The sequence below is a fragment of the Amia ocellicauda genome, chromosome 3 (assembly GCF_036373705.1).
Source record: "Amia ocellicauda isolate fAmiCal2 chromosome 3, fAmiCal2.hap1, whole genome shotgun sequence".
NCBI classification, from domain to species: domain Eukaryota; kingdom Metazoa; phylum Chordata; class Actinopteri; order Amiiformes; family Amiidae; genus Amia; species Amia ocellicauda.
Window position 1 is genome coordinate 30,079,288 of NC_089852.1, and position 56,475 is coordinate 30,135,762.

At 49.3% G+C, this 56,475-nt stretch overlaps 5 protein-coding genes and 1 non-coding gene across 7 annotated transcripts; 2 read left to right on the forward strand and 4 right to left on the reverse strand.

The window, feature by feature from the left end:
* The first annotated feature begins 6,803 nt into the window (after positions 1–6,803).
* Positions 6,804–8,726, forward strand: mtif3 (mitochondrial translational initiation factor 3). 2 transcript variants are annotated; one of them, XM_066698980.1, is made up of 4 exons: positions 6,804–6,893; positions 7,447–7,946; positions 8,163–8,317; positions 8,475–8,726. In XM_066698980.1, exons 2-4 carry the CDS (start codon positions 7,448–7,450, stop codon positions 8,679–8,681), a joined length of 861 nt encoding a protein of 286 aa, XP_066555077.1. In that variant the 5' UTR covers positions 6,804–6,893; position 7,447; the 3' UTR covers positions 8,682–8,726. The 2 variants fall into 2 exon arrangements, with proteins under 2 accessions (XP_066555077.1, XP_066555078.1); XM_066698981.1 differs by lacking the exon at positions 6,804–6,893 and adding an exon at positions 6,900–7,069.
* On the reverse strand, positions 8,671–11,340 carry LOC136746469 (transcription factor IIIA). Its single transcript, XM_066698979.1, has 9 exons — positions 11,135–11,340; positions 10,833–10,933; positions 10,579–10,675; positions 10,279–10,367; positions 10,105–10,178; positions 9,890–9,973; positions 9,568–9,797; positions 9,304–9,357; positions 8,671–9,007 (listed from the first exon to the last, which is right to left on the reverse strand). Exons 1-9 carry the CDS (start codon positions 11,324–11,326, stop codon positions 8,843–8,845), a joined length of 1,086 nt encoding a protein of 361 aa, XP_066555076.1. The 5' UTR covers positions 11,327–11,340; the 3' UTR covers positions 8,671–8,842.
* A 14,408-nt stretch (positions 11,341–25,748) lies between these two features.
* Positions 25,749–28,313, reverse strand: LOC136746471 (ras-like protein family member 11A). The gene is made up of 4 exons (XM_066698982.1): positions 27,561–28,313; positions 27,142–27,198; positions 26,910–26,986; positions 25,749–26,819 (listed from the first exon to the last, which is right to left on the reverse strand). The coding sequence occupies exons 1-4, from the start codon at positions 27,679–27,681 to the stop codon at positions 26,355–26,357; spliced, it is 720 nt and encodes a 239-aa protein (XP_066555079.1). The 5' UTR covers positions 27,682–28,313; the 3' UTR covers positions 25,749–26,354.
* A 3,330-nt stretch (positions 28,314–31,643) lies between these two features.
* On the reverse strand, positions 31,644–34,582 carry rpl21 (ribosomal protein L21). The gene is made up of 6 exons (XM_066698985.1): positions 34,468–34,582; positions 33,534–33,613; positions 33,302–33,363; positions 32,931–33,043; positions 32,172–32,322; positions 31,644–31,768 (listed from the first exon to the last, which is right to left on the reverse strand). Exons 2-6 carry the CDS (start codon positions 33,598–33,600, stop codon positions 31,679–31,681), a joined length of 483 nt encoding a protein of 160 aa, XP_066555082.1. The 5' UTR covers positions 33,601–33,613; positions 34,468–34,582; the 3' UTR covers positions 31,644–31,678.
* Positions 33,178–33,251, reverse strand: LOC136747401 (small nucleolar RNA SNORD102). The gene has a single exon (XR_010816501.1). It is a non-coding gene; the product is annotated as a small nucleolar RNA SNORD102 (small nucleolar RNA).
* Positions 34,583–34,807: 225 nt separating the features above from the next.
* Positions 34,808–44,022, forward strand: usp12a (ubiquitin specific peptidase 12a). The gene is made up of 9 exons (XM_066698986.1): positions 34,808–35,181; positions 36,593–36,673; positions 37,307–37,520; positions 37,823–38,052; positions 38,894–38,970; positions 39,526–39,609; positions 40,304–40,501; positions 40,686–40,764; positions 41,033–44,022. Exons 1-9 carry the CDS (start codon positions 35,134–35,136, stop codon positions 41,132–41,134), a joined length of 1,113 nt encoding a protein of 370 aa, XP_066555083.1. The 5' UTR covers positions 34,808–35,133; the 3' UTR covers positions 41,135–44,022.
* The last annotated feature ends 12,453 nt before the right edge of the window (positions 44,023–56,475 follow it).

Consider the following 56,475-nt stretch of genomic DNA (forward strand, 5'->3'; position numbering starts at 1 on the left):
TGTGTGTGTGTGCGCATCTGCACTGTGCCAGTCTGTCCAGGGCCCCAGTGCCGGGTAGCAGCAGTTGGGAGCTGGCAGGGATAATAGGCCATCGAATCTCCCACGAAGCACTTTATTTATTGTGGAGTAAACACTGACATTATCCATTCTCTTCAAATGAGGATCATAGAGCGCCAGCTAATTAAACACTCTTTCGGATCATTTACTCTCTCAAGTGCCTTCGAGCGTGGCTCCCATTAGGAGAAAGCCATGCTATCTGCATTTAGAAATGTAGCTATACATTTATTAAAGTGAAATTCATCCATTAATTACCGCTGTCACCGTCCTCTCCCAGCACCCTCATTAGCGGAGTGGGCTACCTGCTGAAAGCCGACTGAAACAATTTTCCCAACATTTCGCTAAAGTAATTAGACCTTTTAACACCCCAGCCATTGAGTGCACTGTAATTATTTTAATAAAAAATGAAATCCTGAACCAGAAGGATCATTATGTAAAAATACATAGTAATAAACCATTAGTGCTGATTTTATTTTTATTAAAAACAGTTACAAAACCTATTCAAGTCATAAATTAATTTATCAAGTAGCCCGACCAAGTGAGTGAGCGGCGTGGAGAAAAGTTGTTTTTTTCCCCTCCTCTGTTGTGACAGTGGTGGCGTGGGGTGCTGGGACTCAGGGAAATTAAAGGGGTTGAGGATTCAGGAAGGGGAGAAGCGGTCCAGAAGCCTGGCTGTAATATGCTTAACCCCCTCAGGCCCTGAAGCCCGATCCCTGCCTGCGACCGGTGGTCAGTTTACAAAACCTCAAATGAAAGCATTCAGATTATGATATCACTGACTAAAGATCTATATACACATTGTTTCTCTATTCTTTCTCTCAGCACAGTCCAGAACAGCGAGGTCTGCCTCCCTGGTCCTGGAGAGACACCGTACAGTAGAGCAGATAATTACTGGTGCTTAATTGTGGACACAACCTGTAACCCTGCTCAGTCCTGCTACCCAGCAAACAGCTGAGCAATGCAGGAGCCAGAGCTGTGCATCATTGTTGAACAGATAAAGGCCCACAGACACAGGCCACACAGCAGCTGGGAGCAGGAGCCGCTCTCAGCCAATCAGAGAGCCCGGACCCCACCCCTGTGCACCTGCTGCTGAATAGCGATTGATGAACATTTCCCCTCTAATAGAGCTCTCACACAGAGGGGAGTACACTGGACATCACATGGGCTGCTGTGTGTGTGTGGGTGTGTGTGTGTGTGTGTGTGGGTGTGAGAGAGAGAGTGTGTGGGTGTGTGAGTGAGAGTGTGTGGGTGGGTGGGTGGGTGGGTGAGTGTGTGCTCTCCCTCTCTCATCTCTTTGCTTAGCTTGTGCTGGTCCAGAACCCAGCAGAATAGGATGGACCAGTCAGTCAGGCCTTTGTCAGAGGAGCTCAGGGAGAGGAATCAGACACACACAGCAGAATGACACACATTACAGCACTGACACTGCACTGGACTCTCACTGGCCTGTGCAGCTCTCTCTCCCACATACACACAACACACAACACACACAGTCTGTTCCTCCTTTCAGGGAGTGATCAATACATCTGCTTTACAAACCAGAGAGCAGCACCCACCCCCCCCTCACCTCCCCAGAACAAAACTGCCGTCTGAATTACCAGCAGGCCCTGCGGAGGGGGGGGGCTCTTGCATGGTTGCTTACCTCTCTTGTTGGGCTGGTGTCGCTATGCAGTCCCCTGGCCCCCTAGGGCGACGAGGCTGGCGATGATTGGCCCTGCGGGAGAGAGGAGTCCGGAGAGAATGCTCTTTCCAGGAGCCGGCCTTTCTTCACACACATGCACCTGCCGCTGCTCGGCCACTGGCTCTTCCCTTTAACTCCCCTTAAAAAGGAGTTATCTCAATTGCCCCTAACTGCTTTTCTATGAGCGGCAAACCCCCAGGCAGCCAGCACAGAAACAGGCAGGAGCAGAAGGGAGACGGGTATGTGTGCGTGTTTGCTTGCTAGCGTGTGTGGCGGGGGTGGGTGGTAGTGCTCTCCGTCTCCCTGCCCGGTCCTAGTGACGGAAGCAGTCCCCTCTTCTGCATCTGAGATTCCTCTGAGATAACGTGGGGGTGGAAGGGCTGCTCTGTCACACTGAAGCTCGGGTTCCAGACAGACAGAGTCCCTCACACCACCAGCAGGGCTCCCAAGGGACACACGGCACGTGGGCTGGTGGGGGTGCAGCGCTGGATGGTTTCAAGGTCGATGGAGAAGTTATATCTGCCACATCCTTCACGCACATCCACCCCTTCTTTACAGTGACTTGTAGCCGATCTTGTTGCAGTGCATTGTAAACTGAGGGAATTAGCAATTAGTAGCACTATAACTCTCAGGGACGCTGCAAGGCCGTGCTGTGGAGACACGCCAGAGCCGCCACGCGCAGCCAGGAACCAGCCGCCAACGATCTGCCTCGGGCCAGAGTGTGTAATTGGTCACAGCTTGGTTACTCTCCAGCTAGGGCCCACTAATTACAGATCAGAAGACAGACAGGCTTCAGGTGGCGGCTGTTTAAACGGCAGAGTAATTAAACTGCGCTGCGGCTCCATATCGGTACAATGGGCTTGATATCATTAAGCAAGGAGTGAGTGAATAAAAGGCACCGGTTTGAATGGAACGTGCAATCAGGAAGAAATTACACTGCCATGCATAGCTGACTACATAGAAATGACTGACTCCTGCGATCGCCTGCTGCACCACAGCTTGATAAATACCACCGCACAGCCAGGCACAGCGCCAGGCATCCCTCAGGGAGATCATAATAATTATCCTGATTTTATATAGCACCTTTTATAACCAGATTTTGCAATGCCCTTAATAGATCAGGAAAGTATTAAAACAGTAAAACAATCCCAGAAACAAACAATAGAAATACACAAAATGAACAGAAAGAGATAGGTCTGTGTTTTTGGTGCACTGACTCCATTTGTGTTCAGCTAGAAACCTAAATATTTGTAATATTAAAAATAAAAGTATTAAAAAACAAACACACACACATACATACAGACACGTGACAAATTAAAATAAAAACCTGAATAAATGAGTGGAGGAACATAATGATTGCAGATGCCTCCAAACAGGTGTGCTGCATAATACAATTAAGCAATTAACAGCCTATCATGCTCTGTGGCATGTATAAAACTGCTGAGCAGGCCCAGTTGACCTCAATTTTGGATTAAGATGGCAAGAGGAAAATAAGTGACTTTGAAAGAGGGGTCATTATTGGGGCACCATAGGCACTGGTCTACAGAGATGTGGAAAAAAGTGATCTGGTCAGATGAGTCATCCTTCACCATATTCTCGATAAGTGGGCGAGTGCACCTGTGGCGACATCAAGGAACGGGACAGGCCTGACTGCTTGACCCCTACAGTGAGGGGGCCCGGAGGCTCTGTTATGCTGTGGGGGGCATTTTCCTGGCATGGTTTGGGTCTCCTTAGAGGGAAGGGTCGCTGCAAATCATTTCACTCAGAAGTTATTCTGAGTGATCACCTTTATCCTAAGGCGACACATTTCTCTCCTGATGGGAGTGGTCTCTTCCAGGATGACAATGCCCCATCCACAGGGCACGAGGACTCACTGAATGGTTTGATGAGTATGAAAATGATGTGAATCATATGCTATGGCCTTCGCAGTCACCAGATCTCAACCCAATTGAACACCTATGTGAGATTTTGGACCGACGTGTTAGACAGCGCTCTCCACCACCATCAAAACACAAATGAGGGAATATCTTTTGGAAGAATGGTGTTCATCCCTCCAGTAGAGTCCAGAGACTCTAGAATCTGTGCCAAGAGCATTGAAGCGGCTCATGGTGCCCAACACCTTACTGAGACACTGTTGGTTTTTCCTTTAATTTGTCATGCGTCTGTGTATATATATATATATATATATATATACACAAAATAAACATAGTTTTCTATTCAGGATCATGTTTAGACTTTAAATACAGTTTACTACCATGACATTTTTGAAAATGGTTTGAAAATATTTATAGATATGGATTCTGTGCCATGTCTCCTCCAGTGATCTGAGCCGTGCTGAATGACAGCTGCCTGTCACAGGGGAGCTCTGCGCTGAACGTCTCTACTGCAGCCTCCTCTCCTGGGGGGCTGGGCTCTCCCTGTGCTTCTCTCGAGACGGGGGGGAAGTGAACACTGGAGGCATCTACAGCACTCTGGGCTATCGCAGAGTTTGTCATAGTTTTAGTCTGTTTGTTACTTGTCACCGAATACTCACGGTCGGTTTGAGCAGCGTGTCTCATCACACATAACCAGTCCCCCCCACCTTCATTCTCACAGCACTGTCCATGCCCTGCAGTCATTCACTCCACAGAGACACAGTTAAGGGATGGAGTTAAAGCACCCGTCTGCTCATTTTTCTTCTTCTACAAAAATAAAGTCCCTTCATGCTTTTCTTTTATTCTTTTCTTTACTTCCCTTTTTCTTCTTCTACTCCGCGTCTCTTGTCTCTATTTTCTCACCTCTAATAGCGGGTCGTCCGCTTTCGGTTGATTTAAACTAAAACCCTGATCCTCAGCGACCCCCAGTAATGACCCCTCCCCTTCCCATTATGGCACTTCCTGTAGATGCAACATTGAAAGGGCTTAATGGTGAGAAAAGGCTTCTCGGTTTCACACAATGGCCGGCGGGCTGCGGCACAATCCCGCCAGCCCCCAGGCAGCGAGGGGGGTCAGCACCTGTGTGGGGCAGGTGACGGCGGGCCCGGCTGGAGCTCCCCGCCTGGCTGTGGGCTGCGGCCCCTCGGTCCTGCGCCAGGGGTTAAAGCCATTCAAGAAAGTGAAGATTAGATTCCCTTTGTGCGGGAGGACGTTAAACAAATTAATGTATTGCTGCTCAGCTGACTGTAAAATCTCTAGATTTACTGTTTCTAAAAGGATCTTTCACTCAGCTTTGGCTCAGGTCAGGCAGCGTCTTCGGGCCTGCCTTGAAAAAAGAGAAAAAAGAAAAAGAAAAAACTTGCATTTCCATGTCTTTGTGGAAACAAAAACAAAAAGCAAATAAAAACAAGAGAGAAGGAATACCCCAGAGGAGATGTATAAACCACCAATGTTCCTTTTAAACAATATTAATTTGAATTTAATTAGCTAACCCACCAAGCCCAGTCCCTCCTCTTCTTTTGATGCCCTGCGCAACGCTTCACAGCACAGCCTTTGTGTCCCAATAATTGTCTTTTTTTATTTCATTTTCTAAGCCGCTGCAAAATATACTATAGTGAAAAGGCAGCTTTTGAAGGGAAAAAGCACGAGTGGATCGTTAACAGAAACAAGAAAAGAAAAGAAAAAGTCGTTTTCTTTTTGTTTTGTTTTGTTTTGTTTTTTCTTTAAAACGTTTGTCTTTTTAGGGGGGAATAAAGGCATCCTTTTATTGACAGCCACACAGAGCTCTGTAGGGTTCCTTAAAGAATATTTACCAGGCCAGTACTATTGCAGGAACTAAAGACAGCCTTATAGAAGTATTGTGTGGCTTTAAACTGTGTCAACTTTAGTTATTTTCAGTTGAGCACTTATGCTCCTTCTCACTGCTATGTTCTGTCGGCTCCGGGCTTTGCCTTACTGGGAGTTGGTATCACTGTATAGGACATTTCGAGCAGTGGGGCGGTTTGGGTTCTCCGGTACCAGTTGATTTTGTGTCCCTGTGTCCCACATGCTCCGGATAATTTACATTATGTTCAGGGCCTCTGCTACTTACTCCTGACACTATTTTCACACAGATTGGCATGTTTTACCCTCCGCTCCCTGAAGCTCTCCCCTCCGTCACAGAAGCAGGTGGCAGGTTGGTTTCCAAGCCACTCAGACTTTCCCGGAATATCCCAGAGTTCACCCCTCAGCTGCAGCCCAGGAGAAGGGATAGAGCTAGGGTTAGGTAGGGTCACTGGGGTTACAGCATGGTCAGGGCTGGGCGGCTGTGACAGGATATGAGCTGAAGGCTGTTTAGGAATGGTGCGCCAGCACTCTGAAACTCCTTTATATGAATCCAGGTCCATTCAGTGACTAATTTGCATTTCTTAAACTAATTTGTATTGTGTTGCTTTTCTGTTTGTTCATCATTTTGTTGTTTTTGTTTTGTTTTGCTTGTTAATAGTTTTGCTCTCTTTTGCAAGATCTTTATTATTATGATGATGATGAGGAGGAGGATGATAATGTCTGGATGATCACTTATGTCAGCTGCATGCACACACACACAATTGCTGGAAACAGAACAATAATAACGCACATTCCCTGAGAAATATGAGGTTTGTGTGCAGTGATGCAAACAGACTTGTAGTAAGAACTTAGTGGAAAGCAGTGTATAGCGTTGTGTGGCAAAAACATGTTAAATGTAGTGTGGTGTAAAATCACAGTAAGTAGGAGGTATCCTGGTAACAACAGTGATGTAGTGTGCTAATCTAATAAAGAGTAAAGTGTGGTATGGTGTGGTCTACTGTGGTGATAACTACGGCACAAACACAGTAAAGTGTAGTGGTGTACTGTGGTAGCCTATTAGCACAATAACGTGTGGTGCAGTAAACTTCAGACTCTCAACCTCTGCTTCAAGACCACAATCTGTGCTGACATCAAACCAAGATTATGGTCAAAATTGAGAAATTAACATAAATTATATATAATTGTATTGAGTGGTAAGTAGATATATATGTGTTATACATTTTTTGCACAGGTTCGTACTTGAGCACAACGCCATGAACTCTAAGTTGAGTTCACAAACTACACGCCGGCGCGTAATTGCGTCATCACGGTGCGACTGATCGAGGCGCTGTAAAGCAGGACCCCTTGTGTTGCACACATTGTCTGCCGGAAGCTGAAGGTTGACAGTGATTGGATTAATTCACCACAACACTGACAGGGTATTTCTCTATATTGATTTGTGTCTGTTTTTTTCAGGCAGATATTGCAGTGGAAATGTACAATTTAAAAGGGCGAGTTTCTGACTCGTTGGTTTCTTGGCAAGTTTACACAAGCGATGGTGTATTTCGATATAAGTAACACAGCAGTGAGCACCAGCAGGTCCGGTGCCTGTCAGGTGAGTGTCGGAGGAAAGATGTCTTGGCAGCGACTCTGCGATGTAAAGACTCGTCAGGTTTCCTTGACCTCCGAGATACATCCGCAGTGTTGTCTGTCGGGCATTGCAGGAAACACAGCACAGCTGGGTGTTGTAGGTCTCTACGAAACATGAATCAGGCGGATGCATGTCAGCCACCTCAACGGCTGCGCCTATAGTCTCGTTCCTAATGGACATCGCGGTTTTAACTGAAAACTGTTAGTTGTGACTCATATAACACACGTGCCATGTCCTGGATTCACGGGGGGGTCCGTCCTTCAGAGGGCAGCCTGAAGACTTGTGGGGGGGGGTCTGAGCCGCCTTGCTGACAGCCCTTTCACTCCTTTGTGTGTCTGCAGGATGGTGGCGGGATGCTTGTGTAGAGCGATGTGTTGGGCAGTGCGGCAGGCCTCCCTCTGCCCCGTACCCCAGCGTGCTGCGCTGCCACTGCGCAGCCTCTGGAGAAGCTTGGCTGTGCTGCCTGGCTGCAGCCTTGACCCCCCCAGGGCGACCTGGACTCTGGGACAGCGCCCCTTCACCACGGCCAGTGATGGAGAGGGGGACTCTGAACCGGAGGAGGGTCAGAAGAAGCAGACGCAGAAGCAGGATCCGCGGGCCCGGCCGACCGTGGGCAGCGTGGGCAGGAAGATCCCTCACCGGCTGCTGGCAGTGCTGGACGAGCAGGGCGAGGACCTGGGCACGATGCACCGCGCCGACGTGGTGCGGCTGATGGAGCAGCGCGGGCTGAAGCTGGTGCCAGTGCGGGAGAGCGCCCAGCCGCCCCTGTACAGGCTGATGACAGGGAAGCAGATCCATGAGGAGCAGATCAAACTGCGTGAGAAACAGAAAGCTAAGCCCGGTGAGAAAGAGAGTGTGTGTGTATTTTTTGGGATTATCCTCTTCCATACAGGTCTCCACTCCCACCATCTCTGCTCCACAGTGAGAAGACAGGAGGTTGTTTTGTTTTAAAGCCAATCCTTATCTAAACCCTGACCCCAGTGGTTCCTGCACCCTCATATCTCCCACGCAGGGCTCCCTGTCCTGAACCCCCCCCTCCTTTGTGTCCCCCCCACAGGGCTGACGCAGGTAAAGGAGGTGACCCTCTCCTCGGACATCGCCCAGCATGACCTGGACACCAAGGTGAAGCAGGTGCACAGCTGGGTTGAGAAGAAGCACCACGTGCGGGTGACTGTGAGGCAGCGCTCTGGGGCAGCGCAGCCTGAGAAACTGGTGAGAGCAAGGGTGTTCATTTCAGAGTGCTGGGGGAGTGGGAGATGTGAAGATGGGGACCCTGAGGGTTTTAACAGTGAGGGTGTGGCAGTGTGTTAAAGGGCAGGATACTGCAGCACATCGCAGCATCTCTCACTCCGACCCTTTTCTTCCACAGGAGGCCGTGCTGGAGCTCATGGTGCAGAAGCTGCCGGGCGTGGCCACCTTCGCCTCTAAGCCCAAGCCGATCCGCGATGGCCGAGCCGCCGTATGCGTCCTCAGAGCCCTGTCCAACAAGGAGCTGCACGAACACACTCAGACAGAGACGCCCCCCTCCCCGGACCGCTCCCCACACAACACACAGGATGGCACTCTGCAGCAGTGACTCTTTTATTAAAATAAATAAAGTGATACGTGCATATAAACTTAAGCGGCGTATATTTAAAGGTTGCAAACACAAAAACAGGCTTAAGTTTGGGTCTGTACAGAGGGATGGCAGGGCCTTACAACAGGCCCCGTTAGTGGAAAGTGCTGGAGCTCTGGTGGTCACTGTGGCTCAGGGGGTGGTGGGGCAGGGGTGGATGGCTGCTGCTCCAGGGTGGTGCTCTGCAGCAGGGTGGCCAGCGAGGCTGGCTCCGGGGCACTCGCTTTCTTGGACGCCTTGTAGCCGCTCAGCTTGGAGGCCAGACTGCGCTTGGGACGGGGCGTCTTCTACAGTGAAAAAATAATCAATAATCAAATAATTAGCTTCTCTGTCCCATCTGGCAACATTGTGTGCTCGGTAGCCCAAACAATCCCAGAGTCTCAGACCAGTGCAGTTACAGCAGTACAGGGTGCTTGCTTACGGGAAAGACTCCCAGATGACATTTTCTTACAAGAACAGACCATCATGGCAGCTGCAGGTCAAGGTCAGTTTGGCACTCTGACCCAAGGGCTGCACAGTTGCTGCCCCACTGGGAGAGGATGTTCAGCCACAGCACACTGGGAGAGGGGTTTTGTGATCTTACCTTCAGTTTTTTCTTTTCAGGATCATGCACGACACCGTGGCGCTGCAGACTTTGCTGGAAGGAAGGGGAAATAAAAGGTCAAGGTTTCATGCATCTATAGTTCCAAAAGGCAGGAGTTTTAGTCATCCTTCCAAAACATGTGTTAAATAACAGCCCAATATACTGTAAAAAAAATAACAAATGACTGAAAATTAAGGGTAGTTGTTTGCAAAGCATTTCAAAATAAACCCAATGCTGTGGCTACAAAAACCTTCCCTCACTCACCCTCATGGCAAAGGTTTTTCCACAGCCAGGGTGGGGGCAGGCGTGGGGCCGCTGCTCCTCATGGAAGGACAGTATGTGGCTCTGCAGGTTGAAGGCGGTGGTGTAGGTGCGGGGGCAGCCCTGGTGGGGGCAGCGTAGCACGGCCCTCTCAGCCTGGTGCACGTACTGGTGCTGCTGCAGGAACCAGGCGCTCTTGAAGGACCGACTGCACTGATCACACTGCAGCAGCTCTGACACACAGAGGCAGGAAGGGCAGGGTTAAAATGTGATTTTGTTTCAATGGTTTACAAGAGAAAGGGGAGGCGGGGGCGGCTAAGGTTACCGATGTGCTGGGTTCTCTTGTGCTTCATGAACTCGGTCCAGGTTTTTCCCAGGAACGGACAGCCTTCCTCTTTGCAAGGATAACCTTCAGAAAGGCAAAGCAACGAGATCAGGACGTAGCACATCCCATGCCGTGGGTCACACAGGTGGCATCAGACTTCCTCCCCAAACCACACATGCTCAAACTCCCTGTCCACTCCCTCACACCACACTCACCCATGTGGACCTTCTCGTGCCGTTTCAGCTTGCTAGGGACGGGGAAGCTCTTCTCACAGCCCTCGTGGTTACACCTGCAACACAGGTCCGCAGCGCGAGCGTGAACTGCAGCAAGCACTACCACAGGCACAGATCGACCAGCCAGAGCCAGAGCCCCGAATCGGCTATACTCACTTAAACGGCAGCAGGTTGGTGTGCTCATACTGGTGGATTTTGAGCCGACTGTTCTTCTTGAAGGATTTTCCACAGCCCTCGTACTCGCACTGTGAAAAGTCAAAACGTTAAATTAACCAACAAGTCTACTACAGCTGCAGTCTTGTAGAGAGGACTAAAACTGACAAGTTCATAGACCAGGACAACACTCCTATCCAGCATTAGTGCAGTCTATTATAAATGAGACCCTGGTCTCAAAGGTAGCCCACTTGCTCATTGCTAGCTTATGGTAAACGCCACGCCTGCCCCTGTTGCACTCACAGTGTATTGCTTCTCCTGGCGCTCATGCTTGCGGGCCATGTGTTTCTTCAGGTTGGAGGTGGTGGTGAATGCAGCGTCACAGCCGTCCACCGTGCACCTGCAGAGAGAAACACGCAGGCGCCACTTCCACAGCGTTCATGTTCACAAGACCACGGACGGCCAGCTGGGGGGACCGTGGCCAGGCTATGGTAGGTCATTTACAGGTCCCTGCAGCAGGTCGTGCTGGTCTTTCAGCAGCCGAGAGCAACACTCACCGCACGGGCTTCTCGCCGCTGTGGCTCAGCTGGTGGCGGGTCAGGTGGAAGCTCCGAGTGAAGCGCTTGTCACAGCCGTCCTGAGTGCACACGAACGGCTTCTAACCAGGGGAGACAGCAGAGGAGCCACCGTGGGCGTCAAACACACCAGCACCAGCACCACACGGCGTTATGTGCCCGTTGTCCAAGGCCGCTGGAGTTTACACACTCCCATTATAAAACAGCGCAACACAGGCCTATAAGCACCGCGTCGGAGGGAGCGGGGGCATGCACCAGCTCTCCCCGCTCTCAGGGACACTCACCACCCCCGTGTGCTTGCACAGGTGCGCTTCCAGCTTCCAGGACTTGTTAAAGGAGGCGTCGCATTCAGGGAACGAGCAGATGAAGCTTTTGCCCGGGCTCTTGAAGGCCTCTCCCATGGCGATCGCGGATAAAGGGATTACAAAGCTGTTCGTGACTGCCCAGGTGCCGCTGCGCTCGCCGTCAGCCTCCATTTTCCTCCACACGTGTCCCCTGTATATTCTCCCTCGGACAGACTACCCTGCGCCACTTCCGGGGGGAGGTCGCACCGCAATGTGGCTGCAGAAAAGTGAAAGCAAGAAACGATTAGGTATCGAGAGCGACAAATCTTACCATTTCCTTTTTTTTGAATATTTAGTCTCATTAAAATCAAAGCTCCAGTATTTCGGTTTAATTTTAACAAGGGTTGTTTTGCGTTTCGGCAACCCCCTTCACTGGCTCTCACTTGAGTTCTCCCACTTCGATCAACAAGGACTGTTCCATTATATGCACCTTGGAGGTTGAACGTGAATTGTACTAGGTTTACAGGTTAACATCTTCGCATATCTACCCGTTTCATTTTTAGGAAGTAAATATTATATTACAAATAAAAATGATATAAAATTAAAATGTATTGTGCTTTTAATCTAATCATAGTCGGTGTGCTGTATATCTCCCCCCTCACTGTGAGTAGTTTAGGTCCATGTAAGCCATGTGATAACTGTCAAACGCAGAATGTGCAGCTTTAATAAACGTGTTATTATTATTATTATTATTATTATTATTATTATTATTATTATTATTATTAATTAATATTAATAATAATAATAATAATATGTATAAGCAGATGTCTTTATGCAAGGCTTACACATGTTATTAATAGCGAGTCCAATCATGGTGACTCCAAATCTACAAGTGTCCACTGTATTCCACACTCAAAGGTAGTACTAATAATAATTACAGTAATAATATATTGCATATTCATGTAGCGCCTTTCACCCAGAGGGACACCAAGCTCTCTACTGTTGGGTCCCACCATTAGAGTGTCCCCTCAGCTGTGCACTGCACAGCACAAAAGGTGCTGTAGGTCTCACAGCCAGTCAGATGCTTTTATACAGAGCGAGTCTCTGAGGCTAGAGGCAGAGGGTGCTGGGGATCAGCAGCAGGACAGAGCTCGGAGGGGCTCAGTGGTGACATACAGAGAGTTGTGGGCAGAGTTGAGGTCTGAGGACTCCAGCATACTACTGGGAAGAGGGAGCAAGGTTGCTTATAGGACCACTGCCTCACTCTCTCCTTCTCCTCCACTGTGTGCAAAACCACTCCTGTGCTCATTGAAAGTTAATGTTCAAAGGGCCAAAGCCATGGGGTAGGGTTCAGTCCTGTGTGCCGTGTGACGTGTGTTGTGGCTGTGTGCTGTGTGCCGTGGCCACCGGTGACTCTGCTTGCTGGTTGGTGGCCTGTCTGAGAGACGGACAGTGTTATGCAGTGAAATGTGTTTTAGTTGGATACATCTCCCTCCCTCTCAACACCCCCTGGCCCAGAGGCAGACCCCAGAGCACAGTGTGGCGGTGAGTGCAGGACAGAGCTCAGATTAATTAGTAACAGCAGTCAGCCATGAAGGGGTTAAACTGCGCTCCGTGTGTGGGGGGTGAATTAACCCTTTCATCTCCTCCTCACAGAACCCTGCACAGACTGACAACTGCAGCCAAGTGCTGTGGAACTACATTGTAAACGCAAGATAATATGGGTGTCAGAATGAATATAAGTACAGTATTTGCATGTTTACCAAGCTGTGGGCAATCCGGGGACCAGCCAGGGCCTCTGGCAGGGAGCCAGCTGGCTGCAGACTCCTATTTTGTCATGCAGATGGATCTCAACAATGCCATGATTAAAACGATGCACATATCTGCGTTCCAGGGCCCTGTGACACCCTGGAGAAATGGGCTCTCCCTCCTTTCATCTGAAGGCAGTTCTGCAATTAGCATGCTGGCCCTGTGTTTATGTCTGTATTGCTCAATTATCCTTACATCGGCATCGGCATGTACATCAGAGACACTTTGTTGCTGGCTGCTGTACACACTCTATCGCTGAGCTGGACGCTGTGTTGTGAACGGAGCAGCTTTCAAACTGGGCTGACTGCGCACTTTTTTTTTACCTTAAAAAATCTAGTTTCCACCTACAATCAGCCCTGAAACGCACGACTTCACTTCCACAAATCAAGTTTCTTTCTTTTTCTTTTCTTACTTCTGTCTTCTTGCATGTCTGTGGCACTGTACTCAAAGGCAGCTGTAGCCTTAACACCGTGTGACTGAGCTTGACTGCAGAGCTGCGGACGATGATGATGATGATGACCATGCGCGAGAGCTGCCTGTCTGTGTGGGACAGCACCTGGCCCTGTAGTCTTCATTTCTGAGATGCACTCAATAGTGGAGATGTAGCTGTTGACAGCTTCATAAGTGATCCAGGGCTCTCTGTGTTGAACTATGGCTCAACAGTGCCACCAAGAGGTGAAATTAACTATGTGACACCTGCCAAGCCCTCTGTATTGTACCAGCCTGTGGACGCTGGGAACTCTGACCAACCCTGGGCCAAGAGTTCTTGTTTGCTGAAGTTTTTCTGCAGATGCTGCTCAGGCCTCCGAGTCTTCAGCACTGGGTGCAACTCTGCTGCTTCTGGAACCGACTAGAGAGACGAGAGCCAGGGTTTGGGGAGACACAAACTCATAGCGTTTACAAAACCCTCTTGCTATGGACACACACACTGTACCTGGAACAAAAATGATCATTACAGAATAATTAAGCCTTTTTATGGTTTATAAAGAAGGGTTCCTAAGAGACACAGCCCAGGAGAGCAGCCTGTGGCTCTCTGGTACCGAGGCCTCTCAGCCTTGGGGGGGTTCAGGGGCCTTGTTTCTGTATGTGCCAGTGATATCAGTCACAGCAGTCGCCACTATAGCCAGTCACAGCCGGTGTCAGACCCTCCTGCAGTGCTGTCTGTGTCCCAGCCCCCCTCAGGCCGGCGCGTGGCTCCTCCTCGTGACGGCTCAAGGCTGCGGTGATACAGTGCCCTGATGTGCCGAGTCAGACGGAACAGCAGTGCTGGCTGTGATAGCACACCCTGACACTGGCGCTGAGCTTGATTTACAGCTCTGTTGGCACAAGGGGCCCGAGTCCTGAGAGTCTCCGCACGCTGCTACTGCCCCTCTCGCCACAGCCGTTTACAGCCACAATCAGGCTTTACGAGTGGGATTCCTGGAGGCCGAGATCCTCCCCACCGCGATAAGGTGTGATTTATTGTCACCTGACGCACTCAGATTTAATCTGTGTTGCGCTTGGGCAATAGCGTGCCGGTGTGCGTGCGCTCGCTGGCGGGTTATTGGCGTGCATGGCGAGCACAGTGCCCCTGTGGGCTGGCTGGGCTGCTCTCTCCCAGGCAGCAGATGAGCTGTATGTGCTGTCAGAACTTCCAGGAGAGATCACAGCTGAAAACCCCCAGCAGGCAGCTGCAAGGCCCGCTATCTGTGTTCACCTCTCCACTGCCCTTGTGCTGCCACCTTCTCCACAGGACACACAGCCCCAGTGCAGAGCAGTCCCTCTGCAGTGCGGCCACCGCCTCCTCTGTGCCCCCCCTCTCGCCCCTGAGGCTCAGAGTGCTGGTTTATGAGGCACTAATCAGCGCCCCGGTGTCTCGGGAGACAAGCCTGGTGCTTAGTGGCAGGGCGTGTCATCTGCAGGCACCGACTGATCAATAATTAACATCATGGAGGGTTACAGAGCTGAAGAGCAAACAACACTGGGCCCCACAGACTGACTGACTGATACACTGACTCATACACTGATAGTCCGATACACAGACTGACTGACAGACTGACTGATACACCGACTGACTGACTGTATCTGATTTTCTGTGTATCTGGCACAGTTTTTGTGAGGCTCTTGGTCTGAATCTGTGTGTCTCTGTGTTGCCTGATCTGTGTCTTTGTGTCCTCTGGGAGTCTGTCTGTCTGTCTGCCTGCCTCCCTGTGAGCCAGAGAGTGTCTGTGTCTGACACAAACAGTCTTGCGCCCGACACAAACAGTCTTGCGGTGGCTGTCTCTCCCAGTCTCTGTGGAGCCTTGAAAAAAATATGCTGTGGGGTCAGAGGTTGCAGGAGTCCCACTGACTGTGACCAATCACATCCCCCCGCTGCGAGGGAGCTGTCAGGGCTGCGAGGGGGCTGTCAGTCACGTGTATGGGATACAGCGCGTTAATGAGCACGGCTTGTGTGCTGCCTCCCTCCCTCGCTCGCACTGTGAAGCGCCGCCGGCTCCCAGTGCTGTCCGGTGTCCTCGCACCCGGCCGCGCTGCTGGGGATTACTGCTGCCCGTGTGAGCCATCGGCAGCCCTGCTCTCTCACGTGAAAGATCCCCTCGCGCACACTGTCACAAGCTCTGAGCCCCTCATTACTCCATATTAATACAATAAGTGTCACATCCAATTTTATGGCTAGGAGCATGTCCCCCTCCATCATCCCCCCTCTCTCTCTCTCTCTCTCTCTCTCTCTCTGTGTGTCTCCCTCTCGCTGGGTTCTGTGGAGGAAGATGAGGAGCAGGAGAGATCTTCCCCCTCAGGGCAGTCACCTGCTCCTGGAGACTGGAGTGTCTGTGGGACCCAGAGTCACAGCAGGCAGCAGAGTGTATCGGTGTGTGTGTGTGTGTGTGCTGTTGTGTAGTTTCTGGAGATCAGGGATGCTTGAAGCTGAGAGCGCACACTGTGCAGCAGAGAAATCTTAATCAGGACCTGCCCTGTATTATTTGTATTGTTATTGTTATTTACAAATTTTTCAGCTGCCACTTATAAGGTTTGAAAACATGAAATATTTAAACTGTATTTACAGCATGAGAACTCAGGAAAATAAAGTTTCTTATGAGTGAAACTTGGAGTTATCAGTCACAGAGAAATGACGGCCTGGTGATGCCCCTGCTCTCGAGGTCTCCCTCTTAGACATGGTGGGGTGGCTGGTATTGCTGCTGCTACAAATCTGTACAAAAGGCAACCCAGGAACACAGCAGACACAAAGGGCTGCGCCAGTCTACGAAGAACAAGATGTTTTTTTTCCTTGCCCCCTTCCCCCACCCACTGAGGGGTCTCTCTCTCTGGGTCGCTCAGGGTACGGGGGCCAATGCAGCAGTAGCGGCAAGTGCCAGGGCCTGCACCCCCTGGGTCTCACCCCGCAGTCTTGACTGGCAGCTCACAGCGCCCACTAGCACAATCCGAGTGGCAGCCGTGCTGCTCAGAGGCCTCCCGGGTTGTAATGAGGTTTTTATGCCCCTCTCACAATGCCCCGCTGCTGTTGTCATGCTAATGAAGGGTGCCAGCCTGGGTCTGGGTGAGGGGTGAGGCGGGCTGGGGGCGGACTGGGCTCTTAATAATGTTTTTATTTAATTTTAATTATTATTGTTTAGGATGCTCCCAATGTCTACAGCAGTACTCTCCCCGTGTGAGTGTGTGAGTATGTGTGCGTGAGTGCGTGTGTGTATGTGAGTATGTGTGTGTGTATGTGTGTGTGTGTGAGTATGTGTGTGTGTATGTGTGTGTGTGTGTGTGTGTGTGAGTATGTGTAGAGTGTATGTGTGTGTGTGTGTGTGTGTGTGTGTAGAGTGTATGTGCGTGTGTGTGTGTGTGTAATCTGGCCTGTACTGTGTGCCCCTCAGACTCGGAAGGAGGAGGTGTCAGGTAATCACTTTCCTCAGAGTGACAGCCTTGTTCTCAAACGCTCGCACACACTCTCACACAGACTAATGACACTCACACACAGACGCACACACACTCTCACACACACACATATACTCACACCCCCTGATCACACTCTCACACACTCTCTCACACACATGCACACACACATACTCACACTCTCATACTCTCTCTCTCTCACACAAACACTGAATGGTCTGGTGGTGGCATGGCCTCTGTAAAGGCTACCTGTCTCCTGCCTGGTTGTGTCCAAGCTGTGTAGGGATCCCAGCCCAGGATTGACAAGTTGAAAAACCTCCCTTCTCTGCCTCTCCTCTCCTGATCCTCCCGTGCTGTGGAGTACTGGGATTGTCCGTTTTTTTGTCTTTGTTGTTGTTTTTTGTGTAGTTGTTGTTTTTGTCTTTCCCCTTCGCCCAAGGAACTTTTTTTTCCGTTTTTTGTTTTGTTTGCTTTTTTTTTTTCTCCTTGAAGGGGAGGTTAGTGCGGCCACCCCCCCACCCCCGTTGCCTTACAAAGGCCCCAGTGAGAGCGAACACAAGAGGAGAGAGTGCAGTGACGTGGGCTGAGATCTCTGAGATGGCAGCTCCTCTGTGGACCACAGGCACAGCGCTAATCACATTAGTATTAAAGTACAGAGATGGGAAGTAGACAGTGCCATAAAGGCAGGGAGCAAGGCAAGACTAATCTTATTAAGGCAGAGCAAAGGGGGACGCTACTCTTACATAGTAGCTGAGAAATTCTTGATTTTCCCAGGAATGAGTTCACCTGTATGTTAACACAGAAAGTTGCCCTTTTGATGGTTATTAATGTAGACAATCACTCTTGGCACGTACCAATGGGTTCTTTCGGGGGCACGGCTCATTGTCGGCGATTGAAAAAAGGCTGCAGACAGTGCATTCCTTGAGATCCCCTTTATTCAGCAGCGCAACGGGCTTTTAAATCCCCCCGAACAAGCCATTTAAACAGAGAGTGGGGGCCGGGAGCTTGAGGGGGGGTAAGATGGATAAAGCTTACTTTATCTGTGATTGTAAGCGCACCCGAGTTCAACCTTAATGCAAACCTTAGCAGCAAGAGCCGCAATGGGATGCACTGCCCCGGAGTTGGATCCCGCTGAGGGATGGATGTGGCGGCTGGCAGATGGCGGGACGGCGCTCTGAGCGTCTCAGGCGGGGAGTGGCACTGCCAGGCACGGCCGGGGAGGCAGGGGAAATCTCACGGGTCTGCCTCCCCCAGCCCCGTCAGACAGGCGGGCTGGAGTCAGTGGAGGGGGAACTGGGAGCTGTGGGGTGAGCGGTCAGGCACAGTTTCGGTGGAGTGATGCTGACGTAGCGACACTGGCTGTGTGAGAAAAACCCACAGACAGACAGACCGACAGACAGACTCACAGGAGGCAGGAAGACAGACAGTCAAACACAATTAAACATCTCTGTGAGCCCCTTGTTGCCTCCTCCAGGCTGTGACCGGAGACTGTGAGGTGTTAGGCTGGTCCCGTCTCCTCAACACTCACACAGTTCACAGTCAACGCCTACTTTCCGTTGGCAGCGTGCGTTCAGGAGCTGCTGTGTGGAGTGTGTGCAGCGTGCCAGGCCTACTTGTCATGGAGGTGCTATTCACCCTGGCGGTTCATGGATCCGTTCATAACTGCCTCCTGAGGTCTGTGTGAACCTCTCGTGCTGTCTGTCTGACACCCTGTATAGAGCTTCAAGTGCATAACGCCCATTACTGAGCCATTATGACAAATTCACTTCACAAGACGGCATTCAAAGGGAAGGATGTATACATATAAAATACTGACAGCCATGACCTGGACTCATTCGGGCACTGTAGGACAAGGGCTCCTTGTTATTGTTGTCATTGATGTTGATGTTTTAGTGGCAATACTGTTAAGCCCTAGTGTTATGTCAGGTTTATGTCATGCCATAACCTCTGTGCTTTACCCTCGCTTACCTTCTGAACCTCCCTGCGGCTTGTGGTGCTGCAGTACTCCTCTGTGGGACAGAGCCCAGGTCAGTGCAGTGCGCTGGGGGCTGTATTGCTGGGAGACTGAGCTCTCCTAACCCACAGGATGAGCACTGAGCCGGCCCCACTGCAGCGGTTAAAGATTAATTCTCCCTCTCTCCCCCTCTCTGTCTTTCGCAAAGCGGAAGATTAAATATTGAGTTTGTCTCGACACCCCAGTGACAACATGGACGCAGAGACGCTGGGCTGTCTCCCAGGCTTCACTGTGCTTCTGCTCCTTTTTCTCGTTTCTTGTTGTGATTCACTAACCAGGGGGAGAGAACCGGACACTCAGAAACTCGACTGACTGCTGTGTGGGCGACACTAGTTCCCTGCATGCACTGTACTGTTCCAAACCCACTACACACTGCATCCGCTGCACACTGCATCCACTGCACACTACACACTGCATCCACTGCACACTACACACTGCATCCGCTGCACACTACACACTGCATCCGCTGCACACTACACACTGCATTTACTGCACACTGCATCCGCTGCACACTACACACTGCATCCGATGCACACTACACACTGCATCCACTGTACACTACACACTGCATCCACTGCACACTGCATTCACTGCACACTACACACTGCATCCGCTGCACACTACACACTGCATCCACTGCACACTGCATACACTGCAAGCTACACACTGCATCCACTGCACACTACACGCTGCATTCACTACACACTACACATTGAACACACACACTGCACATTACACACTGCATACTACACACACTGCACACTACACACTGCATACTACACGCACTGTACACACGTCACACTATACACTGATAATATGGCATCTGCTGGTGTTAATTGCTCGGAGCCCCTTGCCCTGTGTGTGTCCCTCTCGCATGCTCCACTTAACATCCGGTGGAGATGTAAGGCCCGGCTCGTTGTGGCCATTCTCATGATAATGGCAGCTATTGTGGATTTGGGTCATTAAAAAGTTGTAATCCGGGGCATTGTGTAAACAGCAGGATGGTGCTGGGGTTTTTGACCCCCAGGAATTTCATATTGAATCTGACAAATTCCCCCACGCCCCCCTGCAGCCCCCCCCCACTACTACAGCCCCCCATCCGTCACTCTGCCCCTGTCCTGATGTACATGTGACCCTGTCAGGGGGGGCGCAGGCTGACGCTGATCCAGGCCGCCTGGCGCTCGGCTGCAGATATTAACCCCTGCAGCTGCTGCCAGACCGCGCCTGCCGCCGCACCGCTGCATGGCGGGGGCTTAGGCCCCTTTGTGCTGCAGGCTCGTGGCTTTAGAAAGCACCTGGACATAATGACATGCATATATGTATAGGCTTCCTGAGGTCATCTTAATAAAGTGGATAATAATCCCGTCCCCAGAGACGGCGAGCGAGGCAGACCCTGCTGTGGTCCAGCGTTGCGCTGCTGGGGAGCGAGGGGTTTGGACTGGCTGCCCTGTGCCTGCATCGCTGCCTGTAGACACGGGTTCTTGCATGGGGAGGGCCGGCCTGGTGAGACTGTGGACCTGTGCTGAGGAAGAGAGGTGTACAAAACAAGCAGGAAACAAACAGGTGTCCGGGGCGTCTCTCGCTCTCTGTCTGCATCTCTGGGACCAGTGAGGTGGCGTCACAGCGCACTGTGTGTCACCCAGGCCGCCCCGTCACCAACTCTTGAAGGAGGGAAAAGAAAGATAGCAAGAGGCGCTGCGGTTGATTATCAGGGCCAGCGCAGACAGTGCGGGGGCAGGCAGGGCAGCTGGGGCACAAGGGCGCCCTTTCCCTACTTCAGGCCACTCCTTGTTTCCTGTTCGTGTGATCAATAACACAACTGTGATTGTAAGGAGTCTAAGGGGTTCAAATGACTGAACACTCAAGGGGGTAGCAGTTGGCCGCAGTGGGGGGAGCTCAAACTGTCCCAGATGGGGGTCCAGGTGAGCAGGGGAAGGTGTGCGGTTCCGACTGGGTCCTCGGGCAGCAGCAGCAGCGATTGCACCATCTCTGTTTACCCGAGCTCTGGCTTGATTAATTGGCACAGCTGAAGGGCCTGGCGCCACACTGGGTACCGAGCTGTGACTCCACGACCGAGTTTGCTGATGTGCCCAGGTGGAGGGACGAGGGGATTGGTGGGGGGGGTGCTGAGATGTTGTCACATTAGCAGAGCACAGACTCCCTGAGAGGAGTGTCAAGAAGAGCAAACACAGCCCCCCCAGCCCGACATCGGGACAGCTGCTCCTATCTCCGTCCTGAGCAGCCACAGTTTACACAGCTTAATTTGGGTAAATATTGTGTAAAGTACTGGACGGGGCTACAAGTGAGATAAGGTGTTTGCCAGATATTAACCCAGCCATTCAGCCTGTGTGTGAACAGGCCCAGCGCACACATCCAGATAAGCGCTGAGACGCAGGCAGAGGGACCCTGTCAAGCGTGGCCACGGAGAGGCGACCCGGCTGGAGACACTCCCGCCGCGTTGTGTATCTGGGGCCGCTGGGCTGTGGTGCCACTCAGGACTCAGAGGGGTTGTGGGGCTGTAGGGCCAGACTCACCGCACACAGACACACACACAACACACACAGACAACAGACACAACACACAAACATGCACACACTCATACTCACACACATACAGAAAGATACAGAGACATGGTTACACACAGATATGCACAAACACTTCACAAACACACACCCTCACACAACACACAGACACGCACACACAAACATACTCACACACATACAGAAAGATACACAGACAAACTTACACAGACATCGATGCACACACTCACACACATACTGACTCAGAGACTGAACTACTCCTCTACTGGGGCCAATAGAGCTGATTAGTGTATTTCAGGAGGGTTAAAAAATGTTAGAGTTGGTGTAAGTCTAAAACTAACATCATACAAAGTGACAAAAGGAGAAAAAACTAAAATGAACTCCCAAGGTAATAATATCCCAGAATAATATATGTACACTGTAACGCGTCTTCCACTGTCCAGCGGTGTGCTTAATAATGTCCCTCCGTGGTGCTGAGTGCTGTCTGCAGCCACCGTTGTGCTTTTAATTCTGCTGTTCATCTGGGTATTTAATTGTGTGGGATTCTCTCCCCAGCAGGGGAATATATCCATCTATCCCAGCTAGGGTAACACCAGCCTTCACGCCCTGCTGACACCTGTAAACACTCAGTATCTCAGAGACCAGCAGCACTTTCAGATAAAAGCTTGTTGAGCCGACATAATCTCTGTGAAGTGCCTCTGTAATTAAAATAAATAAAATGCACAGCACAGCCAGATCACTGCAGCAAACCAGGATGTCCATTGAAATATATATGTTTGTTTTTTTGTGTGAAAAAGGGTTTCATTCACAACTTTTTCAGTATTGTGTTCATAGAAGTTAAAATAAAACGACTGGGCTGGAAGATTCCCCGGCATTGTTTTGAACTCAGAACACAACTCCATATCTCTGTCTTCTCCTCATCCTCTTCCCCCTGTTCTGTTTCTTTCGCGCTTTCTAAGACAAAGCTGCGCAGCTCACATACAAGGCGCTGTCTGTCCCCAGTAACACGGTGACAAGTCTGCGCAGTTGCAGAGGGCTGGACTTATAAGCCCATCTTCCCTGACCCCTGACCCCTAGCCTTTCTATAACACTGTTCTGGGGCATGCTGCCTTTATGTTCTGTCCTCCTCGGGGACATAAACAATGAGCCCGACCAGTGTGGCGATCACTCATGCTGAGGGGGCTGCCCACGCACCTGCAGACACTTATAGCAGACTGACAGACTGGGGGAGTATGGGCATATGGACAAGAAATAATATAAATATATCCTGAGTATGTCTCATAAATATATATCATATCACAGCATGTTTGGAAAAATATATCAAAATAATACTGAGAATACAGTGTGATGAAATTGTTTTAAAACATATTAAAGTTTATCTGTACATGAAAAGTGTCAGCCTCTGCATTCAGTATATATTATTATTCTACATACGAGGTGAGGGTGGACTGCTGTGAGTTTGGACAGCAGACTCCCACTCCACTCCTGCATAGAGCACAGGGTGCTTTGGGAGGCTGAACTTCTCAGGACAAGAGAAAACAAACCCAGAGCCCCGAGTCTCACTCCTGGGAACTGCAGCTGGGAGGCAGAGTTATGTTGTGGTGAATTCTGACCTCTAGTGTCTGAATAATGAACTGCAGGCCTTATTTAAGGCGCACCCCCTCTGTCCCTCCAGAACCAGCCCACACACCTGTTGATAAATATTTTCCTCTATTAATGATCTGCAAATGCCCAACAGCCTTAGTACAGACTAGCACCAAGGGGCGACTGTTCAGGAGGCAGTGAGAGGAGAGGGACAGCAGAGGGCAGTGTTGGCCTGCTGTGTCTGCTCTGTGTCGCACAGCCTGCAGCTCCTGACTTCTCTTGTTGCCGACTGGGCTTCACTCATAGAGCTGGAGGTCAATCTCATCGTGAGCTGGGGACCAAGGGGTTCAGGGGTCAGGGCAGAGCAGGGCTGCTGACCGCTGCCTCACACCATACCTCACAGCCAGGCCCTCCTCCTGTCATCAGCTGGGCAGCAGAGTCTCAGGACTGACTACAGTCCAGACTGCGCTAAAATACAGGACGCCACTTGCCAGCCAGGAGCTCTTCACGCCACATTCCTCTGGGAGTGTTTGGTAACGCTCCAGCTCCCAGCTCACCCCATCCCCGAGGGGCAGAGACAGAACACACACTCTGAGCAGATAGTCACCTGTCTGGGACGTGCCACACGCACCCACACACTGACTGACAAACGCACAGTAAAGTGTAGAGTGGTGTACTGAGGTAAAAACACAGTAAAGTGTAGAGTGGTGTACTGAGGTAAAAACACAGTAAAGTGTAGAGTGGTGTACTGTGGTAAAAACACAGTAAAGTGTAGAGTGGTGTACTGTGGTAAAAACACAGTAAAGTGTAGAGTGGTGTACTGTGGTAAAAACACAGTAAAGTGTAGAGTGGTGTACTGAGGTAAAAACACAGTAAAGTGTAGAGTGGTGTACTGAGGTAAAAACACAGTAAAGTGTAGAGTGGTGTACTGTGGTAAAAACACAGTAAAGTGTAGAGTGGTGTACTGTGGTAAAAACACAGTAAAGTGTAGAGTGGTGTACTGTGGTAAAAACACAGTAAAGTGTAGTGTGGTGCACTGTGGTAAAAACACAGTAAAGTGTAGAGTGGTGTACTGTGGTAAAAACACAGTAAAGTGTAGAGTGGTGTACTGTGGTAAAAACACAGTAAAGTGTAGTGTGGTGCACTGTGGTAAAAACACACACACTCACTCAGATAAGATCACACACAGACACACTGTGTTTCTGGAAAGATGCAGACGTGCAAATCTAAGTTTATTTTCCCCACCGTATCTGCTCCCAGTTCCTGAGAGATACAGAGACGGTATCTGCTGCTTGTCTGGACCTATTTTTGAATCTGCTCTCAGATTATATCTCCCTGAAACAGCACAGGGCAGATCTCCGCTCCTGCTGCCCCTTGTTGCGCCAGGGCTCTCCAGCTGCTGCGTCCATCGGTGGCCAAGCATCTGCAGACTGCTGTTCGTGTGCCAGCTGACCACGAAGCATCATTCTCATCCGCCGGGTTGTTCTTGCCAGTTCAGTAGTGGCTTAAACTGTCTGCTGGTCTCTCCTCCTCTCGGAGCTCTGGCGGTGTCCGCGGTGGCAGGGGGAGCTGCAGCTCAAAGTGTTAACTCTCCAGGTGGAGGCGTGCTGCTCCTGCTCAGCCTCACACTCCCCCTGCCTTCATTATCCTGAGAGCTGCCCTCCAGTGACACCTGATTTCAATGCAAGCGGCACCGCTCACTGTCCCTACGCATTTCAGAATTTGAATTTCAAACGCCTTCGAACCTTTGAACCTGTCGGTGTTTTCATTAGCTCTGCACTCCAAGGTCTCTCTGAGAATCAGGCTTCTGCATTCAGCTCCAGATTCATCCTGCCGCCCCCCCCCCCACCCCACACACACAGTCACACAACACTGCAAAGCTGGGGGCCAGACAGTCTGTACCCGGTTCACTGAATCAGCTGGTCTTGGCTCTTGTATACTGAGACCACCAAAGGAAGCCAGGTTATCACTCATTCACTCATTCACTGAGTCTGTCAGACCCTTTTATCAAGCGCACAGTATCCTATACAATGCTGTCTATATACAGTGATTACATTGTGCTCCTATGTCACAATGCTGCAGAAACCGAATTGAGATCTGTCCAATCAGAGACAAATCAGGGTGAAGGACAGTTACCGGGACATACGACAATCATGAACAAATACATAGCAGCCTGCTGAGGGATTTTGTTTGTTTGTTTGTTTAGTGATTTTCTCCATCTATCTATCTAGGTTTTTGGTAATATTATTTTTGACTCTGCATCCTTTGGGGCCCAATACTCTCTAAACATGTCCTCAGGTTTAGGGACTGTGTTCCTGTGAATTGAAGCTCTGTGTCTGGGCAGGAGTGTCACCTTTTTAATGAGCAGGTTGGGTATTTGTAATAATTGTTTTTTCGACATCTCTGTGTTCTGCTGCGGCTCCCTTGTGTGTCCCTGTGGAGGGTCCTCTCTGTGTGGAGCTGTTAGTCCACTGAATAAACAAACAAATAAACAAACAAACAAACAAACACCCACTCAGTGAGTCCAGGAGCAGGTGACAGTCTGTGTGACCCTTGACCTCTGCTGTGGGCTGCCTGTGCCTCCCTGGCTACCAGGCACTGGTGTGAGCAGCCCACTCACACCTGCTGTGCTGAAGTAGCTACTGACTCTTGAAATTAGCATTTCATAGTGTGTGTTATATCCTTTGTTATATGTTTTAATAGGGGTTTAATTCGTCAAGTGTAATATGTTCTGTATTATATTTATTGTATGTATGTAAACATGTAAATAAAAAAAACGGATCAAAAATTGATTCTTATAAAATATAGACTTTATTTATGATTATATACACCCACGCACTGTGTGCAGGATCTGAGGCACACTGTGGCTGTGAGGCTGAATCCAGAGCAGCTCTCAGGTGTTTATAACTCAGCCAGCATCGCAAGATGCAAACTATCGCATCCTCTGAATTAAACTGCGCTCCTGTGTCAGTTCATCATGAAAAAAGGAAACTTTGTTGTTGTTCAGGAATAAAATCGTATGCTGATAAACAGTAAAAATACACATGATATGGTATAATACAACATTATATCATATAGGCCATTATATATAAATAATAATAAATAGAATAGAAAATCCAGCAGATGAATTTGTAATTTTTGACAAAGACTTGCCACTTATAAAAGCGTAGCCACTCTCTCGCACTCTTGTATAAAATATACGATATTAAGAGACCACACAATGTCATTAAAAACAGCATTTGACATTGTTCTTCGGGCTTAAAAAATAAAAATACAAAAAATACAAAAACGGAGAAGACATACAGTTTTACAAAAATAGATGTGTGGACACTGCATACGTCTGCTGTGGTTTTGTTCCACCTCGCTGCCGCCGGCGCAGTCCGGTGCTGGCGCGCTACAGGCCGGGCTTGGCTTTGGAGGACAGCGCCTGCTTGAAGCGCCGCTTCAGGTCCTGCATGTTGGGGGACTTGGGCCGCGGGATGAAGGCGCTGCGGCGGCGCTCCGACAGGACGCACGGCGGCTGCTGCTTGCTGGCTTCCTTGCACAGGTGCTGGAACACGTCGCTGACGTCCTCGCAGGTCTCGCTGGTGGAGATCTCCAGGAACACGGCGCCCAGCTCGCCGGCCAGCTGCAGACCCTGGTGCGCAGACACTTGCCTGGCGTGCAGTAGGTCGCCCTTGTTGCCCACCACGATGACAGGCGCTTTGCAGTCCGACTGAGCCTTGTGGAGGTGCTGGCGCAGCGCCTGCAGGGCCTGGTAGCTGCTGTAGTCGGTGATGGAGTAGACCAGGAGGAAGCAGTCGGCCCACTGCAGGCTGCGCACCACCAAGTCGGGCAGCCGTGCGCCCTCGGCACTCATCTAAAGACGCACAGGAGGCACAACAGTCAGACACGCACACACACTACGGTTGCTGCTGCTGCTACTGCTACTTTCTCTGTTTCTCCTCACCTGGATACACGGCGTGTCCTGGATCTGGACCGCCAGGTGCTCCCCCTCCAGCCGCATCAGTCTGGAATATAGGTTTCCTGTCAGGGACACAATGCATACATTAATACATCTAAAAGGTTCATTAATGTTCTTGCGATTATCATTTAGAAAAGCGTTCTTTGGATGCTATGAATTGGGAGCCTGTGTGCTTCAATTCAGCATCTGTACTACTGTTGCAGTGACAGACACATACCTGTGTTGGGCTCATAGTCGCCGATGAACCTCTTGGTGAGGAAGCGCACAACCATGGCTGCAAGGGGACAAGACATCAGGGTTATTGGAGCACTGTGACATACAAGGCCATACACTTTAAAAAACAAATATTAGTCCTGTTTATTTATTTGCAATGCATGTATTATTTATTATTGTAGTGACTTTCATGTGTATTGTAACATATCGTCCCACTCACTAAAGTTCCGTCGTATTCACGCTTAAAACATGTTTTAATCTATTCATTATTCCTGATATACCAAACAAACAATATAAAGTAGTTAATTCTGTGTTCCTGAAGTCAGTATTAATTCGGTGAATGTTGTTGATGCAGAAGTCGTAGTAGAAATAATATTGACCAGTTTTAATAATAATAATAATAATAATGATAATAATAATTACCAGTTTTCCCCACTGCTGCCGATCCTAACACAGCGATTTTAATGTCCCGCTGTAGAAGGTAATCCGGTGACTCGGGAATTGGCGCCAGTAACAAGTGGTTGGACATGTTCATCAGCCGCATCAGTGTCTCTGGAGCTGCGGTCCTCCTGACTGAATCCCCTCCGTTACTCCTCAGAACACGGTCTCTCTCTCCCGGCAGATATACCTTGGCGAGTGCGTGTTTTCAGTGGATGAAGGCTTGCAAAGACACCCTTTGTATGATCGTTGCAGTCTCTCCTCCCGTCTCTGCCTCTCTGCTTGCGACTCCGACACCGCTGGGTTTTTATCTATGCAGTTGTCTGCTGCTGCCAGTCGATCCACCTATTGCTGCACCGTTAGCCAATGGAGTCAGCTTGACAGGCGAAATGCGTAAAAAGCCACTTTACGCGGAGACGTTACGCATCCCTTTTGAACAGAAATGCTGGAGGCATAAGCAAGCCTAGCTCTCTCAAGCCGAGGGCGGGGGACCCACTCTCTCTCCCACACACACAAACACACCACAGGAATGCTACACAAGCCCAGGGAATGTGCGTCCTCTGCGCCGGGCTCTGGTTGGACTGGACTCTGGGACCAGCAGGACACATATGGTGCTCACCCACCTACTTCCGATATGATCTCGTTCATTTCACACAGCTCACTTCTAATCAAGCTGTAGTAGCAGGAGCCTAGTGACGACAACAACCCATATAACAGCAAAACTACTACTAATAATAATCACAATAATAATAATCACAATAATAATAATAATAATAATAATAATAATAATAATAATAATAATAATAACAACACAATTACATTCAGAAGGGTTGTAATAAAGAGCTAGATCCGGAGTTTTCAAACCGGTCTTGGAATACCCTCTGCCCTGCTGGTTTTTGTTCCAACCTAGGTCTTAATTACTTAATTGAATGGTATATTGCATTGTTAGGGCAATTAAGGATTCAATTAAGCAATTAAGACCTCAGTTGGAACAAAAACCAGCAGGAGAGGGGGTACTCCAGGACTGGTTTGAAAACCCCTGAGCTAGATCGTTCTCTGTTTTCGCTCAAGGAGACGAATAGCTGACCAGTGCCCGACTGACTGACTGACTGACCCGGTCACTATAACCCTGCTCTCGGAGGACAGGCGAACAGAGGCCGGGGACCGAGCTGCTGCAGCCGCTTCTTCAGCACAGTGAGGTCAGGCGGCCAGGGCGGTGTGTTTCCTGTCCGCCTTCATTTAAAGCTGAGTGGCAGTCGGTTGTTTTTTTCCAATTTATTCAAGGGCCCTCAATTACACGGAGCGAAGGCAGCAATTATGAACAGGATATAGCGGCATCGTACAGACGTAATTAGCCTCCTTTGAAGGGAAAATCTTAATAAATTAATAACAAAACAAATCCCCGGCAATGTCCCTGACTGAATAAATAACTATAGTTTAAATGCCCCAACTGTCTTCAAATGGAAGCCCATTCGGCAACCAGAAGAAATTCATTTCACACAGCTCACCTGTAAGGGACATACTGACCAATTACCGTCGGTGTGCAGATGTAAAATGAATACAGACGGTGTGCTTAGGCAACTGACTGCAATTCATTTTTTGTATTTTGAGTCCTCATTTTCATTTGAAATAACCGAACTACAGCCGCTGTATTGTGTTGGATGTTCTGTATGTGTTTGTTTATGATGGTGCAGGACCCCCTTGTAAACTCGACCTTTGTGTAAATCCCTTGATATAATAACAATGTGGTTTTATAACAGGGCTGTGCTGTAACTGTTCCCTCCTGCAGCTGTTGCCCAGGCTTATGAAATGTGTTTAGTTATGGCTGGTTCCGGTTTTATAAGGAAGGGGGAAATGTAAAACGCTGTGAGCTGTCAGGTTTAATCCAATAACCCGGGTATGATTGTTCTGTTCTGACTGTGAATTACCTGCAGTTCCTCCGCCGTGTTTGAGTGCAGGATTGTGCAACAGTTTGTCAGCTGTTCAATGGCAGTTAATTTATTTAGGATGTTGACGTTGTGTTGAAGCCCAGGAGGCCAGTTTCTGAGTCAGTGTTTATCCCTGGAGTGGATTCTGGATAGCTTCATCTGACCCATCTAGTAAACCCGCTTATTCTACCACTACAGCGATGGCCGGTATTGGTTTCCTTCACACACTGCTACCTAGCTTTGCAATGAGGTCACAGGACAAACCCTTGGGTGAAACCCTGAAATGTTGTGTATTGTGTGCTGCATTCATGGTGGTAGAGAACGTGTCTGTGTCTTTCAGCTCATCCGTGCAGGATGCCCTTCAGTTTCTGCTCTTCCCATTCCTGCTCTTCTCCGTGGTGTGCCGTTTCTAAACATATCTCCCCAAGTTTTTCCTGACAAAACCTCTTAGGGTTGACCTACATTTGTGATGCAAGCCCAGCAGCTGGCTCTCCTGGAAGTGTTCACTGCGGTCTCTTATTTTACAGGCTGCCAGTGCACCAGTGGGAACTGGATTACTGCGCTCAGACTTGAGTGTCTGACGCCTCCAGCCTCTGAACAGTGGAGGTAATTTTCTTACAACACAGCAGGGAAATACAGCAGCTATCCCAAACACCCCCCCACCCCCACCTAAGAAAGAATAAATGAAAGAAAATAAAAACAAGGAAACTCTCATTTAACTCAGCTCTTTATTAGAATCTCAATTCGACATCTTACTTCTTTCTACTGCCAGCATCAGAAACCATGGAAATTAATTCAGAGCTCTCAGACTGCTGCTGGGCTTCTGCAGTGGTGTTGATATTCTGGACGAGGCCCCTGAAATCAGCACAGCAATCAGCACTGCAATTAGCAATCAGCCCCAGGGCCGCACTGATGATGGGCAATCAGAGCTGGCTGCCCGGGTCACACAGCCCGGCTGTCAGCGAGAGACAGCTGCCCCGCCTTTGCCAGCAGTGATTCAGAGGGGCACTAACCCACACTGCAGTCACACTAAAGCAGAGGGGCCACTAACCCACACTGCTTTTAGACCACATACTTGATGGAAGAGAAAGATCCAATAAAAGCATTTATTAAAAGTTAAACTGTTGCAGATACATTTTATTAATCTGTTATAGAGGCTTTTAAATGGGTCTGCTAGGATGGATATATACACGTGTATACACACACATACTGAACCATTGTGGACCCATTCTTGGCCCTTTCCTACTGCACTGAGTGTATTTAACACAAACTCAGTTGAAACAGTCCCTGCCATTAGTGTCTTCACCAACAGCAGCGAGACAATACACAGCGTTCAGCAGGGCCACGCACCAGGACGCAGTTATGATTAAGTGCAGGGATAGTATTGGCATTTCAAAGGCTAATCCTACATTACTGCAGAAGCCTCTACAAGATCAAAAGATCATACAGGTCCTCGGCACCGCGGAGCCACAGAATGTAAACTTTTTTTTTTTTAATGCACAAAGGCTTTTTAAGGTTTACAGAAGGGCAGTCTATTATTAGTTCAGTTGTTCTCTCCCTCAGAGATGTAAACATTACTAAAATCACAGGGGGCTATTCAGAATGTTTTAAACTAAACCAATGCAGAGGAGAGTGACTCTCCTGACTATAATGAAGACCACTTTTGCTTAAAACCCATAACTGGGAGGTACTGTGAGGCTCGGGACAGGGCTCTGCAGCTGCAGTGCTGGAGCTGGGCTCCTGCAGCATTTATAACTTCAATTAGCAATCTGATCAAGACTCAGAATGAACAGGTAATCCAACTTATTTTCCTCATAACTACTTCAAATAAGTAATAAAACCCTGACAGGGAATAGAAACCAGCCACCTGTGAGGACCCCAGTTGCCCAGCCCTGCCCTGCACTACACTGACCCATGAGGGGCTGCCCAGGCACCAGCGCATCAGTGCTGGTCTGCTCTCAGTTCACCGGTGAAATATATTCAATCTCACACTGCCGCTCAGGGCAATCGAAGGAGGAAGAGCATCATCGAGCAGCAGCACTGACCACAGCGGAGGCGGACGCACACTCTGACCCATCACTGCTCTGGGAAATTAATCTGCATTTCCGAGTCTAGAGAAACACACACAGGCAACCGGACATTTGTGTGAACGTGTTTATTGGGTGTGCGGGACAGTTAGGCCATGAACTCGTAGGGGATGGGCTCCAGCAGCTGGGGCTCGTTGTTCTTGGTGCTGACAAAGTGAGCCTCACGGGGAGCAGCCGGCTGTGGGGAGAGAAGACAGTGGTGAGAACCGGTACAGCAGACAAACTGAGCCAAGAACACGGCACGGCACACAGCCGGCCTGGTACTCCATTTCTCACTCGGGGCTGTATGACTGCTCCCTCGATAAACAAGACACAGCGTGGGGGACCAGGGGCAGCTGCGGCCGGGCCCTCAGTGCCGGTGAAGTGAGCTCACCTGGGCTTCAGAGAAGCTATCGCAAGAGTAACTCATCACTGGGCACCAGTCATAGTGTGGGGGGGTTATGCACTGCAGCTCCGGTCTCCATTGCCCAAACTAGTTTCCTACCCGCTTTGCTCCCCTGACCTCGTTCTGAACACACAGGGGACTCCACACTGGGATGGGGGGGTGGGGGCGGGGGCGGGGGGGCAGGGTCAGGGCTTACCTGGCGTTTAAGCTCCACCCAGGTGCCACTCTCCTTGGCCTCGATCTTCTTCTTCTCATTCTCCTTCACTCGCTGCAGGAAGCTGTCCCTGCTCTTTGAGTGCTTCACGTGCTCAATGCGCACGTTGATTCTCTTGGCCAGGATCTTGCCCCTGGAACAGGAGGAGAGAAACGGTGGATTCACTGCACATTGAAACTTAAAACAAAAAACACAAACATTTTAGCCTGAAAGAGATGTCTCCTTTGACAGGATCCAAGCTAAATACAAGATGCATTCGCCTGGGTTTTTAAAAGGATTCCAATATCACCCCCTCGAATGACCGCCCAGGACAACGGATCTGTCCAAACGGCAAAGTGAAAAAGGGGTTTGGCTTGAGGTGAGCACAGGGGCACTGCTGCACAACTGCACACATGCACTAGGCATCACAATGCTAAATGCGGTTGTCCCTTTCGGTATAAAACACTTATTTCAAGCTAAGACTGCAGACAGCACTGCAGTAAAGATCAGTACATACATAACCACACCGGCCGAGTAACACTGCCAGAGTTGGGGCAGCTGCAGCACTTCCTGTGTACCAACTGTCGACAGTTCTGAATCTCTGAACGCCCACAAGAGATCGCCATGCCTGAGTCAGGGCCGTGCTGCTCCGGTGAATATTACATCACCGGAAATGGCAGAAGTGGCCTTTATTAATTAAGTGTCACTTAAGTGTTCCGTCTAGTTTAAAAGCACTGCACACAGCAGTTGGAGGATACTTACTTGACCTGCTTGTTGACAATGATGCCCACAGCATGCTGGGTCACATTGTAAATCCTGCCAGTCTTGCCATGGTAGCACTTGTGGGGCATTCCCTTCTGGACTGTCCCTGTTCCCTGGAAGATAAACTCATCTTACTGGAAGCAAGCATTAGCTTCCCCACATTCAGTGCTTACTCCAAGCTGGGCTTTAAGTCAGCAATTGTGTTTTTCCCACCCCTCTCTTTTCTTCCCTGTATCTCAAATGCAAAAGCTCTCAGAACCGGTGAAATGATTTGCTCATTTTGTCTAAAAGGCAATCGTAGGAGACTATCATCATCGAGCTTCTGTGTGTATCGGATGAGGCACCTGCTCGGTCCGCGAATCACTACATACCTTGATGTCAACGATATCTCCTTTCTTGTAGATACGCATGTAAGTGGACAGAGGGACGGGACCTGCAGCACAAAGCAAAAATGATTAACCTCAGCCTCGATCAAAGACAGCACCACTTTAAAGACTTACACCGATTAGAAGATGCAGAAAGAGCACTAGGAGGCTCAGCAGGCTATGGAAACAGCGTTCAAGCTGCTCATAGTCAGTTCAGTCTACACATTGGGGTACTCACCATGTTTACGGAAGGGCCTGGCGAACATATACCTCGTCCCCCTCCTCTTGCCTCTGGTGTTCGTCATGTTGGCTGTTTAACTGAAATAAGGAAACAAAATCACACCTGTTAACACTTAAAAGGAACACCACGGCAATGACACCATGGAGACGGAGAGGAAACGCAGATGTTGACCGATTTAATAAGATCAACTTCTTCGTGGTCGACGTACTGTACACGTCACTGTGGAAGAGCGGAAACCGGCGATTCGGATAACTATTCCAGAACATGAAATTCGGATTCACTGCGCATGACACGGTCCGGGTGGATTCTACTGCACAGGCAGAAAATCAACACATGATAACTAACTACTGAAGACCTTCATTTCTGTCAGGGCGATCCGAGTCATATTACAACCACACCCCAGTTAGAAATTGTATATACCTACACACATCACGGCAATGTACTATTATGACCTAAAAAGTAGTAGTTTATAAATAAAACATTAATCTGCGTCCACCTAAAATCTTACCACTTCCAAACAAGAACATAAATCAGTGATTTCACTACGTGTGCCATTCGCGTTGTGTGTGGCTTAGAGAAGTTTGATAACTAACAGAACTTGGAAGTGAAAAATTACATCCAAACCACTAAAAAAAAGTGTATTTGTAACTCACTGACAGAGTTACAAAGGGATCTGCAAAGACAAATTAGATTAATATAATCATAAACACTCAGGCCGTTTTCTTCCAAGGCCCACATGGCGAGCCATGCAGACAGGCTGGCGGGGCATCAGTGCTCAATAACAGGCACATTACTAACTTTCGGCCGCGGTTGGAAAGACAGACCAACGCAATGTGTGCTTAAACTGTGCCTGCATTAAATCTAACGAAATCCACTCAATTGTGCAGGTATTAGCGATGATAATTTTAAACAAATCGGGAGCTCTTCCTACCCCTGCTTCTTCGCAAGATGGCGGGTCCGGCGGAAAGAGAGAGTGCAGGACCCCTCGCTCCGCCTTACACATTGTAATTCAGGTGGTCCTCACTGCCGCCTGACTAGAAAATACACATACTTCTCAATCGCCGTGATTCACTCTCCTGCGCTGAATAATAATAATAATATCTGGCTGCGTGTTGATATGCTACATTGCTTGAAAAGCTTTCAAATTTATGTTTTAATTTGTATTATTGAAGGACCCACTACAGCTGTCACATGACTAGCTATCTCGCCTCTCATTGGCCGGGCGTTGACAGCGGAGTGTGGCGCATGACAGAAATACGTCACTGGGGAACTTGTGGTCAATTGGAAACACTTTAAAAACAGCGTCATAAAAAGCAACATTGAGCCCTGCGTGATTACCATTGCACAAACTTTTAACATTTAAGGATACCTTTAATTATACCCTGGATATATAATTATTATTCCTATTAGGCCTGTAATGAAAATTAAAAGTTATAAAGTATTTAGTTGTGTTATGTGGCCACACTGCTCAGTGTGAGGGGATGCGGCGGCGGCTCTAGGACCCGCCAGCGCCGGACGGGCGCCCCTGCCTGCAGTCGGGCTCCGCTCGCTCGGCCTCCCTGCGCACTGTGATTGGGCAGAAGATGGCGCTGGGCGGATGGAAATCCTAATGACAGTTTCCAAAATCGCCTCCATTTGTACCATGGTAAGCTACGATTATATATTTTTTAAGCAAATCTTAGACGGCTGGATTCCCTCTTCCCCCGGCAGCACCGCCGGAGCCCTGTGGGCGACTGGGGCAGCTGGAGAACCGGGACACCTGGAAGCCTGGCTTCCCGTCTCTCCCTCTCCCTCTCTCGGCGTCACTCTCACGTCGCCCTCTGGATCCTTTAGGCCTAATGGTGTTGATGCGGTGAACCCAGGAGCAGCGTGTGTAAAGCCAGCGTCGGTGTCACCTTTACTCGCTGCTCTGGACTTCAAGGCATTTCGCCATGTCTCGATATGCTATAACATTATTACCAGATTTAAAACCTATTGACACCTCTGCTTCCCTGAAGTAATCAAGTAATAAATAAAAAATAAAAAAACAAGAAAAAACATGCAACAGCATTTTTATGATTTGTATTATTGATAATATTATTCATAATAATGCCGTACAGGTGCAATTCGTTCTCATTCTAGTCCCATATTTTCATGCACTTGCTGGCTGTTATTGACGGCAGTCCAGGCTTGTCGGGGCCGGAGTTTGTCCAGGAGTAACTCCGGTCAGTTGCGGTAGCAGAGGCAAGGCAGAGGTTTGTACTCTGGTACCGAATATGAAAGTAAAGTAATAAACGAATGGACGTCTGCATCACAAGGAGACGCTTAGCAGAGCAGGCTAGTGTTGGTGCGACATGATTTGTTGCTGTATCTCTTTACAGACAAGGGCACTGTCGAGGGCTCTGGGAATTATTTGTAAAAAAATGTGGTGTAACGAGTTAGAAACTTATATGTAAAACCTGGTCTCTCCCTCTTACCTGTTGCGCAGCATCAGTTATGCACACTTGCAGATGTAGCGCTGTGTCACCAGAGGGATGGCAATATCCCCTGAGAGCGCTAACACAGTGACTGTGTTGAGTGTGTACTGTGCTGCAGATGTGGATTAGGCCTGCAGCCCTGGTCTGGAAGAGCTCCTGGGTTTTAGCTCTAACCCAGTCTCTAGCTGCACCACTGACCCAGTCTCCTGAGTCAAAACCAACATGCTCTTTAGTCAGTCGCTGAAGGGGTGTTTGACCTGACTGGATTGAGTCTCTTTAGGACCAGGACTGGAGACTAGAGCCCTAGCTCTGGTCCCTCTTTTGGGGTTCCCACCCAAGGCAGCCACCAGTCACACTTTGGTTGGTGCCACCTCACTTTTCATCTCTGTCCTTGCACTGGGAGTGAAACAGCACTGACACATCATCTAGCACCCGACTGGTGCTCCTCTAAGGGAGCCTGCAGCTGGGGGTAAACTCTGGCAAGGTTCAGACCATAGAGTCCATTATTAATAGGTCTGGGGGGTGTCTGTGTGTGGTGCTGTTCTCGTGTGAACAGCAGAGCAGTGACCCTGTGCTGTGTGTGTCTGTGCTGTGTTTCAGGGCGCCAATGCCTCTGCTTTGGAAAAAGAGATTGGCCCAGAGCAGTTTCCTGTCAACGAGCACTACTTCGGCCTAGTCAACGTGAGTACTGCCCTGGTTGTGTATACGGTGCTTTGTTTACAAAGTGTTTGGCTAAGCATGCATGTGAGCAGCTTCAGTGCATCTTGAGATGCTCTCTCGGAGCCAGAACAACCCAGAAGGTAAACAGAAGAGGCTGCTTGTTTAATGTCAGAGCGCCGAGTCATGGAGCGAGCAGTGATTTTGCTCCCAGTCCTCCTGTTGCCATAGACCGGTGAAGAAGGCAGTGTGGAGTATTCCCTAAATATTTGTATGTGACTTCACCTCCCTGAAGAGTGTGCCTTGGTGTGTTTTTATTATAAGAATCTGTATACATATTTATCTGTAATAGTGTCCCTATGAAATCTATTTTAATCATTTTCATCTCAAGTGCAGATTTCTTTTATTGCTAATTGTGCACTTGTTCAGTTTTAAAATACTTTAAAGACTTTAAAGTCTTGTCGTTTTCACTGTTGTTTGTCCACCCATATAAGCATGCACAATACACTGATCATTCAAACTGTGAAACCGCAAAGTAAGAGAAGGTCAAACGAATGTCAATGAACAGGATCGTCTTCGTGTCGCAGCAGTGCGGTCGGTGCACAGTCTCATGCCCGTGTGTGCTGTCTCTCTCCCTGCTCTGGTGCCATGCTGCAGTTTGGCAATACGTGCTACTGCAACTCAGTCCTGCAGGCGTTGTATTTCTGCCGGCCGTTCCGGGAGAAGGTGCTGGCGTATAAGAGCCAGCCACGGCGCAAGGAGAGCCTGCTGACCTGCCTGGCCGACCTGTTCCACAGCATCGCCACACAGAAGAAAAAGGTGGGCGTCATCCCCCCGAAGAAGTTCATCACCCGGCTGCGCAAGGAGAATGGTGAGCTGGCGGATGTGTGTTTTTTTTGCTGCAGTGAAACAAATCTGCAGTTTAAATTATTCATTTATATTCTATATATTTTTATACTTTTATATTGGTGATTCTGATCAAAGAGATGGTAAAAAACAAGACAGTTTTCCTGCCTCTCATGTTGTAGCGAGCATGGCAAGAGGGAAAGAAGATAATGAGAGTTAATAAATAAATCATAAACATAATAACAACAATTATAATGGCAGGTAGTGTCCCCGTAGTCAGTTAGTGCCGGTGGCTGAGCTGCGCCTCTCCTGTGTGCGTCTCTGCAGAGCTGTTCGACAACTACATGCAGCAGGATGCCCACGAGTTCCTCAACTACCTGCTGAACACCATCGCCGACCTGCTGCAGGACGAGCGGAAGCAGGAGAAGCAGAACGGCAGGCTGCCCAACGGCACCCTGGACTCCCAGAACAACAACAGCCCACCACAGCCCACCTGGGTGCACGAGATCTTCCAGGGCACGCTGACCAATGAGACACGCTGCCTCACCTGCGAGACTGTGAGTGACCCCGCCCCTGCCCCCAACCACACCCCTGGCCCTGCACACAACAGCCAGCTGCAGGAAACACACAACCGTCTTTTCATTTACAACACAAAACAAAAACTGCGCAGTTACAGATTGTACGGACAGAACACTAAAATAAACTCACTATAACCATAAAAGTCTGTATAACCATAACAAAAAAAACATCTATATCCGTGGTGTTGTGAATAAGCCAGTGTAAAATGCGCGTCATCCTCATCCAGTCTCCACCGAGAGACGCACGGCAGCTGTGGCTTCCCTGCAGCAACACAGGGGACTTCCAGCCCGCAGCAGAGGAGCGCTGCACTGTCGCAGGGGGCTGTTTGTGTGTGAGGTCCCTGGCCTGCATGGCTGAAGTGCCCACAGCTGCGACTGTGTGGCTGAAGGACAGAGACCGTAGTGCAGGACCGGGAGTCTGGCAGCCGTCGTTCTTGGGCAGTGAAAGAGCTCCCTCTCACTGTTGTGTAACCAGCAGCCTCCTGCCAGCGGCTTTGTACGGGCTGCTCAGCAACAATGGGCCGCTCTGTAAGCAGCATCGATACAGTAGGACATATTTACCGGGAAAAACACACACTCACCCACACACATACAGACTGGCACAGACGTACGCGCACACACTCAACAATAAAGGACATTGCCAAGGTGCTTTTTATGTGTTCAGGCACTGATTCATTTTGTACACAGCGTCCTGAGTGTGTTGATTTTCAGAAAAACACACTCGCACACAAAGTTAAATCTAGACACGCAGTAATGTAAACAGTGTGCTGGGGCGGCCCGGTCTCCCTCTCCCCAGCTGACTCTCTTCTCCTCTGTACAGATCAGCAGTAAAGACGAAGACTTCTTAGACCTGTCGGTGGATGTGGAGCAAAACACCTCCATCACTCACTGCCTCAGGTGAGAGAGCAGGGGTCAGGGGTCAGGGCAGTGGAGATCCCCTAGTGAGAGCTGACCTCAGTGAAGCTGCACAGTAGTTTGCAGGTGCTTGTGTCGTGTTGTGTTGTGCTGTATCTCTGCTATTGTGCTCAGTCCCCACACTGGAGAGAGCAGAGCAGGCCGTGTGTGCGCTGTTTCCTGTTGTGTTTCCTAATTGCCAGTAAATCCAGCGTGACTTCACTGCGAGGATGAAGTCCCCCGGTGATTCATGCTTCTCAACCAGAGACGTAGCAGTCTGTGATCATGTGGATTTATGCCCGTGTTTATAGCTGCTCCCTGTGTTATTTAAAATATGCGTGCAGTGATTTATCCCGGTGAAGTGCTGCAGGTAAGCGTTACCAGTGAAAGTTAAATGTCAGGGTGGAAGCCAGGGTTCCGACAACCGGGAAACAAATGACATCTTGCGGAGAGTGAACCGCGGAGTCTGCACTGCAGGAGTGAGGGAGTGAGCTGCTGTCGAAATTCCAACATTCTCATCCTCTCTTCCTCTCTTCCCGCTCTCTCATCTCTCTGCAGGGGCTTCAGTAACACAGAGACGCTGTGCAGTGAGTATAAATACTACTGTGAGGAGTGTCGCAGCAAACAGGAGGCCCACAAAAGGCAAGTATTTCTGCTTGTGTCACATTAACACACTCAAGCTCACTGACACACACACAAAGTCAAATAAAAAAAGTCAAAACATCTCGAAAAGGGAATTCATCTGGCTAAAACAGCATCCACGTAAACATTATAAATACACTAAAACATGCCAAAACCAGACATTCAAACATACAACATAACAGAAACTCCTCATTAAGAATGAATGATCCTAAAGTACATTTCCACATATAAAGTGCATTATACATATATGCAAAACAATATAGATAGCGGAGCAATAGACTTAAATGTTCTTTGTAGAACCTAATTGCCTCAGAAATAAAAGTGGGAGCATGCGTTTACTCACACACGTACACAGTGAACGGACACTCAGAGACACGTGCTCCCCACACCACCTTCAGCTGTGACCCGGCCCTCTTCAGGCAGTCAGCCCTCTCTGCTGTGACACTGACCGCTCCCGCTTTATTTATAGCGCTGCTTGCCTTGGCGGCTGGGGAGTCTTGGTCCTCATGGTGTTGCTTTAATGAGGTGATAAGCCCTGACGCACCCTAGAGTAGCACCCTAGAGTGGATGTGACCCTCACAGAACACCAATAATACATGAGAGAGACATGTGCGTTGATCGTTAGGGAGCTATAGTACTGTTAGTGATTATTTGTATGTGTGTGTGTGTGTGTGTGTGTGTGCGCGCACTGCAGAATGAAGGTGAAGAAGCTGCCCATGATCCTGGCACTACACCTGAAGCGCTTTAAGTACATGGACCAGCTGCACCGCTACACCAAGCTGTCGTACCGTGTTGTGTTCCCGCTGGAGCTGCGGCTCTTCAACACCTCCGGCGATGCCACCAACCCCGAGCGGCTGTACGACCTGGTGGCCGTGGTGGTGCACTGCGGGAGGTATGTCTCCACAACACCCCCCCAGGGCCCTGCCCTTGACACACACACACACACACACACAACACACCCACCCACCATCTGAGGTTGCAAAGTATAGGACCCTGTGTCTGTAGTGATTGCAAAGTCTGACCTGTGTCTAACTCTGTGTGTCTGTGTGTGTGTGTGTGTGTGTGTTCTCCTCCAGCGGCCCTAACCGAGGTCATTACATTGCCATAGTGAAGAGCCATGACTTCTGGCTGCTGTTTGATGATGACATCGTGGAGGTGAGTGACGAGGCCTGACAACTACCTGTCACTTGTCATTCCTCTGGGATTGTTTTACCTCATTTCAAAGTGTATATATGCACAAACTTAAATATATAATTATCTCTTTCTGTATTTGAACATGTAAACTTTAACAATGACTCTGCTCCAGGCTGAAGTCTGGAAACTATTTTCAAAGAGCTGCAAGAGCCCCCTGCTCACCAGTCGGCTTCTTTCTCGCTCCCCTTCCCTCATCCTCTCTCTCTCTCCTGTCCTCGGCCTCCTGCAGAAGATCGACGCTCAGGCCATCGAGGAGTTCTACGGGCTGACCTCCGAGATCTCCAAGAACTCCGAGTCGGGGTACATCCTGTTCTACCAGTCCCGAGACTGAGCGGGGCGCCACCCAGACCATTCTGGCTGCGCGGCTGCATGGGTGCCCTGTGCAGAGCCTGGTGCTGCCGGGCTGGGTGCCGGTGCCCTGGTGGGGTCGCAGCGCAGGGCGCCACACGGGAGACAAACACTCTGCCACACCGGACAGTGGGTTAAATTGCTCAGGTATCAGGTGTCACAGTCACTGACTGACAAAGCTCCTGACTGTGCATTGGATAAACACACACTTATATATACAATCATACACACACACACACACACACACACACACACACACGTATACATATAGTCTCTCACACGCACACAAAGGGGTTCCTTTCCTTTCAGACATGATTCTGAAATTCCAGACACCACCTCTTCTCAGTTTTTTCTTAGTTTGTTGAAAGTCTTTCAGAGAAGCTGGTTTGGGTTTTTTTTGGTGCAGGGTTTGGGGTGGGTGGGGGCGTGAGAGAGCTGATAGAAGGCAGAGAGAGGGATGGGATTTTTTTTTTTAAATTTTATTATTACGACTGATTTTGTTGTTGGGTTTTGTTTGTTATGGGCGTTTTGCCCTTTGTGAGTCGGGCGCTGTTGTAAAGATCGCTCCGTTGGTATGATTCCTGGAGCCCGGGTGTCCAGAGCCGCACCCAGGAGAAGTGCGGCCTCCTGTAAGGGTCTGCCGTGTGGCTGATTGGCTGCCTGATTAATGTCACTTATAGCTGCTCTTGCTTTGACAATTTTGGACACGGCGGTCTCCAACTGGCTCCACTTTTTATTGTGTATTTGATTGCGTTTTAGTTTTAATCCTGACATCTCCCTCTCCCTCTCTCTGTCCGTCCGGCTCTCTACGGCACAGAGAGCTCAGGGAGCGGTGTCTAAATGCGTGTGACCGATGAATGAATGTATGGGGCACTGTGACTAGCCAGGGTGGGGGACGCATGGAGAGAGAGCGTGTCTGTGCTGTCCTGAAGACGAGTGGACTTGCACGCGTGCTGCTAGTGGGGGGCGGGGGGCGGGTAGGGCGACTCCGATGGGTTCACTATGGCTGAGTGTTGGGTTGGTGTTGCCTTGGTCCTCAGGATGTATAATTCTTATTATTATTGTTCTGTAAGGGTTATATTGGTCTCTTCTGCTGTGTCGTTTCTTTTGTTCTTTTGTTGGGGTTTCTTCGCTAGGGAGCCTCGGGGGAGAGCCTCTGGCTGTGAGTCGTGGGGTGTGGGGGTGGGCAGCGCTGATACTGGGTCACTGTGTGTGCGTGCCAGTGTGACAGTGAGTGTGACGTCTGTGTCCTGTATAGGATGTGGGAGTTCAGTGCTGCAGCTTGGGGGGAGAGGGAGGTCAAAGTGATCAGAAGGAGCAGGTTTACCCTGGTTTGACTGGTGGTTTTACCCTAGTGCTACAGTGGCTTCCTGTGGCTTCACCCTGCCTTCCCCATGCTTCACGACAGCTGAGGGAATACACTGGTGTACTGAGATCAGAGTGTTGAAGGCGTGTTGACTATAGGGGACTGTGGCTTTCTCCTGGTAGTGCGTAGTGAAGCGTGGTGAAGCCATGTCCAACCCACAGGAGACCACTGTAAAACTATTGCACATGCGTGGCTAATCCATGTCAAACAGACGGCTCTCACACAGTGCCAACATTCCGGGCTCCCCTCGCTCCTCAGCTATGGGTGCTTTTCAGTGTCATTCCTATGTACAGTTCCCGGGTGCTGAGATAGGCACCCCTAGAGGCCGGGAGGCTGCACTGCACACACACACTAATACTAATTTCCCCTCCTTGACCTACAAGACACACAGTCAGCTTAGAGACTGACTGAGAGGTGCCGTTGAGACAGCAGCCACTATTTGCTCAATGGGTCCGGTCCGAATCCTCCAGGTTTCATGATGAGCAGCAGAACCATACAGAACCGACTCCAGGGATGCTTCTGCTGTAAGAGTTTGCACAAGGGCCTGTAGCTTGTTACAAGACTGGACTGGATCACAGGGCTGAGCAGGACGGGCCTGGTTTGGCTCCCTGTCGAGTGCTCTGCAGTCCAGTCCGTGGCAGTGAGATGGCACCACCGCCTTCCTGATCACTGAGCTGGCACTGTAAATATCGAGGGGTCTGATCTGCAGTGAACTGGTCTGAGGAAACCGGTGGGCTGGGTATCCTGGCTGCAGGTGATCTGCGTTTTTATTTATGATGATCTTCAGTACAAATGACAAATGAACAGACAGAGCGCCGTGGAAAGTTGCACCCGGGCAGGTGTGGATCACTGTACTTTTTCCGTTACTTTTTAACAATTGTAATCCTAGTCATTGTGGTTTTATTTTTGTGTTGCCAAAAAGCACTGGAGAGTCAACACTGCTCATTACCCCTGTCTGCGGAGAAGGTGAGCGAATGGGCGGGGTGGGGGGTGCTGATTGGCGGTCGGGGGTTCTGGGTGTTCAGTAGCGTAATGTAATTTACCAGGAGTTGGAATTCTTGACCGCTGACCCCGCCTCCCTTGTGCACGGCCTCTCCTGATTGGTTTCTCAGCCTGAGCGGGCCGCTTTATTGGCTGTCAGTGGCGAGCCTGATTTCAGATTACAGCTCGGTGTGTCTTCTGCCTCTGTACCTCCAGGGGGTGTGTGTGTGTGTCTCTGATTTTGTACATTCGAGTCTAGTATTTCTACAGGACATGATGTATGTTATTTCTTAACATACCAGATGTATAAATCTTAAAATTATAAATATTAATGAAGAAAATGAAGAAAAAAGATAATTAATAATAATGTAATCTAAATGATATGATGTTGCACTTTTGATACAGATTTCTAGGTGTTGGTGGCGGATTTTAGGGTTTGCTTGAGACAGCCTGTTGTGAAATGATCATTTTCTGTTCTAAAGAAAAAAAACAATAAAATAAATACATAAATGAATACAAATACAGGCAAGCTGTGTGTGTGTGTATTTTTATATTGTGTGTGTATTTGTATATTGGGTGTGAGTGTCTGGGTGTTTATTATCGGTCATCAAGCTTTTCACTTCTCGAACTCTGGCAAGAAACTGACTTCTTTTGTAAGCAATCGGGGCTGTGTTGTGATTTTTATTTTGAATTCCTGGGCGAAGGCAATTCAAAATTGCACGCTTGAATGCAAACACAGAAGAAACAACTCCAAAAACAACCCTGTAAAGAATGCATTGTGTCCCTGTGAGAACCTCGGTCAACACCAGCCAGCTGGAGCGGAAGGGCAGAGAGTCGAGGGGAAGAGGAAGGACGGGGGCAGTGAGCAGGCGGCGGGCACACAGCTCTGCCCATGCACTGACACAACATCTCACTGCCCACAGTCTGAGAGCAGCCCGTGCTGTGACGGATCGCTGAACAGCGGGTCCCCACATGAAGCTGTTTGTGTGTCTGAGCCGGGTTTGACCCATGTGTCCAGTGCTTCACTCAGCAGCCACGCTCTCCTGTGCCAGAGCTCTCCCCCCCGGGCTGGGCTCAGGGGCTGTTAGCACAATCACACCCGCAGACGAACGATGCGAGGGAAATTCCGCTTGTATGAGTGTTTCGCAGAGGGATTCACAAGAGCAGATAGAAACGTCACACATTTCTTGTTCTTGTATACAATGGCCTAAAGGGGAGAATGTTTAGGGAAACTTTCTCCCAGATTCTGCGATCTCCAGCAGTTTTGTACATGCCCAAAAACAGACACCACTTCCTTATGAACTGAATTTCCAAGACATTTCTCACACGGGTCGGACACGGTCCCTGCCACGGGGGCGGGGGTGCAAAATGATTTAGGTATGAATACAAACTGATCGGACACATTTATCTGTCCCTGTGCCACTGTGGCCGCTCAGCAGTGGTGTTATGAGTCGGGGCGGGGGTCGTGAAGTCTTCATTTGCAACGTCTGCTATTCAGCACGGGAGTGTGCAGCTGCCTCCGAAGCTCCTGGGCGCACTTTGGGAGGGTGAGAGGGTGGCAGCAGGGGTGAGCAGCTCACAGCAGGCCGTGTGTCTGAGCGAATGCCAGTGTCTCAGGCCGGGTGGGGGGCTCATGCCTCAGGGCTTCTTCTTCAGGGATCTGTTTAGCTATGGCTGCCAAGAGCAATAGAGTCTTCCAGTGAGACACGCAGGGCTGCGCTGGGCTCCCGGCCGAGAGACAGTCACGCAGCTGCCAGAGACAGTGGAGGTAAACAGGGCCTCAGCAGGAGAGAGCCTTCACAAGCAGCTGCTGAACATCTGGAGGAAGTGGGTGTCTGTCATCCCAGCTCTGCTTAGAGAGGGTCTTACTGTATATGGTGATCAGTGCAATTAAAACAATGTATCCCAGCATGCAGTTTTCAGTGACCTTAAATTGATAGTCTTGCCCATCATAAAATGTTTTTTTTAATTACTATATTGATTATTTCCAACTTAGTTCCACTAAGCTCCATGTTTCAACTGGGCACACACTGGGGACCATTGACCCTCTGTGCTCCTCGTGTGTATATATCAGTGCTCCTGTACGTGCTGCAGGCCACAAGGCATGCTGGCCACTGCCAACTGACTGCCAGGGTTGCCGAACGCTGGGAACAAATGCTGGGGTATATTCCACTGGGCCGAGAAGAGCCAACATGTGAAGTGTGGGACCTGCAGAGTTGTGGCTGGGGGGCCCGGAACATGGCAGGCACGTGCTAAGTGCTCATACGCATCTCCACACACTTGTTACACAGATGCACATGCAGGTGGCTCTGCACATGTGTGTGAGGGGAACGGAGGCTGTGTAATGGAGGGTCTGGAGAATATGGGTTGGGGGGGAGAACCATGGTGAGAAACTCAGAGACCTGCAGAGTGCTGTGTTAGTGTTACACCATGCTGTGTGAGCTGTAGTGCTGTGTTACTCATAAGGTGACATCTTGTTTCTGTCTGTGCAATGTCACAGCATCTATTGTCATTGTTTCTCTCTGGCATCTAAAGCCCTCCTCTCCTCCTTACCCACGCACGCACACAGCTGACGACATTCCGCAAGTTCCGGCATGGCGCCGGAGATTCTGAGTCAAGGCTGCTGATGAATGGCTGTCTTGCCTCACCCCACAGGTCCTGCTCCATTTTATATGAGAGCGTGCGTAAGGCCATTCCAGTCCGCTGCCTGTAACCACCATCAATGGAGGGGGGACCCAGACAGCCAGCTCACAAAGGAGACAGACCCTTGAGCGCAGTGCAGCGGAACAATAGCGTTTTTTTTCCTCGTCCGCCACCTCTGAGCTCTGAGAGATGCAGCTGCAGTGTGTCGACACAGGTACCGCCCGCTATCACCAAGGACGATACCCCCCCAGGCCCAGGAGCCCTGGGCCAGGAAGAAGTCGGAGCTCACAGGAAGTTCAGGAGGTTTTCAGTGGGTTGTTCCAGGGGGAATCACACCTTCATTCATGAGTGACTCCTGGACGTTATTGTAAAGCGCCACCCTGAGAGCTGAGCAGGACACCAGCACCGTAGGGCCCTGTGTTTGCATGACTTGCATGATTTTGAATCTGTTGTTTCCGTCGTGTTAATCGCAGGGCTCTAGTGATGAGGTGAGGGGTGGAGCGTATGGGGGTACAAACACCTTCACATATCCCAGGACAGCAGGAGGGCCCAGCACATTTATACTCTGCCGGGACATCGAGGGCTTCAGACATATGCAGATTGCCAGGACACTCTGAACCCTGACAGCAAAGGGTTTTGGTACTACTTTCTGGATGAGCACATAATCCCTTCCAGTTATACGATCAAGGTGCCGGTTATGCCAAAGACAGCTGCACCTCAATGGGCTGGAGAAGCCGGTTTATGACCACTCCAGCTGAAACAGAATAATTACTAGTCTACTGCTGCCACCTAGAGTCACAGCACTGACCTTTAGAGTTCAAATGTAAGTGTTGTTCACTGCAGTAACACCCACTCGAATGTGCATCACTGTCCCAGACATACCTCCGCACAGCCCCCCCAGAGGGCAGCAAACCCACAGTCCGACGACAAAAACCCAGTCTGACGTGGTTTTGGACGGCTCTGCCATGTGTAGAGGGGATGATGTCACTGTAGCCGTATGCACACTGAGCTCTGTAACAAGCAGACACGCAGGGGAGATTAAGTCAGTGTTTGTAAGAGCTGTGGAGACTGATGGGAAAGGCAAGCTGGCTGGTGAGAGGATTAGAACAGCACTGCTGGGTTTTACCCGTGGTAGACCCTTCAGTTAACTTTAGAGACAGTGGCGAGAGGAAGCAGGACTTATTACAGAGACACACATCTGATAGAAAAGCAACCTGCGTGGTACTTGAGCGAGTTAACTAACGCACACACTCACTGAGACACACATGCAAGCTCACAGTGATGCCGAGGGGTGTGCCAGCCCAGTCTGGTTCCCACTGTCTGCGTGCAGTGAACACAGCCCAGGCCTGAAGGTCAGGGGACCCGCTCCTGTAGGATGGCGCTGACAGGACGTCTCCTCTATTGTTCCCTTCAGCTTATCAGTTTCCCAATTGGTGTTTCCAAGTAGCTTGTTCGAATTGACAAATGAGCCCTCCCACTGACCCTGACCCGGGGGGGGGGGTGCAGTGACAGGCCTCACACTGAGGGCTCTCTCTCCCCTGACCTGACGGCCGAGAGCAAATACAACACGATTAGCCAGCATCCCCCTGACAGGCATGTGCAAATATGCCAGCGCCTGAGAAATTGAGTCTCTGCGAGTCTCATAGTGCTGTTAGTATCAAGAGTATGACTGCGGGGGGAGAGGCCCACAGAAGGATTCAAAAGAATTGAAATGAATACACCTGTATGTATTTATTTTCTTTCTTTAATTTCTTTCTGTTTAGTCGTTTGTCTGACGCCTTAATCCCAGGTGGACAAGACTTTAACGAGAATCAAAGCACAGAACTGTCGCTGATGGAAACCGTGTCCATGAGGCGACACTGCGGGGGTCACCAGCAGGATGAAGACCCGCTGTGTGTAAAGCAACACACCACACGGCCAGGACCCCGCTCAGAACAGCGCACCATCGTTTCTATGGTCGAGTGGTGAGTTTTACCATCAGAGCCAGGCTTTAACTGGGAGAAGCAGCAGCACAACAGGGCCTGCGCTGGATGAGGGACTCGAAAGAGGCTCCACAGGTCCAGTGAGTGAAGACCATTATTCATCATGTCCTCCTAGTGTCGGACCCCTGTAACTGCCCCGCTGCACACAGGATGCCCACTACCACAGTCCTGTTAATCATTAGATGCCCAGAGCGAAGGGGCGAGATAGCAATCCGGTGGGGGGCAAAGGGACCTTGGTCTATGTTTGGCCTGCCTCTCGGGGGGTGACGCACACTGATTAACTGCTGTGCTGTGCTGGGCTGGGCGGCTACAGAAGCCAGACTGCCTCTGTTGACCTCCTGGGAAACTCGGGGGGGGGGGGGGACGACTTGCCCCAGGCCCGTCCTGTGTGACTCTTGCTAGTGGAGAGAGAACACAACGTGACTCAGCTGAGGACACAGGCTTTCTCCCAGTGACGGTGGACTGAGCTGGGCTGAGCAACAGGAGACATCACTGATCCAACTGCGCCCCCTGCTGTGCACTGTGAGAATATGATTTGTCTATTGAGAGCTCGTCACCACTAGAGTAGTAACACATACAACCGTTTTTATTTATTTATTCTTTAAAAAACGGCAATTATATTTGTATAAATAAAAACCCTGTTGAGGATTATTTATGTATTCAATCTGATGACGTGTAAATAATACAACAGTGTGTTTCTTGTACTAGACTTGTAATAATCTTGTTCTTTGTTATGGTATCTCAAAACTTACAAACAAGTGCGGTCATGTGACAGTAGTCATGTGCAGCGGTGTGTATATAAGCAGGCTATTGCAGCAAGGGACATTTATTATTCCGCTGTGCGATTAGAAAATTGAATCACAACCATCCACAAGACGCACAAATAAGTGTAAATATAATTTAAATTGCACATGTACGCAGACCGTTATATTGCAGAGCCATAAATCGAGGCTCTGTAGTTATAGGTGTCTATCTTGTTTTAAGTGTCAAATAAACAACTATAAAGACTCCCGATGAGGCAGTGAGCCTTGGCTTACAGATCAGAGAGTCACAGTGAATGGGATTCACACAATCACACAAATTAATGAGTGCAGAAACTTACAAACTAACAAACGCATCTCGCAAATCTATTCTCTGTGTTCCTAAACCCTAGAAATAAATGCTTATATTGTGTTTTGTATGTGCTGGCATAGAAGGCTTGATGTGGTTAGGACTCAATGTCGACTCATGTTTCCAGTCCCACCATTTGCATTTACAGAGGTGGTGAGGAGCAGCAAGCCGCCACTAGAGGACAACGGCGTTATCCTTCTGTAGATGAATGGTACTCCGTCACATTTGCTACTTCGCTGACATTCACCATTTAAAACCAAAAACCATAAACTCAATCTCTTGGCTTATACATGGTCTGATTAAAGCGTCTGAGGCACAAACAGCCGCTTCAGCACCGCGGACAGCGACTCGGCCCGGGGCCAGACCCATCACACGGGCAGGCGCTTCTGAGTCGTACGGGACGCCCAGAAAGTGTTTTATTTATTTTGGCAAAAGCCAGACTCAACAGGTCCATCCCTAAACACTTCCACATTGAACACTGTCTAACATTTCACTTTACACCTTTGTCAAGTGCCATAAAACTAGAGGTTAATTACAATGAATACAATTGGAGCATGGGACACAAGCTTTTTTCATCGCTGCTTCCAAACCATACATCTGTGAGCTGAGTAAGAGAAGTATTCCTTCAAATGAACTGATCACACACTGGAAATAGTTTAGACTAACAAAACTAACATATTTTATTTAACATACTAATATTAGCCGATTGGGGAAAAGAAAACAAGTGTCGTACAGCACACGTCACAAAATCGATTACATTTGACTTATAATACAATATACAATTTGCACTAGTGAAGATTTGAAGAAACGTCTAAACAGAGAACATATCGAATACATTTGGCAGGAACAAGATTAATAGCACAACAATGCACATGATTGCAGGGCCAGGTTGTCAAGTTTCGGTGCTAGTTTACATCCTGAGGTGACATTTTTTTTAATGCAATACACCCATCTATTCATTTTCAATAAACCTCTCACCCTGCGCAGGTCACGGTGTATTTATTTAGTGTCGAGATCTCCCGGGTGTGTGGAGATGCCCTCGAGGCTGCACACCTGACACACAGTTACCATGGAGACAAACTCCTCGACCTGTCCTTCCATGAGGAAAATACACCCCCCACCCCCACCCACCCCCGCCGAGTAAACAAGTAAAAGCCTCCATTCACACAAAGCAAAGTAGAGAAACCCCGGCTGTAACTGAAGGCCGAGCTTCTGCCAATCACTAGCAGTGCATTAGGCTGCTGTGTCCAGCTCAGGCAGCAATGTGATATGCATGAAATAATGAATGAATGAACACATCAGGTTGCTCCTGGGTAGACAGCGTTCACCCCCTTAACCTGAATGGTTCTATAGGCACAGTATGTTCCCGTGAGGAGATCGGACAACGTGCTTGTAACCTACTTATGTGGTTGCCTAGAAACTAGACACAGCTAGAGCAGGGTAAGATGTGCCAGCGCAGCAGCTGACAATTGACTTTACATCTGACAGATCATACAATGGTACAGTTGTAGATCCTGCCTCTACAGCCTAGTTCCTGCAGTGTCATGTGTCCGTGTTTCCTGAGGTGAGAGGTGTGCAGTGGGGATGCAGACAGGGGCGCCATTGCACTCCTGGCTCGAGGAATCACCAAGAAAAACATACATATGGGGAACGGGCAGGCACAGCTGAATGTAGAAATTATATTAACTATACTGGCCACAAGTATATAATTGCCATAAAGTATCTGAAGATACATGGTCTGCATGTGCGAGAACACTATCTTTCAATTTCGAAAACGTGTAATAGAGCAGCTGATTCTCTGGAGCTGTTCAGCACTAATAAGAGCGTCTGCTTTTAAATACATAAATAAACAAATAAATACATACATACATAATAGGTACTTGTGATTCATTTGTTTGTTGTGGTCTATTTGAACCTGCCCACTCACGCTGCTCACTGAGGTGATTTGGCCTTCTGTTTTCAGCCATCAGTTGCGTAGCTTCACCCAGCAGTAGTGTCCGTCAGCACCAGAAACTCCCCCCCCCTCGGCAAGTACCGCTGGGGTCCTCTCCTCGGCTGCTGACAGTCACGTGACAGAGAGCGAGGTCACAGGCCACCTCACCGCATCACTCTGTTGATGCTCTGACAGCTCTTGGGCTGCTGTGCTGTAAAGATCATCCCAGAGAAATTAAGAAAAGCCCTGGTCCTGTATCTGCAATAATAATAATAATATAGTATTTATCAGGTGTCTTGATCCTGGGTGACTTTAACAAAAAAACGGATATACGTTCTACAACGTCACAAGAGTGACACCTATAGAAGATGAATGTACACATGTGAGATGAGATGAGAGCGCTGTATATGTGTGATCTGAACGGGTTTCTGAAGGAGGCATTAGAGGTGGCGAGACAAACGCTGCGTGGATAGGATTTCTCCCTCCTCTGCCAGCTGGGGCCCTGGAAGTGTTGTGCACCGTATTATAACTGCTGTCTCTGTTTAATCCCCATTCACTGAACACAATCGCGCAAGAACCTGCACGGCTCTCTCGTTCAGCGGGCAGGGAGACGGCACACGGGTGGGCCCACAAAGAGAGCTGCAGGTGGGAGCTGTAGCACCTTTGTTAATGCATGGGCTTTATTCACTGCACGCTGCGCGCGGTGAATAAAGCCCATGCATTAACAAAGAAAGCCCAGATCATTACGGATTTATTTTAAATTAATGTAATTATGTATGTATGTATTTATTTATGTATTCAATAGCTTTTTTGGGGGGGATCTTTTCAATTAACATCATTTGAATTAGTTTCCATGTGAATAGCCCGTACGGCCCAGGCCACAGCCCATTCAGAGGAGAGGACCCTTGAAGACTGCCGGCTCCCAGAGAGACAGCCAGCGCTCCTCAGTGTGAGGGGAGAGGGTGTTGTGTAACCAGGCAGAGCGCAGGTGCGCCGATCAAGGCACGGGGAAGGGACGCTCTGTCTCTCTGCGTGTCTCTCTCTCAGCCATCCTCTTATGTAACCATGTGTAAGTCTTCAGGGGGACGCGTACTCTAAATAAAGATGGACGGATTGATTGTAGGGCAGTTATATGTGAACAGTTGGTCTCTAACTCCCAGACCCTTCAGCATCACAGCTGAGCAGAAAGAAGCTGAAATTATAGGCTGCTCACTGTCCAGCTGTTCACTCTACATCAATCCAAAAACTCCAGACTGTTCCAGTACATATCCACCCCCTCCCCCCATCCACTCAGCCCTGCAAGTCCCAGCAATCCCTGTGAACGGGTATCTCATTAAAAGTGCCGGGGTTTGGGTGCGTGCGTTCCCTTGTCCTTTCTCGTCGCTTCTCCTGTCTTCTGCAGGTGTCAGGAACACTCTGTGCTGGTTGGCTGGCTTCAGCAAAAGCCACCAAAATAACCTGGGAGAGATATATTTAGCCATGCTATTGTGACTCGCTCTCCGGCTCCCGAGATAACGACGGTCTGCTCCTGGGGAAGAGGCTGGCAATCGATACGTTATTTAGTGTCTGTGAGGCTTGTCCTGCGCCACAGAGCATGCATCAGGCTGGGAATCGATCTTCGTCCATTTCAGGAAGAGGACGCTGTGCAAACTTGTCTTTTGCCCTTCCCCCTGAATAAAGACCCCCTTCGCTTGTTTTGTGTTGGTTTATGTATTATTTCAATGTCAACAAATAGAAATAAAGACACTCATGCTTGTGAACTCCAGATAGTGGTGCCTGCTGCTTTGAATTAGTCTATAATTATGGTAGTAGACCTTGTTTTCTGTTTTGCATTCGCATTATTGACTAACAATACTCTTGTTGTCAACCTGTAGGCATTGCAGCCCAGCGGCAACCACTCCTGGAAAGTCATGGGAGTTTCTGTGACTCAGTTCAGAGTGTGCAGTTATGGATTAGCTCTTTCCATTGAATTGCAGCTCAAAGATTTTTTGACAGATTGTTCTCTTTATCATCACTTCCAACTGTGTAATCATTAAAACTTGTGTTCCTTCATGACATATTTTGTTCCTGTTTTGTTTTAATTTGATAGTTCTGGGAGTAATAGACAGATTCTCAGGTAGTGTGACTGTGCAAACAGACATCGTGTCACTGCTGCATTGGGAACCTGTACACGGCATCATCAGCACTGGCTAATGGCCCCGTCTGAGACTAGTAAACAGAGGCCTGCTGGGGAATAAACAGATGGCTGCCAGTGTCCGTGCCATCTCTCACACACTCGCACACGCACACACACACACTCACACACACACACACTCACACTCATACACACACACACACACACACTCATACACACACACACACACTCACACACACACACACTCGCACACGCACACGCACACACACACACACTCACACACACACACACTCACACACACACACAAACTCTGACACACATACTCACTCACACCCTGCCTGTTATCAATCAATCAATCACCAGTCAATCAATTAATTGATCAGCCTGTCAACTCCCTGTCCCTTTGCTCTCACTCTCACTCACAAACCTCAACGCTCTGTGTTTTAGGCTTCGTTATCATTAACATTTAAATTACAGCAATACTGCTAATGTATATATATATCCCCATCCTACTCTGTCTTTCACATTAATGCCAGTCAGTTAATGTTAGGACGCTAAGCCAGAGAGGTTTTTTATTTTATTTTTACTTTGTGTAGAATATTGAAATTAGAAAAGTGATTACTTACCACTGAGCTTTCCTCACTGTTGGAGATTGTGCAACAATGTGTTCCATAAATACTAAATCGCACAGGTTAACTTCTAAAAAAGAGTATTTTGTATTTAGCCCGACCTTGGGGGGGTGGGGAGATGGCTGTAATGTTCTCCTTTAGCCTGTGCTAGGTGTCACTTCCTGGTTTAGATGTGACTGCGCTATTTCATTAAAAGGGGAAGAAGTGGGCCGATTGTGAAACACAAGGAGAGTATCTCATGTATGGGTGTTGTGTCCCTCCCTCCTCAGCCTCCTTCTGCTGCTCAGTTGGCTTGTTTGGAGAGAAGCGTTCCACACTGGCGCAGTGCGGAGGACAGTCTGTGCCATCTCTGTTGGCCTTCCGGACAGCAGCGGGCCCAGACCCCAATAAACACACAAGCGTCGGCATCCGGCCCAGAGAGCTGGACACAGTGCCCCCTGCTCTGGCAAGGCCGTGGCAGGAGGACAAGCAGGTGCCAAGCAGCACAGCTGTCCATCTCCATGGGGACACTGTCTGTCAGCTGTCCGTCTCCATGGGGCAGGGCACTGGGACACCCACTCAGCAACAAGGCAGGAAATAGCATGTCCCTGGAATTGAGGAGCCTGCAGGGAGCTGATAATTAATAAGCTTCACATAACCTGTTGCTTGCGTGCTTTTAATCAGGAGTTTGAGCACAGCTTGCAGCTCCCAGCTCTCACTCCTGTACAGCCAGTCTCCTTGTGTTCTTCTTTTTTTATTTTTTAAGACCCTGTACAAACTGCACACAGACACACTTGCACACATGAACGCACACACTCACATACACACACACACACACACACACACACACACTCGGACGGCTCTAGGTCCCCCGTGTGGCTCCTCGTCAGTGCAGCTCTGTGCTCTGGCCCTATTCAGCTCAGCGGAGGGGAATGGTTCTGATGCTCCCTCAAAGGGATCACAGCAAGCTAAAAATACTCTTAATTAATTCTGTTTTTGTTGCTAAATTTTCTACAGAAAGTGTGAGAGCTTATTAGTTCCAGCATTACATTGTTCCCCAGAGTAACACGTCCACGTGCACGCACACACACTCTCTCTCTCTCACACACACACACCTCTACATCACACATTCACACACACACACTCTGTCCCAATCACACACTGACACATACCTGTCTGTGTATGTTTGCAGGAAACGGAAGATTTTACAGTCATAATAACAGTCAGAGAGCCGCTTCAATGCAAATGAAGCACCCTATTCATGTGACCAGATGCTTTGCACCGAAATGTGGCACCGAGCTGAGAGCAGTGCGAACACTGTTGACTGACAGAGATGTGTTAGTCCACCTCAATCAAAAGGCACAAACAGGACCAGAGCGGGGGGGACCCCAGAACTCAGGAGACAACTGAAGGATCTGCTGTGTGACCCAGGCCCTGTTCTTTTTCAATTTGTGTGTCTTCATTATACAGGCCGCATCCAAGCATATTTACTGCTGTTTGCTGACAGGTGTGCTGGTGGGGGGGATTTTTGCCACCAGGCCCACTGCGTATTGACGCCAGCTCTGATGCCATTTTCTGTAGGTGTAGTGTGGGCTCAGGTGGGGTGAAGATCCCAGCCTCCATCACACCTGGAGACAAATGAGTGTCAGCACTGACCAGGGTTTAAAGCCTGATGCATCAGCAATGGACCGCTTGCCCTTGAGTCTGCCTTCCTACGGTAATCTAATCAGCGATCAGACAATACCAGCCTGAGAGTACAAATCACAGCACAGGCATCCAGTCTCAATCTGGAGCACTTTATTAACATATTTATTAATTCCTTGTGTAAAGTGCTGCCTTCCACAGCGAAGATGTACCCCCGGGAGAGCAGTTGCTTTGGTTAGATTCAGAGTGGGAGTGAGAGGGCTTCCCTGCCCCCTGATTAAAAGGAGTCGGCTGTTTGATTGAGTCCCGGTTGTTGAGGGAAAGCGTCAACAGGAGAGCAGCCCAGCGGTCGGAAAAGGCTTAGGCAGTTAGGCGGCGAGTCTCCAGGACGTCGAGCGATGATTGCAGTGTGGAGAGCGTCTGACCTGCCCTCCCACTCTGCCCCCCACCTTGCACTGCACTGCAATAAACCCCCTGATCGCACGCCCTCTTCAATATAGCCCATTTGGGCCTGCCACTCTTCTGATTGGAGTCGGTTGAAACAGGAGGGGGCCTTTCAGGGGGCGACTGCTGTGAGCAATCAGGCCAGAGTGGGCCCACCTTGGGCAGCTCTGCCCCTGGGGGGGTGCTCCCATTCCAGAGATGTGTTCTGCTAACATGAACACTGGCCACACATCTGGATTGACGTCTGTGTCTGTGTGTTAGAGTAAAGTGCTGTTTTTTTCATTTAATTATTATTTTTGCTATGGCATCTCGGGATGTTAAACTGACATCAGGAGACGACTGATATAAACCCACATCCCAATGTCACACAGTCTGTGGGGCCTCATGGCATGAGCAGTGTGTGTGTGTTACACCTTACCTGTTCGGGGGCTGCGCATGATCTCGCTTGTTATCATTAGGAGGGAGAGAGAGAGAGAGAG

Excerpts from the sequence above, each read along its gene's own strand:
- LOC136746469 (XM_066698979.1), bottom strand. The coding sequence starts at position 11,326 with ATGGAGGCTGACGGCGAGCGCAGCGGCACCTGGGCAGTCACGAACAGC. Across the intron at positions 10,368-10,578 it reads GCCAGGAGAAGCAATACACT|TGCGAGTACGAGGGCTGTGG; the intron begins GTGAGTGCAACA and ends GACTTTTCACAG. Across the intron at positions 9,358-9,567 it reads GAAAAACCTTTGCCATGAGG|CAAAGTCTGCAGCGCCACGG; the intron begins GTGAGTGAGGGA and ends CCTTCCTTCCAG.
- LOC136746471 (XM_066698982.1), bottom strand. The coding sequence starts at position 27,681 with ATGCGGCTGATGAACATGTCCAACCACTTGTTACTGGCGCCAATTCCC. Across the intron at positions 27,199-27,560 it reads GGCAGCAGTGGGGAAAACTG|CCATGGTTGTGCGCTTCCTC; the intron begins GTAATTATTATT and ends GTCCCCTTGCAG. Across the intron at positions 26,987-27,141 it reads CGACTATGAGCCCAACACAG|GAAACCTATATTCCAGACTG; the intron begins GTATGTGTCTGT and ends TGTCCCTGACAG.
- usp12a (XM_066698986.1), top strand. The coding sequence starts at position 35,134 with ATGGAAATCCTAATGACAGTTTCCAAAATCGCCTCCATTTGTACCATG. Across the intron at positions 35,182-36,592 it reads TCGCCTCCATTTGTACCATG|GGCGCCAATGCCTCTGCTTT; the intron begins GTAAGCTACGAT and ends GCTGTGTTTCAG. Across the intron at positions 40,765-41,032 it reads TTGATGATGACATCGTGGAG|AAGATCGACGCTCAGGCCAT; the intron begins GTGAGTGACGAG and ends GGCCTCCTGCAG.
- mtif3 (XM_066698980.1), top strand. The coding sequence starts at position 7,448 with ATGGTGGCGGGATGCTTGTGTAGAGCGATGTGTTGGGCAGTGCGGCAG. Across the intron at positions 7,947-8,162 it reads GAAACAGAAAGCTAAGCCCG|GGCTGACGCAGGTAAAGGAG; the intron begins GTGAGAAAGAGA and ends TCCCCCCCACAG. Across the intron at positions 8,318-8,474 it reads CAGCGCAGCCTGAGAAACTG|GAGGCCGTGCTGGAGCTCAT; the intron begins GTGAGAGCAAGG and ends TTTCTTCCACAG.
- rpl21 (XM_066698985.1), bottom strand. The coding sequence starts at position 33,600 with ATGACGAACACCAGAGGCAAGAGGAGGGGGACGAGGTATATGTTCGCC. Across the intron at positions 33,364-33,533 it reads CAGGCCCTTCCGTAAACATG|GTCCCGTCCCTCTGTCCACT; the intron begins GTGAGTACCCCA and ends TTTGTGCTGCAG. Across the intron at positions 33,044-33,301 it reads GAGATATCGTTGACATCAAG|GGAACAGGGACAGTCCAGAA; the intron begins GTATGTAGTGAT and ends TTTATCTTCCAG.